Source organism: Mobula hypostoma, chromosome 6 (genome assembly GCF_963921235.1).
Source record: "Mobula hypostoma chromosome 6, sMobHyp1.1, whole genome shotgun sequence".
In the NCBI taxonomy this organism is placed as follows: Eukaryota; Metazoa; Chordata; class Chondrichthyes; order Myliobatiformes; family Myliobatidae; genus Mobula; species Mobula hypostoma.
The window spans coordinates 38,965,226-39,037,314 of record NC_086102.1 but is presented as its reverse complement, the minus strand read 5'-3'; the positions used below and the strand labels follow the sequence as shown (position 1 = coordinate 39,037,314).

The window sequence follows — 72,089 nt, the reverse complement described above, 5'->3', positions numbered from 1 at the left end:
TATTGATCCACTTTCAGTACTGCATTGATGATGACCTTAAAATCACCACAAAGCCTGACTCACTCATCCTTCTTGGCGACTGGGACTGGTGTTGCCCATGGGCTTCATTCAACCTTGGGAAGAATTCCTTCAGCCTCCGTGCAATACAGCACGCTGGCTACTTTATCACGGATAGTACCTAAGGAACCAGAGGGGCAATGTAAAGCTTGGGTGTGACATTTTCATTTTACCCTTGATATATTTGAGTTTCTAATGTCATCTTTGAACACTGCTGTGGCATCATCTAGAACCGTTCTTAATTCACTTTCAGTTGACTTTATTGCAGGATGTGTTGGTATGCAAATGTTAGATGAATTCCCAATCAAGTTGTAGTTGTCGCAGCCAGTCACGTCCCCACAATGCCGGCCCTGATGTTTGTACCCCATACAAGCCCAATGTGACTGGTTGGTTATTGTATGTCACTGATATGAAAGTCATTTCCATAGGAGTTACCTTTTCTCCAGTAGTCAACCACTTTTTCAAAATGCAAAAGTGAGACACTGGCCATATGATTAAAAAGGGTCCAGTTGAAGATATTGTATTTAATGCTGTACATGTGCGCATGTTACATAATTTATAATGAGATATAACAATTAAATATTGGTTTATCAAAATACTTTCACTGGACATGAACTTGGAAGATAACATGTTGTCCTCCGTGTTTTGCACAGGAATAGCACACTGGATTAGGATAGAATTTTGGAAACATAGCATGGAAATTTACCTTTTGGCCCATTTAGTTTACACTGACCATGAAGCATCGACTTACACTGTCATTCTAATCCCATTTTATTTTTTACTATATTCCGACCAACTTCCCCCAGATACTACCATTCACCTACACGTGAGGGACAAGTTAAAATGGCCAATTATACTTCTGATGGGCATGTGTTCAGGATATGGGAGCCATATTCCTTTGGAGAACTCAGTAGAAACCTATGCTGTCAGAGGGAGAAGGTGCAAACTCTTCAGACAGCACCAGCATGAAGGATTGAACCTGGGTTGCCCGGGCTGAGGCATTGTTCTCCAAGCCTGCCCTGAAGTGGTGAATAACGCCACTGCAGGATCCATTATAGCAGAACTTTAAAAACTTAAATTGTAAAAACAGCACAAAAAAGTGCTTACAAGTGCCAAAGTCATGGCTAGTGCTGTGAGGATTGTGGCGGGCAGTTGTCTATTGCTCAGCTTTGTTTGAGTGAAGGATTGTGTGGGTTTTATTTAAAAGCTGTCCTTTGCTCAGCAGATGCGATTACTGTGGAAACAAACAACGGAGACAATCCCAATGTGAATGATGGTGGGCACTTTCCTTATGGAGCATTACGGGGAGAAATGGCAAGAATATCAGCCTAGAAGCACCTGGTGAACAATATATACCAGCACTTCTCGCATTTCAAAGTACGAATTTAAAAAAAGCTTCATAAGCTGCAAGACCACATCTCCCTTCCTATATCCGGGAAAGCTCACAAAGGACTTAGCCAGTTTGGAAGTGCAACAGGATATGTTTAGTGAATCGAATTTGTGGGAGCTATTGCAAAACTTTGCATGTATAATTTAAGCAACACACACAAAATGCTGGAGGAACTCAGCAGGCCAGCCAGAATCTATGAAAAAGAATAAACAGTCGATGTTTTGGGCCGAGAGCCTTCATCAGGACTATTCAATATGTATAATTAATATGTTTATCACTAAACATAAACATGGAGCTAATTAGCTATCTGTTACTCTGTGAGTAATGCAAATATCTTCTCAGCCAATTGTGTGGCCGCAATTCAATGCATAAAAGCAGGTAGGCAAGAGGTTCAATTGTTGTTCAGTCCAAACATCAGAACGGGGAAGAAATGCAATCTGTGACTTTGACCCTGGAATGATTGTTGGTGCCTGAGTATTGTTGGTGGTTTGAGTATCACAGAAACAGCTGATCTCCTGGGAGTTTCACATACAACAGTCTCGAGTTTACAGAGAATGGTGAAAAAAAAACAAAACGAAAGGTATCCTGTGAGTGGCAGTTCTGTGGGCAAAAATATCTTGTTAATGAGCGAGGTCAGAGGAGAATGGCCAGACTGGTTCAAGCTGACAGAATGGCAACAGTAATTCAAATATCTAGGTGTTATAGCACTAGTGTGCAGAAGCGCATCTCTGAATGCAAAAGACATCAAACCTTGAAGTGGATGGGCTACAGCAGTAGAAGACCATGAACATACAGACATAAATACTTGAATTGCATTAATTTATTTGTTTAGCATTACAACGTGAAGCCAGCCCTTCAAGCCCTTTGAGCGATACTGCCTCCAGCAACCCCAACAAACCTAACCTAACCATGGGACAATTCACAATGACCAAGTAACCTATGCAGTACATCTTTGGACTGTGGGAGGGGGGAGGACCGGAGGACTTGGAGAAAACCCACACATCCTACAGGGAGTCATAGTCATAGTCATACTTTATTGATCCCGAGGGAAAATGGTTTTCGTTACAGTTGCACCATAAATAATTAAATAGTAATAAAACCATACATAATTAAATAGTAATATGTAAATTATGCCAGGAAATAAGTCCAGGACCAGCCTATTGGCTCAGGGTGTCTGACCCTCCAAGGGAGGAGTTTAAAGTTTGATGGCCACAGGCAGGAATGACTTCCTATGATGCTCTGTGTTGCATCTCGGTGGAATGAGTCTCTGGCTGAATGTACTCCTGTGCCCAACCAGTACATTATGTAGTGGATCGGAGACATTGTCCAAGATGGCATGCAACTTAGACAGCATCCTCTTTTCAGACACCACCGTAAAAGAGTCCAGTTCCAACCGCACAACATCACTGGCCTTACGAATGAGTTTGTTGATTCTGTTGGTGTCTGCTATCCTCAGCCTGCTGCCCCAGCACACAACAGCAAACATGATAGCACTGGCCACCACAGACTCGTAGAACATCCTCAGCACACAGAGATTCCTTAGAGAATGCTGCCAGAATTGAACTCCAAACTCTGGCATGCCCCGAGCTGCAATAGCATCACACTAACTCCTACGTTACCATAGCACCCATTTCTAAGCATAGTGTCAGCAGCAATACTAATCAGTGTTTTATTAACAACATATCACCAGGATTTCAACAATAGTTTATCAGAAAAATAACTACCCTGCCACTTCACATGTACAGTGGTAATATTCTTAATATGAAAGCAAAAAATTGTTATCGATGTAAAGTAGCTTGAAGCTGGAAGCTGAAAAAAAAAGATTTCTGAAGTCCTATCTAGATTGTGTGAATTTTAAAAAAATGGATGTGAAAATTAAGGTAAACCAACTTGAGCTACATTTTATGTTCTAGCAGTTGGTAACTGGAAATCCTGTTGCACAACAATTCATTGTTCCATTTTCTAGGAACAAGATTGGCTCGGTTCACGGGGTTAATTGCAGAAGCAGGTGGGTCTGAGGTCTGAGGTCTGGAATTGAGGTCAACAGGCAGTTTGCAATTCCCAGGAGCAGCTGACAGAGAGGCCAGAGACCATGGATATATGCAAGAGGCCTTGGAAAAGGATGAGAGATAGGCACATGCAGACTCCCTAGTCAAGAAGTTTTGGCAAGCAACTCTTTGGCTGTGGAGGAGGTAAATAAGGCTGGTAATTTATTTATTTAGAGATACAGTGTGAAATAGGCCCTTCTGGCCCTTTGAGCCATGCCACCCAGAAACCCCTAACAACCCCAGTTAACCCTCACCCAATCACGGGACAATTTACAATGACCAAGTAACCTACTAACCAGTACATCTCTGGATTGTGGGAGGAAATTGGAGCACCCAGTGGAAACCCACACATACAGGCTCCTAACAGAGGATGATGGGATTGAGCTCTCGTCTCCAACGCCCCAAGCTGTAATAGTATCGCACTAACCGCTACACTACCGAAGTGTGATGATGATCTTCTGTAGTTACCATAATCAAATAAGAGTTGTCTTGAATGTGAAAATTATCTACTGGTGATGATATTCCCATGCAGCTGAAGTTCATGGTCTTTTTTTTTTGGCAATAGTGGCTCTGGTTTTGGAAGCACTGTCAAGTTAATCTCAGTGAGTAGCAGTTCTGTGTTTTGTAAATGGCACAGAGTGCTACCACCGTACACTGCAAACAAATATTTTCGGTGGCAACACACACAAAATGCTGGAGGAACTCAGCAGGCCAGGCAGCATCAATAGAAAAAAAGGACAGTCGACGTTTCGGGCTGAAATCCTTCGGCGGGACTGGAGGAGAAAAGCTGAGGAGTAGATTTAAAAGGTGGGGTGGGTGGAAAGAGAAGAAACACAAGGTGATAGGTGAAACCTAGAGGGGGAGGGATGAAGTAAAGAGCTGGGAAGTTGATTGGTGAAAGAGACAAAAGGCCATAGAAGAAAGAGAAAGGGGGAAGGAGCCCAAGGGGAGGTGATGGGTGGGCAAGGAGATAAGGTGAGAGAGGGAAGAGGGGGTGGGAAATGGTGAAGAAGGGAGGGGCATGACCAGAAGTTTGAGAAATCAATGTTTATGCCATCAGGTCGAAAGCTACTCGAACGGAATATAAGGTGTTGTTCCTCCAACCTAAGTGTGGCCTCATCACGACAGTGGAGGAGGCCATGGATGGACATATCAGAATGGGAATGGGAAGTGGAATTAAAATAGGTGCCACTAGGAGAACTCGCTTTTTCTGGTGGATGGAGCGTAGATGCTCGGCAATGTGGCCTCCCAAACTACGTCAGGTCTCTCCTGACAAGGTAGGGGGAGTCACTCTGGGACTGCAAAAAGTGGTTCTGACAGCTCTGGACACATTTCTTCTGTGGATTGAAAATGGACATGAGTGGTTGATGATCAATAATAACCATAATTTTTCGCCCATGCAAGTACTGGTACAAACGTTTCACACTCCAAATCAGACTCACGTCTTCTCTGTCAATCTGTGCGCAATATTTCTCTGCAATAGTAAGGGAGCATGATACAAAGGCTAAGGTGTGTTCACTTCCATCACTCATGATTACATAAGGTGATGCATCAAAAGGCAAGCTTCACTGGATGATGTGGACCATAATGTGAGAGTACACCGTCCGGTGTTACCATTTCCTTCACCTTTTTGAAATCCACCTCACACTGCTATGTCCATTCCCATTCCTTGCCGACTGAGTTCAAGCAGTGGGGCACAGTAGCCAGGTTTGGCAGGAAACCGCTACTGTAATACTTCCTTTGGTCTTGGGTCATCTGCCACTGCTTGATTTCTCAATGCACTTGTGTAATGCTTGTGTGTCAATTGTGTGACCACTGTCTCAAGTACTGTTTGGAAAGAATTTACACTTGCCACATTGTGCTCTGAGTCCATAACCTTCTAGTCCTATTCACACTGTCTTCAGATTTTGGAGATGTTCCTTGTCATCCTCACTGGTGACAATGATGTCATCCAGGAAACACTGAGTGCCTGGGCAGCCTTTCAGTACCTGGTCCGTTGCTTTCTGCTGGAGTGCAAGTGCAGATGCTACTCCAAAAATAAGCCTATCATGGCAATAAAGCCCTTTGTGAATGTTTACCGAGACAAGCATGTTGGACTCTTCTTCTATCTCAATCTGTAGGTAGCCACAGCTAAGTCTACTTTGCCAAAGTGTTTTCCTGCAGAAAGGTTTGCAAAGATATCCTCTGTCCTGGGCAGAGGGTATTGATCTACTTTCAGTACTGGGTTGACGGTGACATTAAAGTCACCATGATCCTGACAGACCCATTCTTCCTAGCTACTGGGACCACAGCCATTGCCCATGGAAAGAATTCAACCTTGGAAAGAATTCTGTCAGCCTCCATGCAATTTAGCTCACTGGCTACTTTATCAGGCACGGTATAAGGAACCAGACAGGCTTTGTAAAACTTGGGTGTGGCATTTTCATTTAACAAAATTTTACCCTTGATGTGTTTTGAGTTTTCCAATGCCATCCTTGAACACTGCTGTGGCATCATCCAGTACCTTTCTTAGTTTGCCTTCAGTTGACTTTTTTACAAGGGATGGGACATACAAGTGGTGAATGGATTTACAATCAGGTTTTATTTGTCTCAGCCAGTCACATCCCCACAATACTGGCCCTCTTGTCTTTACCGCATACAAGCCCAATGTGGCTTGTTGATTTTTGTATTTCACTTTTACGAACGTTATTCCCACAGGAACTATATTTCCTTCAGTATAAGTTCTTAGTCAGATATCAGCAAGATTCAGTCCAATATCATTGAAATGACATTCAAACTCATTTTGTGGAATGACTGAAACAGCCAAGCCAGTGGTCCAATTCTATTTTAATTAATTTACCATTCACATCTGGTGTAAGCCATATTGCTTGTTGATTGTAAGTTTTCACTTTTTAAATCTCTAGGCTACCCAGTCCTGTGTCACTCTCATCATTACAGTATCAGATTTTTCATCAGGGGCATGCAGATTGGTGCTCTTTTTGAAACTGCAACTTGACCTTTTATCTTTTTCTCTTCTTTGTGCAGTCCATTTAGTTTTGTCAGCCCAACATGCTCATCATATGTGTTGTACTTTGTTCCATTTCCTGCATGTTTCGCCTTTAAATCTGCCTTGGTCTGATGTACGTGGGCTCCTGCCACAAAGGCAACGCAGTTTGTTCAGCCAGGCTGGTTTCTGTTTAGACATTACAATTTTGTTCATGTTCACATCCATTCCTGTCTGCAATTCAATTGCATCTCTGTCAGCTGTTTCCATTGATACAGTTATTTCAAATGCTCTTTTAAGTGCAAGTTGTGCTTCAGCTAGGAGCCATTTTTGAATGCTTTCTTATAAGTTTCCACAAACTAAACAGTCTCTCTGTGCATCATTAAGCCCATCACTGAACTGATGATGTTCAGACAATCTCTTCAATTCAATCAAGTACACTGAAATGGACTTCCCTTCCTTTAGATTCCACCTATGAAACCTAAAGGGTTCTGCAATCAACAGTGGTTTTGGTTGTAAATGTTTCTAAATTAATTTCATGATATCAGCAAAGCTCATTTGGGTCTCGGCCTGAAACGTCGACTGCGCCTCTTCCTATAGATGCTGTCTGGCCTGCTGCGTTCACCAGCAACTTTGATGTGTGTTGCTTGAATTTCCAGCATCTGCGGAATTCCTGTTGTTCTCATTTCAGTTGATTTGGTTGGAGCAGTCATACTCAGAAGCAAAGTGTATGATTTTCCACCCAATGTACCCAGCAAAACAAGTACATGTTTCACACTGGCTACTTCATTTGCTTTAAAATACTGATCAATCTGCTCTGTACACAGTCCAGTTATCGCTTATGCAATTGAATATGTCTATCTTTCCAATATAGCCAGCTATTTCTGTTTTTTTAAAATTTATTTATGATTATTATCATCCTATACTCACTGTTTAAGAACCCATGAATGTATACATTTTCCGCCTTTTTCTGAATTTGACTGTGTCTTCCCTTCTGAAGAATATACTTGAAGGTCGCGCTGTGCTTCTACAGATAAATAGTCATCACAGGTTCATCTTAAAATTTCCTCGTCACCACTGTTATGTTTTGTAACTCAAAAATATAAAGCTAATTGGAAGCATAAAGATGGGAGCCCAGGAGAATGTGTCTTAATTTTCATTTTTACTTTAAGTGAGGTTTGCACATATGACGTGGTGGCATGATGACGTATGCCATTCACATACTTTTACATACAACCTATAATGAAATTTTTAAATGAACAAGAATCCTGAATCAAACAATATATTTACAACACTACTGAAATACTAAATACACAACACTGCCCATGAGTTGCATGAGAGTTGCTGCATAGAGACATGGGCTACTTTGTTAACTAAAGAGTTCCCAAAAGAACTGAAAACATTGAGAAACGATTGAAATGAAAACGTTGAAACATAATTGACCATTCCCACGTCTGACCATGTGAGGGAAGGAAGGTCATTGATGAAGCAGCTGAAGATATTTGTGCCTAAGACATTGCCCTGAGGAATTCATATAGTGATGTCCTGGAAATGTATTGGTTGACCTCCAACAACCACTATTTATCGATCTATCTATTTACTTATTTGTTCATTCATTTGTTCACCTGTTTATTTATTTATTATGTGCGCACATTGAAACATACAGCAAAATGTGTCATTTATGCTAACAGCCAACACAACCCTTAGGGAAGCCCACAAGTGTTTGCACAGGTTCCAGCACCAATATGACATGTACACAGCGTTCTCAGAACAATATAACAAAACAATGACAGCAAAGCAAGCCTGATTCCTTCCTCTGCCCCCCACCCACCCACCCATTCACTCTCTCTCTCTCTGACACACACACACACACACACACACACACACACACACACACACACGTACGCACGCACAAGTCTTCTAACCACGGGCCAGGCTGTCTCTCGGTCTCAAGCAGACTCTGACCCACAGACATGAGGACAATCACCTCCCCAGAGGACTCACAGAGATTTGCATACCCAGGGCTTTGGCCACTGCGCCTCTGCATCTGGACTTCCAATCAAACTTCAGGCTTCAATCTTTGGTATTAGCCCCAGGACATTTATTTGCAATCCCTGAATCTAATCCTGGAATACTTTTCATCATGATGCCCAGTAACTTCCGTTTTATGGAGGCTCTATGAAACCATACATAATATTCAAAGTTCAAAGTAAATTTATTATCAAAGTATGCATATGTCACCATACACAAATCTTGAGATTAATTTTCTTGCAGGCATTCACAATAGTTCAGAGAAATACAATAGAATCAATAATAAATCACTCTCAAATACTGACAAACAACTGATGTACAAAAGAAAATGTTTGCGAGAAAACATACAAACATAGAAACTCTACAGCATAATACAGGCCCTTTGGCTCACAATGCTGTGCCAAATATGTACTTACTTTAGCAACTACCCGGGGTTACCCAGAGCCCTTCATTTTCCTAAGGTCCATGTACTCACCCAGGAGTCTCTTAAGAGACCCTATTGTATCTGCCTCCACCACCATTGCTGGCAGCCTATTCCACGCACTCACCAGTCTTTGTGTAACAAAAATAACCCCTGACATCTCCTTTGTACCTTCTTCCAAGCACCATAAAACTGTGCCCTCTTGCGTTAGCCACTTCAGCCCGAGGGAAAAGCCTCTGACTATCCGCATGATCAATGCCTCTCATAATCTTATACACCTTTATCAGGTCACCTCTCATCCTCTGTCAATCCAAGGAGAAAAGGCCAAGTTCACTCAATCTATTCTCATAAGGCATGCTCCCCAATCCAGGCAACATCCTTGTAAATCTCCTCTGCACCCTTTCTATGGTTTCTACATCCTTCCTATAGTGAGGTAACCAGAACTGAGCACAGTACTCCAAGTGGGGTCTGAACAGGGTCCTATATAGCTGCAACGTTACCTTTCAGCTCTTGAACTCAATCCCACAGTTGATGAAGGCCAATACACTGTATGCCTTCTTAACCACACAGTCAACCTGTGCAGCAGCTTTGTGTGTCCTATGGACTCGGATCCCAAGATCTCTCTGATCCACCACACTGCCAAGAGTCTTACCATTAATATTATATTCTACCATTATATTTGACCTACCAAAATGAATTACCTCATACTTATCTGGGTTGAACTCCATCTGCCATGTTTCAGCCCAGTTTTGCATCCTATTGATGTCCCACTGTTACTTCTGACAGCCCTCCACACTTTCCACAACACCCCCAGCCTTTGTGTCATCAGTAAATTTACTAACCCATCCTTCCACTTCTTCATCCAGGTCATTTATAAAAATCACAAAGAGTAGGGGTCCCAGAACAGATCCCTGAGGCACATCACTGGTCACTGACCTCCATGCAGAATATGACCCATCTACAACCACTCTTTGCCTTCTGTGGGCAAGCCAATTCTGGATCCACAAAGCAAGGTCCCTTTGGATACCATGCCTTCTTACTTTCTCAATAAACCTTGCATGGGGTACCTTATCAAATGCCTTGCTGAAATCCATATACACTACATCTACTGCACTACCTTCATCAATGTGTTTAGTCACATCCTCAGAAAATTCAATCAGGCACGTAAGGCACAGCCTGCCTTTGACAAAGCCATGTTGACTATTCCTAATCATATTATGTTTCTCCAAATGTTCATAAATCCTGCCTCTCAGGATATTCTCCATCAACTTACCAACCACTGAAGTAAGATTCACTGGTCTATAATTTCCTGGGCTATCTCTACTCCCTTTCTTGAATGAGGGAACAACATCTGCAACCCTCCAATCCTCCAGACCTCTCCCGTACCCATTGATGATGCAAAAATCATTGCCAGAGGCTCAGCAATCTCCTCCCTAGCCTCCCACAGTAGCCTGGGGTGTATCTTTTCTGGTCCCAGTGACTTATCCAATTTGATGCTTTCCAAATCTCCAGCATATCCTGTTTTTTAATATCTACATGCTCAAGCTTTTCAGTCCAATGTAAACCATCCCTATGATCGCCAAGGTCCTTTTCCGCAGTGAATACTGAAGCAAAGTATTCATTAAGTACCTCCGCTACCTCCTCCAGTTCCATACTCGCTCTCCACTGTCACGCTTGATTGGTCCTATTCTCTCACATCTTATCCTCTTGCTGTTCACATACTTGTAGAATGCCTTGGGGTTTTCCTGAATCCTGCCCGCCAAGGCCTTCTCATGGCACCTTCTGGCTCTTCTAATTTCATTCTTAAGCTCCTTCTTGCTAGCCTGATAATTTTCTAGGTCTCTATTATTACCTAGTTTTTTGAATGTTTCGTAAGCTTTTCTTTTCTTCTTGACTAGATTTCCTACAGCCTTTGTACGCCATGGTTCCTATACCCTACCATCCTTGCCCTGTAAGAGAATAAAAGAGAATTTTTTTTTTAAGTTCTGAAAATGTGAGTTGTAGAATCCTTGAAAATTAGTTCAGAGTTGAGATGAATGAAGTTATCCACAATGGTTCAGGAGCCTGATGGTTGAAGGATAATAACTGTTTCTGAACATGGTGGTGTGGGAGCGAAGGCTCTTGTACCTCCTTCCCAATGGTAGCAGCCAGAAGGGAGCATGAGCTGAATGTTGGAGGTCTTTGCTGATTTCTTCTGGCAGGGCTCCTTGTAGGTGTGCACAAAAGTGGGAGGGCTTTGTCTGTGGTGGACTGGGCTGTGTCCACCATTTTTTGTGACTTTAGAAAACATTGCTTTATATGCCAAGGCCAGTTGCCTTCACCTCAAACCTGTGTTCAAATCAGTAACCCGAGTTTGCACCTAGAGTGGAATCTGGAATCCAAAATGGGCATGGGGAGTAAGAGCCACTAGATAGCACTGTTGACAACTGTCTGATAAGCAGTAAGCTGAATTGAATTTATGCTGCTTTTTGTAAATAGGGCATATTTTCTGTAGCTGTAGTAGACCAGGTAACGTAGATACACAGCTAGTTCTAGAGCATAGGACTTCAGTACTACAACTAGGATATTGCCCGATCCCCTAAAAATCGATGTCCTCTCAACCATTCATAACGTTACAGACTGCAGATTCCAGTCAGTTCAGATTGGCAACAACATCTCCTCCACAATCACCATCAGACCAGGTGCACCACAAGGCTGTGTCCTTACCCCCCTGCTCTAGTCGCTTTATATTTATGACTGTGAGGTGAAACACAGACCAATGCCATATTTAAGTTTGTTGATGGCATCGCTGTCATTAGCCAAATCAAAGGAGGTGCAAAATCAGTTTATTGGAGGGAGATTGAAAATCTGGCTGAGTGCTGCCACAACTACAACCTGGCACTCAACGTCAGCAAGACCAGGGAGCTGATTATTGACCATAGGAGGAGGAAGCAGAGGTCCATAAGCCTGCTCTCATCAGGAGATCAGAGGTGGAGAGGGTCAGAAACTTTAAATTCCTCAGTGTTATAATTTCAGAAGATCTGTCCTGGGCCCAGCACATAAGTGCTTTTACACAGAAAGTATGGCAGCACCTCTACTTCCTCAAGAGTTTGCAAAAATTCGGCATGACATCTAAAACTTTGACAAACTTCTAAAGATATGTGGTGGACAATATGTTGACTGGCCGCATCACAGCCTAGTATGGAAACACTAATGCCCTTGAACTGAAAATGGTACAAAAAGTAGTGGATACGGCCCAGTTTATCATGGGTGAAGCCTTGCCTCACCATTGAACACAACTACATAGAACATCGTCACAGGGAAGCAGTATCTATCATTAGGCACCCCCACCACCTGAATCATGCTCTCTTCTCACTGCTACCATCAGGATAAAGGTACAGGAGCCTCAGGACTCACACCATCAGTTTCAGGAACTGTTGTTACTGAAAATCAGACTCTTGAGCCAAAGGGAATAACTTCACTCAAATTCACTTGCACTTGCCCCATCACTGAAATGTTCCCACAACCTATCAACTCACTTTCAAGGACTTTTCATCTCATGTACTCAATATTTATTACTTATTTATGTATTATTACTGTTTCTTTTTCTTGTATTTGCACAGTTTGTTGTATTTTGCACGTTGGTTGATCACCGAAGTTGGTGCGGACTTTCATTGACTTTATTATGGTTATTCTATTATGGATTTATTGAGTATGCCCACAAGAGAAGAAAATTAATCTGAGGGTTGTATATAGTGACAGAAATGTACTTCAATAATAAAATTACTTTGAACTTCTGAACTTTGAAATATATATATGTATAGATAAGATAAAGGCATCCGTTAGTCTTGCGAGACCATGGATCTGCACCTGGAAGGTCTTCACTCTCCAGGGCGCAGGCCTGGACAGGGTTGTATGGAAGACCAGCAGTTGCCCATGCTGCAAGTCTCCCCTCTCCACGACACCAATGTTGTCCAAGGGAAGGGCATTAGGACCCACACAGCTTGGCACCAGTGTCATTGCAGAACAATGTGTGATTAAGTGCCTTGCTCAAGGACACAACACGTCCCCTCGGCTGGGGCTCGAACTCACGACCTTCAGGTCACTAGTCCAATGCCTTAACCACTTGGCCACGTGCCCACACATATGTATAGATATTTTATTTATATATGTAAATATCTATACATATGTATTCATGAGTATTCATGTATGGTTGAATAACTATTAAACTGAACTTGGTCTAGCACATCAATGCCATTACAAAGAAAGCATGACAGCACCTCTATTTTCTTAGGGGGTTGCAAAGATTCGGCATGCCATCTAAGACTTTGACCAACTTCTATAGATGTGCGGCGGAGAGTATATTGAATGCTTTCTTTGTGACCTGATATGGAAACACCAATGCCATTGAATGGAAAAGCCAACAAAAATTAGTGGATATGGCCCAGTCCATCATGGAAGAGTCCTCCCCACCATTGAGCACATCTACATGAAGTACTGTTGCAGGAAAAGAAGCTTCCATCATCTGCGACCTCCACCATCCAGCCCATGCTTTCTTCTCACTGCTGCCATCAGGAAGGAGTTACAGGAGCCTCAGTGCCCTCACCACCAGGTTCGGGAAGTTATTACCCCTCCATTATCAGGCTCTTGAACCAGAGGGGATAACTTTACTCAGCTTCACTCACCCCACCCCTGAACTATTCCCATAACCAATGGACTTACTTTCAAGGACTCTTCATTTCATGTTCTTCATATTTATTGCTTATCTATCTATCTATTTATTTATTTGTTTGTTTGTTCTTTTTTTATTTGCACAATTTGTTGTATTTTGCATATTTGTTTGTCCACCTTGAGTGCAGTCTTTCATTGATTCTCTTGTGTTTCTTTGCACTTACTGTGAATGTCCACATTAAAACAAATCTCAGGGTTGTATATGGTGACATATAGTTACTTTGATAATAAATTTACTTTGAACTTTGAATATTATGTAGAATGAAATGAATTTGTTCAAGACTCCCTCATGCGATGATGGGAATCTCAAGAGTAAGCCGAGATAGCTCATGTAATTGGAACTTCAGACTGCATATATCGTCTTTAGTACTCATGTACAAACTGGGGAATCTCTTAGAACTGTCAGCCACGGTTCTAATTGTTACTGTGAGATTGTCCGGTTCTGTCTGTTATATGCTTTTTTTCACTGTTTAGCAAGCATATGTAGGTACCAGGTTAGCACATCATTTTTGGTATCAAGGTAGAGAGATGAACAAGCCAGTCCACAGGGTTATAGGTTGTGATGGCAATGATCCGCTAGTTCTGAGATTCCAGATCTTCTCTGTCTCCCCCACTGTATATGATTGTGCCACAAGACATGATGGAGACTGTTTGTGTTGTGAGGATTAATCAGTATAGCTGTAAGACTTGCTCAGTGTCATTATGGACAGAACCATAAGCAGTGTAACTTCTGCCAGTGTTATTATGGACTGGATCACCTGCCACAGGCAGGTTGGTGAGGTCAATTAGATCTGATCTTTGCAGTTCACCCTCTATGTGGTGATGATCCAATCTGGCTGCTATGTCCTTCAGAATTTGGCAGCTCAATCCAAAGCTATATTTGATGCCATGACATAAGTGTCCCCATCTATGGCATATTCCATGCTATTTCTTGTGCCCACTACTGATTTTGTCAAATGGTACTGCTACTAGTGTTTTAAGCAAGTATTGAATTAATCTCAAATTTGCCATCATGAGGTACTCATTAAAATAATCCTCTTAAATGTCTTATAATGTATGCTAAATGTACGCTCAGATTTTACATTTCCAAATTTCAGTTTTTGTTGTTTTTTTCTGTTTATTTAAAGGAAAAGTCCAGAAATAATAATCAATAATAGATTTGCTCTAGCGTGCCCTCAAATTCTAATGCCAAATGAGAAAATGTTAATAAGAAATTTGGTTACAGGTGTTATCCTCTTCTCGGGTTTAATTATACAAGCTGATGGTCTATATGACGGGGAAAATAAATCCACATTCCACCCCCTTGCTGGACTGGCCATTAGGACCACTTGCCTATGAGGCTATTCTCTGTTTAAAATAATAATCCTTGAAGTCATCAAATGGAAGTCACCTCTCTTTCAATAGCAGAAAATTTACTCCTGTTTATGGAATTTCAGTTTGGAGTCAATGGAAAAGAAAATTTTGCATGCTATACAATTGGTGCACAGTCTGAAACCAGTAGTTTTTTTTTATCTCTTTTATTCTGACAGCAAAGCTATGCCTCTCTTCTATCCCCAACAAGTTCATCGTTTTCAATTACCCAGAAAAATGACTTCTCCAGCTGTGAAGGCAGTTTCTTCATGTGTAACTTGGTAAATTGAAAGTTGTGGTATTGAAGTTGTGTTGTTGTGCCTGTTTTAGTTGAATGCTTTTTTTTGTCTACCTTCAGTAAAGAATATGAATATGAAAACACAATGGGTAGAGAATGTATGACACAAAATTTCCCGATAATGATCCTGAAGTCATGCTGCTATCTTACTAGGTTAAATAGTATAATTCCTCACTGGATCTTCAGGGATGTCATATTATCTTGGAGGTGTGAGTAAGAATACCAAGGCCAAGATGGTAGCTGCATCAAAATTCCAAATCCATGCAACTGTTTAAAATTTGCAATTCATATAACATTATCTGAATGCTTAGGCTGTGTCCAGTGAGCACCATCAACATAAGAAATGTGTTCTCCACAGTAGGGCTGTTAAGCCTGTTTATTAGCTATATATTTCTAGTTTCATTACTGAAACCACTCTGATTTTGAAAGTGCTGTGTGGTTATTTACACGGGGGTAGTGGGTGAGTAAATGGGAAGCACATATTCAAGTTGAATGCCCTTGTGTGTCATTAAAAACTGCACTTTCAATACTATCATCAAAAATGGTCATTCTGCCCAACTAAATTGGAAATCTCTGGGTGTTTTTCGGAGATTTAGAAACCTTCAGAGCTTCACAAAGGCTGCTTTACAATGAAAATAACAATGCAGCAAAACACCATTAACATTAGCATTTTCATTGAAAGTGCCTTTTTAGTTATTCAAAGTAATCTTCTATATACATTATTACAGGCCTACAATGAACACTGTCCTATACAAGGTCTGGCTTGCTAAAGGAAAAAGGCAAAAGCAAGTTGGATAGCTACTGAATGCACTACATTTACTTCTATTGGATAACATTCACCTTACATTTTTTGTATGTAAGCCATTGATTCTGAAAGACTCATTCATTTTATAAAAAAATATATTTCTATTTTTGCTGTCAAATTTGATTCATGAAAGAGACTGCGTTTATTTCCATTCTGCAGAATTGCAACACAAGCAAAAATAATGTAATAAACCAAATATATGAATAATTTTGTTTCACAAATGGTATTTTTCTTGGAGATGTAATGTATTATGTGATCTCAGGTAATCTTAGAATGACTGCAGGCAGAATCACAATTCAGCCATTAATAACATTCAGTCCCAAGTGCGAAAGACTTAATGTTTGTGTCCTGTCTGAAGTCAAGGACAGGATAGTGACCTCCCCACACCCTACAGGCATAACCTGTAGTGTCTCCTCATCTAAATAGACCTTTGGGACCAAAACCTAACAAATTGCCTTAATTATTGGTCAGATGTTGCGCAGGTGTGACAAATGTTCCACCATTCTATCCTGCAAACACTGGGGGTTAAAATATGCAGTGATTTCGCAAAGTGTCCCATACAAACCTCAAAATATAATTCCAAAATATTACCAACTAGATTCTGAATTTTACAGTTTTTTTCCACATTAGGATTTTCCTATTCAGATATTCAACTCTAGAACTGTATCGATTATAATCAAAAAGTATAAGGTTAATATGCTTTGAATTTTTTAACTTTGTTTACTCCCGGCAGGCATTAGCTGGGCAGGGTTTTTTGTCCATACTAACGTGCAGTCAGCACAAACTCATGGGCAAATGTGCCCTTGGGCAGCTCTTACCCTTAGCACCTCAAACAGAAGTGCAGGAAAATTGATAATTTCCCATCTACGTGTGAACAAGTCCTGGACTTTCAAACAAATGATTGATGATAATTTTACTATCATGCTGAACTTCTGCTGGTATCCTACTGCTAAATGGCTCTGGTCGTTGAACATGTGCAAACAAGACTGAGCACAGAGAGAGCAACACCATTCATTTCACTGACAAAGTCAGCATTATGTCATTTACTGATTTTTGATTTTACTTAAATGTTTAATTGTTTTTAAAGTGGGTTACAATTTAATTCTAAATGTTAATAATTAAGATTTTTTTGTATATTTCTGAATCACAGGTGAGAAATTGGAAAGTCTGACATAATCTCCAGTCCATCTCATTGCAAAACCTTGTCACCTTTGGGGTGAATAAAACAAGTACTATCTTTTACCATTTGAACTCTGTTCTGCCAATTTCTTTCATTGTCCTCCAAAGTGCATCAAGTTCCACGCTTAATCTGTCCTTTCAAATACTGGAGCTGCAATCACTATTCATCTCATTCACTCCAATTGATCAGGAAATCCCAAAATGATGTGGAAATACAGTAGCACAATTACAGGACTGGCATCCAAAGGTCTGCCTATTGATCCGGATACCCAAGATTAAATCCCAACATAGTTGCTGGGGATTTTAAATACAAGTGCAATATTATACTAACAGTAATGAAAAGCCTAAATTGCCACAAATTCCCATTTGATTTACAAATTCACTGCTATGAAAGAAATAGCAGTTCTATCTAGGTCTGGAGCGGAGCTTGGAAAACAACAGTATCCATAAAAAAGAGGTACCATCATTGTCAGAGTGGTAAGGCTTTGGTTTGACAAGCTTTGGCGAGAACAGGCGGGGCGAGGTAAGTAGGTATTTCTTTTTCACACTTAACTCTTGAAAGAAAAGGAGGTATGTCTGCAGGGCCAGTGTTCTATTCTGGATGTCAGATTGGGATTTCCAGGAGACTTCCAGCCTCCCCAATGGCCACATCTGCACCAGGTACATGGAGGTGCAGTTCCTTAGAAACCATGTCAGGGAACTGGAGCTGCAGCTCTCTGACCTTTGGCTTGTTCGGGGAAGAGAAGCAGTGATAGGAGCTACAGGGAGGCAATTACCCTGAGGCTACAGGAGGCAGATAAATGGGTGACTGTTAAGAGAGGGAAGGGAAAAGATTAAATAGTGGAGAGCACCCCTGTGGCCATCCCCTTCAACAATAAGTACTCCATTCTGAGTACTGCTGTTGGCGGGGGCGGGGGAACATCCTACCTGGGGGAAGTAACAGCGGCTGTGCCTCTGGCACTGAGCTCAGAAGGGTAGGGAAAGGAAGAGGATGGCAGCAGTGATAGGGAACTCTATAGTTAGGGGGTCAGACAGGTGATTTTGTGGATGCGAAAAAGAAACACAGATAGAAGTTTGCCTCCCAGGTGTCAGGGTCTGCAATATTTCTAGACGTGTCCACAATATCCTGAAAAGGGAGGGTGAGCAGCCAGAAATCATGGTACCTATTGGTAACAACGACATAGATTAGAAAAAGGGAGGAGGTTCAGAAAACAGACTACAGGGAGTTTGGAAGGAAGTTGAGAAGTGGAACCTCAAGGGTAGTAAGCTCGGGATTGCTGCCTGTGCCATGTGACAGTGAGGATAGGAATAGAATCTGTGGCTGAAGAATTGGAGCAGGGAGCAACGATTCAGATTTCTGGATCATTGGGACCTCTTCTGGGGCAGGTGTGACCTGTACAAAAGGGACGGATTGCACTTGAATCCAAGGGGGACCAATATTCTTGTGGGCAGAATTACTAGAGCTGTTGGGAGTGGTTTAAACTAATATGGTAGGGGGATGGGGACCAGGATGATAGAGCTGAGGATGAGCCAGCAGGTTTACAAGTAGATGATAGGTGTAATATGAATGTACGGAAGGACAAACCAATGATTGGGTGCAAATGGAGACAGAGCAAAGAGTTAAATTGTACCACAGAGGCAAAATTCAAAAAGGCGAAGAATACGGGACTATAGATTCTGTATTTAAATACACGTAGTGTTCAGAATAAGGTGGATGAACCTATAGCACAATAGTATGATGTTGTGGGCATCATGGCTGAAAGAAGGCCAAAGTTGGGAACTTCAATTAAAAGGTATTCTTGGTATTAAAAGGACGGACAGGAAGGCATAGGCAGAGTTGTGGCTCTGTTGGTAAGAGATGGAATTACGTCTTTAGAAGAGGCGACATAGGGTCAGAGTATATCGAATCTTTGTGGGTGGAGTTAAGAAACTGCAAGGGGTAAAAAACATTATGGGAATCATATATAGCCTTCCGAATAGTATTCAAGATGTGGGGTTGCAATTACAACGGGTGCTAGAAAGGGAATGTAATAAGGGTAATGTCACAATTGTAATGGGGGTCTTCAATATGCAAGGAATCACATTGGTGTTGGATTGCAAGAGAGAGAATTTGTTGAATGCCTACAAGATGGCTTTTTAGAGCACCTCTGCTCGAGCCGGCTAAGGGAAAGGCTATCTTAGATTTGGTGTTGAGTAATAATTCAGATCTTTTTAGGGAGCTAAAGGTAAAGGAACCCTTAGAAGGCAGTGATCATAATATGACTGGATTCATGCTGCAATTTGAGAGGGAGAAGCACAAGTCACATGTATCAGTATCACAATGGAATAAAGGGAATTACAGAGACATGAGAGAGGAGCATTTAGGTGGGTTGGAGGGGGATACTAGCAGGAATGATGGCAGAGCACAGATGGCTGAAGTTTCTGGGAAGAGTTCACAAGGCGCAGGATAGATATGTCCCACAGAAGAAGTTGTTCTCAAATGGCAGGGGTGCACCACCATGGCTGACAAAGGAAGTTAAAGACTGCATAAAAGCCAAGGAAAGGGCATACAAAGTAGCAAAAGTGAGTGAGCAGTTGGATGTTTGGGAAGTTTTTAAATCCAAGTAAAGGCAACTAAAAATCCATAAGAAGGGAAAGGATGAAATATGAGAGCAAACTAGCCAATAATATAAAGCAGGATACTAAAAGATTTTTTCAGTTATATAAAGAGTACAATGGAGTGAAAATTGATATTGGACCACTGGAAAATGATGCTGTTGAGGTAGTAACAGGGACAAAGAAATGGCAGTTAAACTTAGTAATTACTTTGCATCAGTTTGCCCTGTGGAACTCACTAGCCGTGTGCCAGAGGTCCGTGAGTGTCAGGGAGCAGGAGTGAGTGCCATTGCTATTTCAAAGGAAACAGTGCCAGGAAAACTGAAAGGTCTTAAGGTGGATAAGTCACTTGGACCAGATGGACTACATCCCAGATTCCAGAGAGAGGTTGCTGAAGAGATAATGGATGCATTCATCATGATCTTTCAAGAATCATTTGATTCTGGCATGGTCCCAGAGGGCTGGAAAATTGCAAACATCATTCCACTCTTTAAGAAGGAAGGAAGGCAAAAGAAAGGAAATTATAAGCCTGTTAGCCTAACCTCAGTGGCTGGGAAAATGTTGGATGATGTTTTGAGGTACTTGGAGACTAATGATAAAATAAGTCAAAGTCAGCATAGCTTCTGTAAAGGGAATCATGCCTGACAAATCTATTAGAGTTCTTCGAGGAAATAACAAGCAGGTTAGACAAAGAAGAGGCAGTGAATGTCGTTCGCTTGGATTTTCAGAAGGCATTTGATAAGGTGCCACACATGACGCTGCGTAACAAGATAAAATCCCATGGCATTACAGGAAAGATACTGGCATGGATAGCAGAATGGCTGACAGGCAGGAGGCAGTGAGTGGGAATGAAGAGAGCATTTTCTGGTTGGCTGCCAGTGACTAGTAGTGTTCCTCAGGGGTCAATATTCAGACCATTACTTTTCACATTGTTTGTCAATGGTTTAGGTAATGTAATTGATAGCTTTGTGGCAAAGTTTGTAGATGAATCAAAGATAGGTGGAGGGGTAGATACTGTTGAGGAAGCAATGCGATTGCAGCAGGACTTAGACTAATTGGAAGAATGAGCAAAAAAGTGGCAGATGGAATACAATATTGGGAAATGTATGATAAAATGCATTTTCGTGAAAGGAACAATAGTGCAGACTATTATCTAAATGGGGAGAAAATTCAAACATCAGAGGTGCAGAGGGACTTAGGAGTCCTTGTGCAAGACTCCCAGAAGGTTAATTTACAGGCTGAGTCACTGGTAAAGAAGGTAAATGCAATGTTGGCATTCATTTCAAAGGGAATCAAATATGAAAACAAAGAGATGTTGCTGAGCCTTTATAAGACACTAGTCAGGCTGCACTTGAAGTATTGTCAACAGTTTTGGGCCCCATATCTTAGAAAGGATGTGTTGTCATTAGAGAGAGTTCATGAGGACGATTCTGGGAATGAAGGGGTTAACATATGAGGAGCATTTGGCAGCTTTGGGCCTGTACTCACTGGAATTTAGAAGAATGCGGGGAGATCTCATTTAGCCCAAACTCTTATGTCAGAATGCTGTTCATTGACTTTAGTTCAGCATTCAATACTGTGATCCCCTTCAAGCTGATCGCCAAACTTTGCCAGCTTGATATCAGCTCATCCCTCTGCAATTGGACCTTGGACTTTCTGAATAACAGACCCCAATCAGTTAACTGAGACAACCTCTCCTCCTCCACTCTCACCCTGAACACTGGCGTGCCTCAAGGCTGTGTGCTGAGCCCTCTTCTGTACTCCCTTTTCACCTGTGACTGCGTACACAGTTCTAACTCCATAATCAAGTTTGCAGATGACACCACAGTGGTTGGCCTGATCAGAGGGGATGATGCGACAGCCTACAGGGACAAGGTCCTGCACCAGGCCGTGTGGTGTGCCGATAACAACTTGGCCCTTAACACCCAGAAGACCAAGGAGATTATTCTGGACATCAGGCATGCTAGGAGCCACACTTATGTCCCCATCTGCATCAACAGAGCTGTAGTGGAGCGTGTATCAAGCTTCAAATTCCTTGGTGTCCACATTTTCGATGATCTCACCTGGTCCCTGAACTCCTCCATCCTGGTCAAAAAGGCACACCAGCACCTTTATTTCCTGCGGAGCATCAAGAAAGCTCACCTCTGTCCCAGGATACTGACGGACTTTTACCGCTGTACCATTGGGAGCATACTCACCAACTGCATCTCAGTATGGTATGGCAATTGTCCCGTATCGGATCACAAAGCACTCCAGCGTGTGGTGAAAACTGCCCAGCGGATTACTGGCACCCATTTGCCCACCATTGAAAACATCTACCATAAACGCTGCCTGGGTAGGGTGAAAAGCATCATCAAGGATGCATCTCACCCTAACCATGGACTTTTTACTCTCCTCCCATCCGGTAGGCGCTATAGGAGCCTCCGCTCCCGCACCAGCAGGCACAGGAAGAGCTTCTTCCCTGAGGCTGTGACCCTGCTGAACCTCACATCACAGCACTACGCAGTATGGCACCCATATTGGACTGTCTCAGTACTTTTATATTTGTATGCTGTAGCACTTACTTTTTATTTGCAGTTATTTTGTGCATAACACTATTCTTTTGCACTTCCAGTCAGATGCTAATTGCATTTCATTGGCTTTGTATCTGTACTCGGCACAATGACAATAAAATTGAATCTAATCTAATCTAATCTAAACCTACCGAATGGTGAAAGGACTAGATAAGGTCGATGTTTCCTATGGTGGGGGTGTCGAGAATTGGAGAGCATGGTCTCAAAATTGAGGGGTGACCCTTTAGAACAGAGGTAAGGAATTCTTTTACCCAAAGAGAAATTAATCTGTGGAATGCTCTGCCACAGACTGTGGTGGAGACCAAGTCCGCGGGGATATTTAAAGCAAAAAATTGATCATTTTCTGATTGGTCATGGCATCAAAGGATACAGCGAGAAGGCAGAAGAATGGGATTGAACGGGATCCTGGATCAGCCGTGATGGAATGATGGGCTGAATAGCCTAATTCTGCTCCTATGGCTCCTGGTCTTAAATGAGCTGTCTTTAGCTGAGTTGGCCTACATGTGACTGCAGACACAGTCACAGTTTATGACCAATTGGTGAAAAGCAGTAAACTCTGACATTGCCAATGGTGCCCTCGCCCCACTAAAAGCCACCTTCGCCATCAGTGCACTTACACCTTGGTTTCCAGGGTGCTACCCTGCTTGCTAGCAACCCCTTAAAACTTTAGAATTTGTTTTAGCATCAGAAGGAATCCTTTAAAACTGTTGCAAAATTATTGAAGTTTCTACATAAACTGACAGTCAATCCTTTCTTTTCTAATTCTCTGGGGAGATTTTTAATTTTCTGCTTGAGAAACCCATTTGCAGTTATTTAATTAATGTACCTGTAAACAGCATAATATCTTTATTCAACGTTGCATTTACTTTACAGTATGCTCTTCTTGATTGATACCAGCTGAATAAGAAAATCTCTGATACAACAGCCAAATAAGGGAGAAAAGACAGATTCACTGCAGACAAGAAGTATTCAGATAAGAAGGAGACACAGCATTGAAGCAACTGAAGGGAAGGGAGGTTATGTCTATGATTCTACATTATGTAATATTAATCAAAACTTGGTTTTGTTTTGTGAAGTGTTTTAGCATATTTATTATCTGAGAGTTGCAAAATAAGTGTAATATTAAGAAAGTCAGATTCTTGAAGAACATTGTGATTTTTTTCCACAAAGTTCCACTTACTCAAAAGACATCATCATCGTAGCTTGTCACACCAGCCAGCCAGCCACTCTAGTGTTGTTTGGTTGATGTTGAGCAGGTCAGTGTCAGCTAAATCAGGTGAGAGTGGGCAGTTGTGCAGAATGTGTTCAATGTTCTGCACCCTTTCGCCACACTCACAGGATTTGCTGGTCTTTAAACCCCACTTCACCATATTGTCTCCCGTCCTACAAACTCCCGCTCTCGCTCTGTCGAGAGTGCACCACTTCCGTCTGTCAAGCAGTGCCCCGTCTGGCAACATTTCTGTGGGATCTTACACTGTATTGTTTAGTGGGGTTCCGGCTTCTGTTTATTGCCAGAGGTCAATCCTGTATGTTTGGGGGGGATGTTCCATGCGGTAGTTCCTCCACTGTAGCAAAGCTTTTCCTCGATTTTAGGCGGTTGGAAACTGGCACGTGATGATGTAGTGGGTGCCGTGGATCCGAGTTCTGTTTACCTTTTTCAATTTTTGTTGTAGTGTGTCTCCGGATCTCTGGGGGAGCAATGCCTGCAAGTCTGTAAATGATGTTAGTGTGTGTGGGGTGTAGTGTGCCCGTCATTATTCAGCAGGCTTCGTTAAGCAACAGGTCTATTTTCTTTGCATGGGCTGATCTGCCCCACACGGGTGCACATTATTCTGCAGGTGCATAGCAGAGTGCTAGGGCAGTTGATCTAAGTGTGTGAGCATTAGCTCTCCATTTCGTGCCTGCTAATTTTTTCAAGAGAGAATTGCGAGAGCCAACTTTCCCTCGGAGTTTTTGGATGTGGGTGGCAAATGAGAGCGTCCTATCCAGTGTCACGCCAAACTCACAGTGCAAAGGGTAAAAGGATAAACTCAAAAGACATGATGATAACTCATCATTATTCCAATATGCATGTACTCATACTACTGTCCTGAAGGGAAATTATATTCAAGGGAAACATTGACCGATTATATCCGTCAGCTTATAAACATACAATAAATGTGAGTGAGTAAAAGGAAATAAGGAATTCTATCATTAAAAAAAATAGGTTATGTGACCACTGTATCCAGCTCTGCAAACAATTAAATACCTGCAGATCTTTCACCTCTAATCCTATTTCTAGTCCCTTCACCATATCTACCAATTCCCTTCTATCCAAAATATATAGGATAGAAGATTCAAAACATTCACGCTTCCAAGTAAATACTGCTTTCTCCTAATTTCAGTCTCAAATAACCATTCAGTTGTTCTCGAACCATGACACCAAATGGCAGACGTTATAGCCAAGGATAAAAGCCTCTCAACATTACCCAATTAACATTCCTTCCTCAATTAACATTAGTTAGCACAAACTGCTTGCCATATATGACTGCCGAACTCACAGTGCGACTGTAATTACATTGCAAAGAATGTTATATGAAGCATATCAAAGGGATTTTTGAAAGAAATTGTAAACCATATATTGTTTCAATCATTCACAAAAGCACGTCACTAAATCTTGTATCATGGTTTTGTTATAACAAAAATGATGAATAATTCTTATCCATCCACAAACAAGAAAAGAACATTGCCAACCTCTTGTTCATGAAGTAACTAAAATCACTGTGGTATGAAATAAGAAATACTATAGCACGGTAATATGGCATGAAGCTATGCTCAACTAGTTTCTACTGTGTTCATATCTCGACACAATAAAGTATACTGCAACCTTAGACATAACTAAAACACAGATTGTTACTGTAAGGATATGAAATGACAACTCACTTCTGATTTTCTGAAGGACAAATGCTACGGTTAGTTTTATTTCCAGATGCCAAGTTACCAACAGTCAGTAATTCTTGCAGTACTGAGCAGGCGTTTTGAGTTGGGCCATAGGCAGATCTATATTGTATTCCTGCTCTACCAGCATTCATAGAGGAACACTTGCTTTTAAAATTATCCCTTGCAGCCTCAATGTTTCCTAATAGGTCCTCAACACTCACACACATACTTCAAAATTGCAGGTGGATGAAAATACAGGAGGAAATGGAATTCACTACCCCCATTCCTACCAATCAGGAAGAATTAAACTAACTATATCTCTTTCTAAGTATAAACTTAATATTAAAACCATTCAGCAAAACAAGAGGTACTGCATTAGGTACTCTGTGTCGGTACAATATAGAGTAGAAATCATGGAAATTTGTGTTGTTCTAGGTTATCAGTGGGCCATTTGGTCCATTGGGGTGTGAGCATTGGAGATTTGAATTTCTGAACCTAATTTCTATAGTGCACAATGAATGCACGGCCACTGGGATTATTTTCTCATTTATCATTTTTATTCTACTAATGATTCTTAGCATTTATTCATTTTGATACTTTTTTTTATCTTTGATTCTACTTTGCTGACGACTCCTCCAAGCAGCTATAATCTTGTCATCTTCTTCATCACTGTTGTTCATTGATGCAGTCTTCAAACCTTTCTTTACTGTAGGATTCTCAAGATCACTGTCATTAACTTTTCCGAAGCCCTGTTCTTCTACGGATGCAAAACTCTGCTTAAATTTTCTCTTGGCATGCACTTCCACTGTATTATCGTTGTGCTCTGTCTCCGGGCTGTGCATTCGAGATCTCCTGGGGACAGGGTGAGTTGGTCGTTGTTCAGGCTGCTGCCACTTGTCACTTGGACATGGAGGTTGCATCTCCTTGAAGGACCTTCCAGAATAGGAATCTCTGGAACTACCTGCCTCATCAGCCAGTGATCTGGGGAAATACGAGTATTCCAAATCAGATGAAGGATTAGAATACCTCAGCTTAGAGTTATTATCAAATTCCTTTGATTTATAGGAAGAGGCAAATTGTCTGGATGGATACTCTCCTGAGTCTCTCAATGGTGACTTTAAATCATCTCTTGTTACATACAAATCTGGTACTTCTGCAGCATTTTGCATTGACCCATAACTTGGATCACGGAGGTAGGAAGCCTGAAAGGGTTTTGTTTCACTCTTCGTAATTGAGTCATATTTTTTGTTGCTAGCAGGTACATCCTTGACATCACTAAGCCATTTATGGATACTGTGAGTTGGATCTGGAATACTTGAGCCTGCACATGAGAGATTTCCTGAGATATTAGATTGTACGTCAAACTTATCTGTCCCCAAAGAGGGAGAAAATCTTGAATTTGTCTCAATCAAATCCTCATCATCGTTTCCATCCTTCTTTTTCTTTCTAAATAATGTGCTGCGCTTATTGTTCACATTGATTTTTTCTTTTTGGTATGCATCCATTTTATCTTTCATCTCACTCTTAATCTCTTTGTTTCTGCAGTCTAATTTTTCAAGATCAATTTCATCTGCAAACAAGCTGTACAGTGGCTTGCTTGTCTTTGCAATCTCTTTTGAACGCAAGCTTTCAGACTTCAGGCTAGACAGACTGCTGTAGGACAGGACAGACTGTGTATCCGCACTCTGAGCTGCTCTCGGCTGCTGTAGGGAACCAGTACTTTGCATGCTGAAATGCGACATTTTGTCATCTTCGTTGCTTTTTCCAGTGGCCCGGAGGTGGCCGTTATTGCCCAATGGTGTTGCAGCGTTCATAATCTCAGATTGCTTTATTGCAATTTGTTCACTCACCACAGAAGCAATCCAATCCTGAATGCTTGAGAGTGATACACTAGAATCAGGGTTTACTTGCAAAGGTGGCATGGGAACTGTTGTAGTTGAGGCCGTTCTGGCTCTAGACGTTGATGATGCACCACTCTGCATACTTAACACTGAGCCACCTTGTTCACTTGCACCTTGGTCAGGTATTTTGGAAAAGAAGAGAGAGAATGGGACACTTCCACTCAAGGAACTCCCTGTCTCACACTCGGATAAGGACCTGCTCTCTTCCAGTGTACGTTTAGTGCGTTCTAAGAGCTCAGCACGTCTTTGTTGAGTTCTCTTAGATGCAGTATCTTCATCTTTTGTTAAATCAATCACCTCATTTTTATTTTCATTTCCTATTTTTTTCTGATGTTTCAGCTTCCAAGTCTGATAGGCTGTCAGGTTGACATCAGCAAGAGATTTTTTCTCCCTTCCCTCCTCCTCCTCCTCACTTGCTTCAACTTTATTCTCATTGTCTGCTTTCAAATCCTTTTTGTTCCATCCAAATTGTATCCGTTTGATTTGCCACCTTTCCAGTGGTGTCAGCTTGTCTTTGTTCTTCCTACAGAAGTTATACATAGAGCTCGTTTCTGAGCACATGGAACTTTCGTCATCTAGCTCTCTCCCCTTTTCACCAAGCCTAAAAGAAGCCATGCTGCTACTATCATCACCTCTTGCGGCTCTCTTGCTAATCTCAAGCAATCGCTCATCCCATATGTCCCATGTGCTGGCTTCAGTGGATAAGGAGTCGTGCCGAGCTCTGTGTCGGTTATTTAAACAATCTTCCAAACGTTGTTGAAGAAGCTCACTGTCAATACTGCTAACACTTTCTGTGCCGTCTCGGTCACTGGCAAGTTGTCTTCTTCTTGCACCTAGGCATTCTGCATCACCTTCATTGTTGCTCAGGAACTGGCAACTAAGATCCATTTCAAACTTTTCATTTTTACTTTGCCATTCTCTGATTAACCTATCAAGATCGTTCCCTTTCTCGGGGTCATCGGGGAGCTCAGGACTCTTCTTTCTTGGTTTGTATGTAGATTCTATTGGTGACAAACCTTGTTTTGCTCTCCATTCTTTATAAATCCTTTCCTCTTCCTCCTCGTCGATTAATGGGTCTTTGGAAGTAACGTTAGTCTTTGCAACAGAACTCATTAAGCTGCCAGCAATTAAACTTGATGTGTCTTCTTCCTCCTCCACCATGATAGAATGTGCCTGAACCCCCACGATGCTCTGGGTTTCCTCCTCAGCCACAGATATAGGATGGGCTTTTGCTTCAATCACCGAACACTGGCTGAGGGTCTCATCGTCATCTTCAAGATCACACTGGCTACGCTCATCCAAAAGATTCTCATTTAGTTCCCTAAGCTGCTTTATGAACCCTTCATTTGGGTAGATTGGACGTTTCTTCCTCAGAGTCATTAATGCCTCCATGACTGTCAAATGGTGAAAGATCATAAGGTAGGCGGCCACAAATGCTGCTGATCGACTGGTTCCCATTACACTGCAAACCAAAACTTTACCTATGGAAAAGGAGAACAAATGTGTTGTGTTATTGTCTGCAGTGCCTGTAGAAGTTTTAGTGCTCCAATCACAAAAAGCTAGCAGTCAAGTAAAGCAGGTAGTTAAGGAGACATATGGCAAGTTGGCCTTTATTACAAAGGGGTTTGACTTTAGAAATAGGGTAGTTTTGTTATACAGGAAGTTGGCGAGGCCACATCAGAGCATTACTGCATACAATCTTGATCTCCTTTCTTAGGAAAGGATGATGTTGCACTGGAGACAGTCCAAAAGAGATTCACCAGGCTAGCTCCTGGAATAAGAAGATTGTCCTATCAAAAGGGGCTAAGCAGGTTGGGTCTGCATTTCTTGAAGTTTGGAAAATATTATTGAAACATGTGAGATACTGAGTGTACATGACAAGGGTAGATACTGAGATGTTTACACTAATTAGAGAATCTCCAATGAGGTAACATGACTTCAAGATAAAGGTCTGCATATTGAAAATTGATGGGTGTAGAAATTTCTTCTCGCAGAGAGTGGTAAACCTCTGTAATTCGCACACGAGTACATTAGAAGTATCTAAAGTGGAGGGAGATAGATTAATGAAAGATCAGGGAATTCAGGGCCTGAAGAGAAGTGAGAACCTGAGAAAGATCATCCAACCAAAGGCCAGGTAGCCTATTCACCCTCTTATTCTCTATTTGTGTGTGAATTACTGCTTACCGCGGCACGTTAAGAGAGCTTCATCCATAAATTCGGCAGTTTTACGGAAGTACTTAGACAAGTCAAAGTCAGGGAAATCATCAGCTTCAATTCCAAGGTACTCCATTTCCATTCCCGTGTAAAAAGCTTTTGAGGTGTAGACGCCCGTTCCATGGGCAGCGTTGAGGATGTGTGTGATCCCCAGTCGTTTCAGTCGGCCCTTATTCACAGCTGCACTCCTGGATAAACAAAATCAAAATTGGTTCCAGTTTTTGAGAGCAGAGGCCAAACGAAACAATACATAGTGTAGTTCCCTACTATCAAGGCAATCATTATGCCAGGTGCTCAGATATAGCAAGCTCCCAGCAGCTTATTATTGTTCACGATTGGCACACTTTGTAACCTGCACAATTCAGGGTAGATTTTCTTGTGCAAAGATTTAACAAGATAAGTGAGATACTCTGGAATGTGGGTGCACTTGGAACTTGATGGAAGTGGAGATTTTAGCAAAAAGCAACTTTTTGAAAATATGAAGAAGCACAATTCTTCAGATGTAAAAGTGGCTGCTCATTTTAATGAAAGAATTATGTCAACTATATTGCTGGAGGCAAAAGCAAGAAAGTATACTGTTTTTGTAATGAAACTTTGTGCCACATATTATAGTGATCAAACAAGCAGAAGGTAGTCCATGATGTTCAGACAGCGACCTTAGGGACGAAGAAGAATATACTCCACCACCACCCTCCTCCGTCTGGCAGAACTGGTCTTCACCTGCAACAGTTTTTCCTTCAGCAACTCCCACTTTCTCCAAGCTCAAGAGGTAGCCATGGGCACTCACATGGGCCCCAACTATGCCTGCCTCTTCACTGGCAATGTAGAACAGTCCATGTTTGAAGCCTTCCCCGTTATACTCCCCAACTCTTCCCTCCACTACAGTGACAACTGCATTGGTGCTGCTTCATGCACCCATGCTAAATTCATCAATTTCATCAACTTTGTCTCTAACTTTCACCCGCCCTTAAATTTACCTGGTTCACCTCTGACACCTCCCTCCCCTTTCTCGATCTCTCTGTCTCCATTTCTGGAGACACACTGTCAACCAACATCTTTTATGAATCTACTGATTCCCATTATTATCTCAACTACACCACTTCCTACCCTATACCCTATAAGAATTCTATTCCTTTTTCTCAGTTTCTTCACCTCCAACACATCTGTTCCTAGGACACGGCTTTCCGTTCCAGAACATCAGAGATGTCCTCCCTCTTTGAAGAGCAGGGTTTCCCTCCTCCTACTGTTGATGCTGCCCTCACCCGCATCTCCTCCATTTCCCATACATCCGTGCTCACCCCATCTTCCCCCTTGATAGTGATAGAGTTCCTCTTGTCCTTACCTACCACCCCATCAGCCTCTGCATCCAACACATCATCCTCTGCAACTTCCACCATCTCTGAAGGGATCCTACCACTAAACATACCTCTACCTCCCTTACCCCCTCCGCTTTCTGCAGGGATCTCTCGCTCCACGATTCCCTTGTCCATTCATCCTTCCCGCACTTATCCCTGCAGATGCCTTCCCTCGCCCCAGTTCAGGGCCCCAGACAGTCCTTGCAGGGGAGGCAACACTTCACCTGCAAATCTGCTGGGGTTCTCTATTGTGTCCGGTGCTCCCGATGTGATGCTTTCTACCTTGGTGAGACCCATCGTACATTGGGGGACCATTTCATCAAACACCTCCATACCATCTGCCAAATGCAGGTCTTCCTGGTAGCCAAACATTTTAATTCCAATTCCCATTCCCATTCCAATGTGTCAGTCCATGGTCTCCTCTTGTGCATGAATATGGATTTCTTCTTCTAGTAAACAGATTCCACCACCCCCCCTTCCTTTATTCCACACTCTGACCTTTTACTTCTTCTCACCTGCCTAGCACCTCCCCCAGGTCCTCCCCCTCTTCCCTTTCTCCTATGGTCCACTCTCCTTTGCTGTCAGATTTCTTCTTCTCCAGACACATGGCTTTGCCCATAACCTTCCAGCTAGGTGCTTTCCCCTCCACCCCCACTTTTTTATTCCAGCATCTTCCTCCTTCCTTCTTAGTCCTGAAGAAGGGCATCTGCCTGCAATGTCAACTATCTATTCATTTCCAAAGAAGCCACCTGACCTGCTGAGTTCCTCCAGCATTGTGGTGTGTGCTGCTTTGGATTTCCAGCATCTGCAGACTTTCTCATATTTATGATTATACTAAAGAACATTTGTGGTTCATGCGTCGAGGTACCAGTAACATATATAACCAGCAGGCAGAAGATGAGCTTAGAGTGTGGATCAGTACTTGGAACTATGATGTTGGGGCCATTACATAGACTTGGAAGGCTCAGGGTCAGGAATGGTTACTTAAAGTCCCAGGTTTTAGATGTTTCAGAAAGGACAGGGAGGGAGGCAAAAGAGGTGGGGGCGTGGCACTGCTGATCAGAGATAGTGTCACAGCTGCAGAAAAGGAGGAAGTCATGGAGGGATTGTCTATGGAATCTCTGTGGGTGGAAGTTAGAAACAGGAAGGGGTCAATAACTCTACTGGGTGTTTTTTATAGACTACGTAATAGTAACAGGAACATCAAGAAGCAGATAGGGAGACAGATACTGGAACGGTGTAATAATAACAGGGTTGTCAAGATGGGAGATTTTAACTTCTCCAATATTAATTGGCATCTCCGTAGAGTGAGGAGATTAGATGGAGTGGAGTTTGTTACGTGTGTTCAGGTGGTTTCCTGATACAATATGTAGGTAAGTCTACAAGAGGAGAGGCTGTACTTGATCTGGTATTGGGAAATGCAGGTGTCAGGTCTCTCAGTGGGAGAGCATTTTGGAGATAGTGATCACAGTTCTATCTCCTTTACCATAGCATTAGAGAGGGATAGGAACAGATAAGTTAAGAAAGCATTTAATTAGAGTAAGGGGGAATGTAAAGCTATCAGGCAAGAACTTGGAATCATAAATTGGGAACAAATGTTCTCAGGGGAATATACGGCGGAAATGTGGCAAATGTTCAGGGGATATTTGCATGGAGCTCTGCATAGGTACATTCCAATAAGACAGGGAAAGGATGGTAAGGTACAGGAACCGTGGTGTACAAAGGCTGTTGTAAATCTAGTCAAGAAGAAAAGAAAAGCTTATGAAAGGTTCAAAAAACTAGGTAATAATAGAGATCTCGAAAATTATAAGGCTAGCAGGAAGGAGCTTAAGAATGAAATTAGGAGATCCAGAAGGGGATGTGAGAAGGCCTTGCCAAGCAGGATTAAGGAAAACCCCAAGGTATTCCACAAGTATGTGAAGAGCAAGAGGATAAGACGTGAGAGAATAGAACCAATCAAGTGTGACAGTGTTTAAGTGTGTATGGAACCAGAGGAGATAGTGGAGGTACTTAATGAATACTTTGCTTCATATTCACTGCAGAAAAGGACCTTGGTGATTGTAGGGATGACTTACAGGGAACTGAAAAGCTTGAACATATAGACATTAAGAAAGAGGATGTGCTGGAGCTTTTGGAAAGCATCAAGTTGGATAAGTCACCGGGACCGGATGAGATGTACCCCTGGCTACTGTGGGAGGTGAAGGAGGATATTGCCGAGCCTCTGGTGATGATCTTTGCATCATCAATGGGGAGGGGAGAAGTTCTGGAGGATTGGAAGGTTGCAGATTTTGTTCCCCTATTCAAGAAAGGGAGTAGAGATAGCCCAGGAAATTATAGATCAGTGAGTCATACTTCAGTGGTTGGTAAGTTGATGGAGAAGATCCCGAGAGGCAGGATTTATGAACATTTGGAGAGGCATAATGTGATTAGAAATAGTCAGCATGACTTTGTCAAAGGTAAGCCATGCCTTATGAGCCTGATGAATTTTTTGAAGATTTGACTAAACACATTCATGAAGGTAGAGCAGTAGATGTAGTGTATATGGATTTCAGCAAGGCATTTGATAAGCTACCCCATCCAAGGCTTATTGAGAAAGTAAGGTGGCATGGGATCCAAGGGGACCTTGCTATATGGATCCTGAATTGGCTTGTGCACAGAAGGCAAAGAGCGGTTTGGGACAGGTCATATTCTGCATTGAGGTTGGTGACCAGTGGTGTGCCTCAGGGATCTGTTCTGGGACCCCTTCTCTTTGTGATATTTATAAATGACCTGGATGAGGAAGTGGAGGGATGGGTTGGTAAATTTTCTGATGACACAAAGGTTGGGGGTGTTGTGGATAGTGTGGAGGGCTGTCAGAGGTTATAGTGGGACATCGATAGAATTTAAAACTGGGCTGAGAAGTGGCAGACAGAGTTCAACCCAGATTAGTGTGAGGTGGTTCATTTTGGTAGGTCAAATATGATGGCAGAATATAGCATTATTGGTAAGACTCGAGGCAGTGTGGTGCTTCAGAGGGATCTTGGGGTCCGAGTCCATAGGACACTCAAAGTTGCTGCGCGGGTCGGAGCGATGGAGATGAGGGGTGACCTGATAGAAGTGTATAGATGATGAAAGGCTTTGATCGTGTGGATAGTCAGGGGTTTTTCCCAGGGCTGAAATAGCTAAGACGAGAGGGCACAGTTTTAAGGTGCTTGGAAGTAGGTACAGAGGAAATGTCAGGGGTAAATGTTTTGTTTTTTTTACACAGAGTGGTGAGTACATGGAATGGGCTGTCAGTGATGGTGGTGGAGGCAGATACAATAGGGTCTTTTAAGAGACTCTTGGATAGATACATGGAGCTTAGAAAAATAGAGGGCTATGAGTAACCCCAGGTAATTTCTAAAGTAAGTACATATTCAGCACAGCATTGTGGGCCAAAGGGCCTGTATTGTATTGTAGGTTTTCTGTGTTTCTATGTTTCTGTGAAGACAATCACAAATCATCTGTGCCATAATAAGGAGAAACTGCTGCTATCTTGCTGACTGCCTCTGACCTATAGGCAAGCTACCTACCTGAAACCTGTTTTGGCATCTCAGTATACCCCGCTTTGTAATCCATCCTCTGATGGTGCCAAGCACTGACTTGATTTGTAAATGCTGATCCTTCTGTGGAAATTTCCATGCACCTCCCCAGACCAGCCCGCAACTTGTGCTACCTCATTTTCTGTGAAAATGAGAGTGAGAGAGAGAGGGAGAGAAAGGAAGAGAGAAAGCAAAAGAAAGGAAGGGAGAGAATAAGAGTAAGAGAGAGAATGGCTATGGACTAAACCTTGTGGTGGAGCACTAATGCTTGGGTATCCCTAATTTCTGCAGCATTTGGAACATACAGCTGAAGGTGTGCAGGTGTTCCCCTGTGTGTTTCTGTCAAAGGAACTACAATGCAGCGGGGTGGGGGGGGGTAGAGAGAGAGATAGAGAGAAAAAGAGAGACAGACAGAGAGAGAGAGAGAGAGAGAGAGAGACAGAGAGAGAGAGACAGAGAGAGAGAGAGAGAGAGAGAGAGAGAGAGAGAGAGAGAGAGAGAGAGAGAGAGAGAGACAGAGAGAGAGAGAGAGAGAGAGAGAGAGAGAGAGAGAGAGAGAGCGCGAGCAGAAGCTTGGATGAAATCCTCCAATTCATCACTTGCTTCACCATAAGTAAACCCTGGTCATCACCGTAAAAAATAGAACCAAATGCACACATTATGAAGTTTTGCAACTCCAAAACACAAAACTAATCAAAAGAAAAACATGGAGGGCACGGCGATAAACGTGAGTACTTCAATCTTACTTTCAGTGAGGCACTCACATACAACACGGTGACATAATAACGTATGCCATGTACGTACTTTTACATATAACCCGTAATGTATTATGAAACAAAGAATATTTAATCAAACAATATAATTACAATATCACTCAAATATCTGACGTACTAAATATACAAAACTCCTCCTGTATGAGGTATGCAGTACACTAAATAATGCAACTACTACAGCTACATCCACAGAGTAGTGAATTTTAAATTGTCCCATTCTTCCCTAAAGATTTAATCGCTGTGGAAGATTTCTTACCCTCATGGGATAACATCTTTCCTGATTTGGTGGGCAGGGAGGGCACATCCACTCTTCTTGGCATGTGAGACATGTGGCTGTGAAATAATCTTGGGTTCTGGGACCTCCTGCAGGAAATGGTTCTGATAGCACTAGCCACCTTTCTTCTCTAGCAATTGACTCTGGCTTCAATTGATTGATGTGTCATCTCCAGGTAACATCAGACGCAATCGCTGTTGTGTACGAAGGTGACTGACCCAGTTTTGTCTTTAATCTTTCGGAATACCCACTTTTGATCACCTCTGTAGCCCCTGCCAGGACTGCATGCTCAGGAGTGAAACATTGAATCTATTGAACCTCAAAGGTGCATGCTATTGTCAAAATATGCATGTATAATTCAACTCTGATATTTGTCTTCTCCAGGTAGCCAATAAATACAGAAAGACTATGTGTGTTAGTGAAAGGAAAGACATCAACTCCACCCCTAAACGGATACAAAAAAGAAGAGAAACTAAACTCACAGACCCCAAAATGCCCCCCTCGCCACAGCAAAAAGCAGCCACAAAAACAATCAACAATCCTCTATACATAACAATCCCTGGCCTCCTCACTCACAGAAAAGAACAGCGACAGTAGCACCAAACCCCCAACCTGCCCCAACGCACAAAAAATTATTAGATCACTCATTGCTGACCCCTTCCACATTCACCTCGATGTTTCAATCATCCTCGCCACTTCAAGGTGGAGTCGTTCATAACCTCACACTTCATCTCTGATCTTTTCCATGAGTCAGCTTGTGTTCTTGGACCTTTTCGGCAACCCCCCGCCCCTGTTCCCCATCTCTACGAGGCAGCTCTCCAGACACAGCACAGCACTGGATCTTTCGATCAAGATTCAAACTGCACGTCACGGGCCCCAGCAGTTTTCGTAACACCAATAACACAAAAAGAACAAGCAGAAGGCATAGAAAGAGTGAAATAATTGGAGAGATTTGCTGTCTGAAGGATGTCACCCAAGGAATCATTGTTCACTGACGCCATCTTGACAAGGAACATCCTTGTTTGAGCAGCCCTCAATTTGTCTCAGCTGTTTGTCCTTCATACTCCCTCTCAGACTGGGTTTGAGGAGATCCAAGCGTGAACCCAAGGGATAACCCAGGAACAGTATAGCTGGTGAATGGTTGATTGTAAAGTGTGCTGCATTGCGATATGCAAGGAGAAAGTTGGTGCTCAAACCCATTTTGTGGAATGATTGAAACAGATGAGCCAGTGTCCAATTCCATTTGAATTAACTTCCATTCGCCTCTGGTGTAAGCCAGATTGCTTGTTAATTTTCACTATATAAATTTCAAAGCTACCCAGTACTGTGTCACTCTCACCTTTATCAGATCTTTCGTCGACAGCATACAGATTAGTGTTCTTTTTGAAACTGCAACTTGACTTTTTATCTTCAAGTCTTCCCTATACAGTCCATTTATTTTTGACTGCCTGACATGCTCTTTGTATGTGTATTTTCTGCAAGATTCACCTTTAAAGTTGCATTGGTCTGGTATATGTGAGCCTCTTCCACAATGGTAACACAATTTGTTCGGCCAGGCTGGTTTCTGTTTGGATGCTGCAATTTGTTCATGCTCACTTTCATTCCTGACTGCAACCTCAATTGCATCTCTATCTGCTGTTTCCATTGATACAGAGATTTCAACTGCTCTTTTAAATGGAACTTGTGCTTCAGTTAGGAGCCATTTTTGAATGCTTCCACCTCCCTCTTCCCTTTTCTTCAATTCTCCACTCTGGCTCTCTCCCCCTGGTGCCCCTCCTCTTTCTCTTTCTCCCAAAGTCCACTCTCCTCTCAAATTAACTTGGGGAGTGATGGGTGGAAAAGGTAAAGGCTGTTGATCCCTCCAGCATTTTGTATGTGTTGCTCTGGCAGAATCCCAAAGCACATCATATAGTGTGGGCTCGGTGGTCTAGATATATCGCAGGATCACAAAGTCAAGTTCCCAAACAAACATTTCCAAATAATATAACAATAAGAGGAAGGAAAAAGTTCAAAACCAAAGATAAAAGGTAATCGGTGTCCTTTAAATGGCTTTGGTGATTTCTGCTCTGATACCTTAATGACATTGCAACAAATGTTTTGGAATCTCTTTTAAGTACAAGAGATTCTGCAGTTGCTAGAATCCAGAGCAACACAAACATAATCCATAGGTTTCAATAGGTACATTTAATGTCAGAGAAATATATACAATATATATCCTGAAATTCTTTTTCTATGCTGGAGAATCTCAGTAGGCCAGGCAGCAGCCATGGAAAGGAATAAAGAGTTGACATTTTGGGCTGAGACCCTTCATCAGAACTATTTTTGGAATGCTTAATAAATTTCAAGACCCTCCAAGTCTCCTTGCACCTCCATCACAGAGCTTACATGTAAATTAACCTTGGAATCAAGCGCAGATTTTTGACTTTCCAGCTGCTGTAGTTACACCTGTGTTGTCAATATAAAGGAAGACAACAGCAAGATCTCAACCCAATTTCACATTTTCTATTTCAGGGCTTCCTAAAACTTATCACAGACATGAGATAAACCATCTTTAAAATATACAGCATAGTAAAATGCAGCTAGTACTGGAGAAACGCAGCAGGTCGGGCAGCATCTATGGAGAGGAATCAACAGTCAATGTTTCGAGCCGAAATCCATCATAAGGATTGGAAAGGAAAGGGGAAGAAGCTAGAATAAAAAAGAGTCAGGACTACAAACTGGCAGGTGATAGGTGAAACCAGGTGAGGGTGAAGGTACGTTGGTGACGGAGGTATGATGAAGTAAGAACCGGGGGGGGGGGTGATGGGTGGAAAAGGGCTGAAGAAGAAGGAATCTTCTACAATATAGTGATCGATGCAAATATTGAAAGGATGATATGCTTACTAAATTGGCAGCTCAATAAGTGCAGCAATAGCCCATGATAATGTAGGTATCATTGATTCATTCCAATGTTACATGTTTCCAACTTACTTTTCAGCAATGAAGACATTGGGCCACACCTCATTTATTATCTCCAGGGGCGCCTCCATTTTCTGCATGAGAGCATGCTGGATGTCCATGATACAGGGGGTGTTGTATTTGCTTCTGTCATCAATCTTCACTTTCACCCGATTATAGAGGTCTTCCACTAGCAGCTGCTCAGCTGATTCCATCATTTTTGGCGACATTGGCTCAACTTTTATTTCTCTGGGCTTCAATTCTCCCGATACATAGAAAACATAAAATAAAGAGTAAGGCAAATGACATCAAACTCCTTAATTTAGGGTTCATCACAGGCACTTAGGTACTTTGTTGCTTGAATTCAGAGAAAAGAAATACTGGAAGGCACAAAATATGGAGACAGACCCATTCATAAGTTCAGTAGGAAGGATACATTTACTGGTTCATATTTTTCTAAAGATTGGATAAAAATAATAGCAACTATTTATGATACAATTATGAAAATACAGCCAGGTATATCTGATAAACTTAAGAATGAATGGGAAAGGGAACTTCAACTTCACTTACCAATAGAGAAATGGGAGAAAATTTTTCAATTAGTTAGCTCTTCCTCTACATGTGCTCAACATATGCTGATACAATTTAAGTGCATAGGGCCCACGTGTCTAAGGATAAACTAGTTCATTTTTACTCCCATATAAATCCTATTTGTGACAGATGTCACTCTGAGGTGGCTTCTTTGACTCATATGTTCTGGTCCTGCCCTCTCTTGGAAAAATTTTGGAAAAGTATTTTTGATATTATTTCAACAGTTTTGCATTTTGACTTACAACCCCATCCTATTACGGCAATTTTTGGTTTGCCAATGACGGAACATAGCTCTTTATCCTCTTGCTTGTTGGATGATCGTATTTGTTACATTAATGGCCAGAAGATCCATTTTATTGAATTGGAAAGGGACCAATCCCCCTACTACATTTCAATGGTTTTCCCAAACTATATCATGTTTAAATTTAGAAAAAATCAGAACTGTCATTTTTGATCCTTCGGTTAAATTTGAAGAGACTTGGAAGCCATTTATACAACATTTTCATATGATGTAGTTTGACCTTTTCCGAATCCTTTTTATTAACTTAGAACATATGAATAGAGGAGTGGAGTTGACGACATTAGTGAATGTATTGGATCTAATATATTGGTTCAGCCCTGTTTTGTTCTGTTTGTTTTTTTTTTGGTTTAGTAATTTAGCTCTTTTTCTGATTTTTTTTTTGTTTTTTGGGGGTTTTTCTTTGTGATAGACTTCTCTTTTTATTTCTTTTCTCTTCATGATTAATTATATTAAGAGTTTGAAAGTCTATTACACTTGTCCTATTTGTAGTTTCTCTTGTATATGTTTATTACCAATAATGTAATTCCAATCTCTTTGTATCATTATTGTTATTATGTTTATGAACTTGAAAACTAATAAAAAGATTAAAAAAGAAAAGAAAGATTGGATAAAAATGTTTTATGGAATACTCAGCAGATCTGAAGCTATCATTTGTTGTATCTGTTTCACACAAAGTACATAATTCAATAATTATTAAAGTTCAAAGTATATTTTATCATCAAAATAAATATATATATCCATTACAACCCCGAGATTAAGTTTCTTGTGGGCGTATAGTAAATCTATAGAATAATAACCATTATTCTATTCAGTTCCAGTTTACAGCAGCTTTTCGAACTTTTTTTGAGTTTCTTCAACATCATGGTAGACCAACATTGACAAATCAGCAAAACAGGAAATAATTATGTGTTTTGTGCTTTCCTCTGTACTGAAGTTCAATATTGATTGGGTGATTACTTTTCAGAACATGTTGGGACGCTAAGCTGGTCATTTTAATTCATCATTCCATTGTGTATTATCTCCATCCTCCAGGGGTTGCCTGGTCAGGTGGCAAACTCATCCTGGAGCCGTGCCATTATATCATTTTGGGAAGGAGATGATGTGTTGTAGGAGATCTGGGTAAGTAAACTATACACGACAGTTAACATCTTAGTCCACGTGTATTGTAAAGGTGAACAGTTTGGGTTAGGTTCGCAAAGCTGGCCTGAGACCTGCTCAGAAGAATCTTCTTCATGCCACAGTTTTCACAGATGCATTGAAATCTATTTCCGAACACACTTTGGTGACCGTTCAGCTCTCTCTTGAGTATTACACGTCCAAGGACACCATTCTACACATTCTTGATCTTCCGTGTGTCACACTTTTACAACATAGCACATTATAATATGGCTGTGTGGTATCTAATATTGAGCCAGATGCCTACCCCTCTTAACAGTTCATAACTTGTAAGGATTTGTTACAACACATACTCCTACGTTCGTCTTCTAACTGTACTGACAAAAATTAAAATATTGAGAGTCTATTGCCTGTGATCGCTGTTGCAACCTATCCATACAGGATGCACTGGATCAAGGCCGGGGCCAGGAAAGCCAATTTAGTCAGGTCTTCTGGAGAAAGTGTAGAAAATAAGATTATTACCTTCATTAATAATCTTAGTTGCAGCAACTGCAGGTGATAGATGTATGGGCTCCATGAAGATGCTCTCTGTGTCTGTGTCTGATACAATGGAAAACCTGTCAATGAAAATAAAGTACATATGTCCCTTGTTTCATCATTGCTACTTATCATTAATATATTGAAAAATCAGGTGTCCTGCCCTCTTCACATTAATTATTGCTTTTGTTCCACATTTATGTTACAAGTGCTCTGACACTACCATATTCACTAAAATTTAAGGCCCTGTGAAGACATATTCACTTCACAAAAGTGAGTTGAAATCCCCTCTAGAGATGTGAGCACATTATGTAGATCGATAGTTGAGGACAATACTGAAGGAACATTGTATGGTTGTGGAAACTGCATTTCCCATGAGTTCTGTATTGTTTAAAGATCAAATGCCCTTTGCCCAGAAGATTCACAGTCAGCGTTAAGAAATAGTTGCATAAAGGGAGAGTATATTTTGTCAGGATGGTGGTGGTTTTAGCAAAGTTCATTAGAGTTATGGTTTCAGACATTGGAGTTTCAGTTACCATAAAGGAAATCATTGATTACCTGCCTTATAAATTACATTGGCAGAATCCTGGGAATTTTTATAAGAATGATCTCATTTGTGAAAGATCTTTATTTTCTGTGTATTTATTAGTAAAAAAGAGATCCTTCCAATTATACCTGACCTCAAGGTCTACTAATGTAACTTCTTCTATGTCTTTTTGCAATGTAAGTGTCAATGTCAATGTTATTGTCTGTCCCTTATTGACTTTGAGAAGCTGGTAGAGTGATTGCTACTGTGGGCTGCTTTCAGCCTTGTGTAAATTCTATGGTGCCACCTGGGATTAGAATTTGCAGGGTTTAGACACAGTAATGAAGAAAGAGCAATGATATATAAAAACTGTTCTCAGAGGGGATCTGGAAATGAAAGTGTAAAAGGAATAACACACACTGCCCTCACTCAGAACCTTTTCACACTGTGTGTAACTGCCCAGCTGAAGAATACACATGTCATCACCTACATGCGGTTAGAATAGAAAGCTGGGGCTTTTCCCCTTTGGATCACAAATATTTGAGAGAAGACTGAAGAAGGTGTTCAAGATCATGACTGGTTTAGACTGGGTAAATATAGAGAATTTTACTCAGTTTATGGTTAAAAGGTTGGAAGACCTGGATTTAAAGCAGGGAGGTGTACAGAAAAATGTGTTCTTCAGAGGGCAGAAGTGATTTGGAATTTGTTGTGGGTGGTGGTAAAAGACTCAAACAGTCACTCAGAAGCAAATTAGAGGATGCTGTGTGACTTGGTGAGAGTGCAAACAGGGGCTGTGTACTCTGGTGCTTGCTACCCCTGTCCTTCTAGGGACACGTACAGTATTTTAGTGCTGTTATCAGATCCTTAAAGAGTACTTGCTGTCAAAGACATAACTATGAGCCTATCTTTTCTGAGATTAAAACCCAAATAGTGCTGACTTAGCCGCAAGATAACTCCATGTGGAATTACTTGAATTTGCTTATATTGGAGAACTTTGCATTGCACACATCACACCTGCTAGGCGATGGGCTGCGTAGATATCGGGCCTGCACAGAATGGACATCATCTTGTTCAATGTCTCCTGGTACAACTTGTTCATCGTTGGTATTGTCAGCTGTCGCCATGGCTGTTTTCCACCTCTGCATAGAAACAAAGAGGAGCAATGTTTTGGAAGAGTGACCCAGAATTAGGAAACATATACATGTCTGTGGTAGAGTCATAGCATGGAAGCATGGTGCCCACTCAAGCTGGTCCCACTTTTCAATATTTGGCACATATCCCTCCAAAGGTTTCTTATCCATATGCCCATCCAATTTGTTTTTTAGACTTTGTAATTGTAGCTGCATCTACTACTTCCTTTGGCAGCTTATTCTGTATACCTCTGTGAAAAAAAAAGTTTAAATCTTTCACCTTAAACATGAGACATCTGGTTCTAGATTCTTTTACCTTGGGGAAAAGACTATGATTATCTGCCCATCTGACATTTTGATCCATGGCCTCCTCTTATGCCATGATGAAGCCTCCGTCAATGTGGAAGAGCAACACTTCGTATTCCACTGGGTAGTCTCTAACCTGATCGCATGAACATTGATTTCTCCTTCCATGGGAAAAAAATCCCTCCCCCTCCCCTCTTCTACTTTTCCCCACTCTGGCCTCTTATTTCTTCTCGCCTGCCTATCACCTCCCGCTGGTGCCTCTCCTCCTTCCCTTTCTCCTATAGTCCACTCTCCTCTCCTATCAGATTCCTTCATCTCCAGCTGTTTATCTTTCCCACCCACCGGGCTTCACCTATCACCTTCTAGCTATCCCTTCCCTCCTATTCTGGCATCTTCCCCCTTCCTTTCCAACACTGAAGAAGGGTCTCGAACCAAGATGTTGATGGTTTGCTCATTTCCACAGATGCTGCCTGACCTGCTGAGTTCCTCCAGCACTTTGTGTGTGTTGCTTTGGATTTCCAGCACCTGCAGAAATTCTTGTATTTATTATCTGCCCTACCTATGTCCCTCATAACTTTATATGCCCCTTTAAGGTTACCCTTCAGTGTCCTTTGCTCCAGGCTAAACAGGCACAGCCTATCCAGTCTCTCCTTGAAAGTCAAGCCCTCCAGTCCTGGCATCACATTTGTGTATCTTTTCTGCATCCTCCTTACCTTAATCTCCTCCTTCCTGTAGTGTGGCAATTAGAACTGTGTACAGTGCTTGAAGTGTGGCCTTACCACTGTCTTATACAGCTACAACATCATATCCAACTCTGATACACAATGTACTGACCACAGAAGGCAAGCAAGCCTATGTTAACTTCATCACCCTGTCTCAATCTGCCATGATTTTCAGGGAACTACGTACTTGTACCCTAGGTCACTCTGTTCAACAACACTCCCCAGAGTCCTGCCACTCAGTAAGTATGCCCTCCCTTTAACTTCTGAAAATGCATCACTTTACACATGCCTGACTTAAACTCTATCTGCCATTTTTTTGCCCGCTTTCCCAGTTGATCTAGTTGATGAGTTCCCAGTTTCTTTCCACTGATGCTAAGTTCACCAGCCCTTAGCCATAGAAGATTGAATATTGAGGAAGGGGTGGCTTGTCCTTTCACCACTTCCTCAATACTCAATCTTCCATGGCTGAGGATGATACAGCATTCTCTGCCAGGACATGAACAACTTCATCCCTTAACTCTACAACATGCTTGGACCCACCTGGTTGGGACCCATGGCGAAACTTCCGCTTGCTTCAAATTTGTCAGCACCACTTCTTCTGTGATATTTCAGGATTTTACTGTTCTGAACTCCCCAGCTTCCATGACCTACCCCACAGTCAATACAGGAGAGAACTAGTTCTTATTGAGATGCATTCCTTATTGACACATCAGTGGTGGAAAACACAAGCAGTTTCAAGCCCCTGGGCACCAACAACTCAGATCATCTATCCTGGCCCCACTATATTGATGCAATTACAAAGAAGGCAGGCATCAAATTGATCGTATCACCACCTGGCATGGAGGCTCCAAGGCACAGGATCGTCAGCGGCTTCAGTGGGTTGTACCCTCAACCAGCTCCATCACAGCACAGGCTTCCCCATCAGTGAGAACATCTTCAAAATGCGGTACCTCATAAAGGGGGCATCCATCATTAAGGACCACCACCATTAGGGACATGCCCTCTTCTCATTACTACCATCTGAGAGAGGAGATACAAGAGCCCGAAGATCTACACTCATTGTTTTAGGAACAGCTTCTGACCCTCCATCATCAGAGTTCTGAATGTCCATGAATCCATAAACACTACCTCTTTTGCACTGAATTATCTATTGTTTGTTTGTTGTAATTTGCTGTGCCTGCACCCTACTGGAGCTACAGAACAGAGATGAACACACAGATCCTTAAGGGGCCCTAACCTCTCCCTAGTTTTGACTTTTGCTCTCAATATACCTATAGAATCAGAATCAGGTTTATTATCACTGGCATGTGTTGTGAAATTTGTTAACATAGCAGCAGCAGTACAATGCAATACATGATAATATAGAATGAAAAATAAATAACTAAATTGCAGTAAGTTTATATATGTGTATTAAATAGTTGGATTAAAAATAGTGCAAAGCCAGAAATAATAAAAGTGAGGTAGTGTTCGTGGGTTCCATGTCTATTTAGGAATCGGATGGTAGAGGGGAAGAAGCTGTTCCTGAATCGCTGAGTGTGTGCCTTCAGGCTTCTGTATCTCCTACCTGATGGTAACAGTGAGAAGAGGACATGAACTGGGTGATGGGGCTCCTTAAAAATGGACGTTGCCTTTCTGAGGCACCACACCTTGAAGGTGTCTTGGAATCTATGGAAACTGGTACCCAAGATGGAGCTGAGCAATCTTACAACTTTCTGTAGCTTCTTTTGATCCTGTGCAGTAGTACCCCCCCCCACCCCCTCATACCAGACAATGATGCAGCCTATCAGAATGCTTTCCATGGTATATTAGAGGTTTTTGAGAGTTTTAGGTGACAAACCAAATCTTCAAGCTCCTTATGAAATATAGCTGCTGTTTTGCCTTCTTTATAGCTGCATCGATATGTTGGGACCAGGTTAGATCCTCAAAGATCTTGACACCCAGGAATTTGAAATTGTTCACTCTCTCCACTTCTGATCCCTCTATGAGGGTTGGTTCATGTTCCCTCATCTTACCCTTCCCGAAGTCCACAATCAGCTCTTTCGTCTTACTGACATTGAGTGCAAGGTTTTAGCTGTGACTCCACTTCACTAGTTGGTATATCTTACTCCTGTACACACTCTCATCCCCATCTGATACTCTACCAACAATGGTTGTGCCATCATCAAATTTATAGATGGTATTTGAGCTATGCATAGCCGCAGTCATGGGTATAGAGGGAGTAGACTGCAGGCTAAGCACGCACCCCTGAAGTGTTCTGGTGTTGATCGTCAGTGAGGAGGAAATATTAATTTTAGTAGAATCTATTAGGATTCTCCTTTACTTTTTCTGCCAAGGATATCTGATGTTTCCCTTTTGCCCTCCTGATTTCCTTCTTAAGTGTGCTCCTACATCCCTTATGGATTAGATTAGATTATGAGGACACGCAGTCCTCTTTTATTGTCATTTAGTAATGCATGCATTAAGAAATGATACAATATTCCTCTGGTGTGATTCATGTGCTACCAATTACCCATACCTGATGTATGTCTTTTTCTTTTCCCTGACCAAAGCCTCAAAAATCCTCAATAACCAGGGTTCCTGAATCCCACTATCCTTGTCCCTCACACTGACGGGAACATACTGGCCCTGAACTCTCACTTTTAAAAGCTTCCACCTGTTAGACATTACTTTACCTGCTATCAGCCTCTCCCAGCAAGTTCCTATCTAGTGGCTTCAAATTTAGTCTTCCCCTGATTTAGAACTTTAACTTGTATATCAACTGTGTTTTTTTCTCCAAAAAAATAAAAGAAACCAAACTCCTTAGATTAGAAGTGCATACAAAATAAGCTACTCTTGTTATATCACCATCACATGCACAGTAAAAAAAAAGCTTTCATTTATAAGCCTTCCGGGAAGATTATGCCATACAAGCAAGCACATCGAGGTAGTAAATGGAAAACAGAATTTAGTGTAGCAGCTACAGAGGAAGTGCTGTGCAGGAAGGTGAATAAAGTGCAAGGGCCGTGATGAATAAATTCTACAAGTGAAATCAACCCAGAGTGTATCCTTCCTTTATTTATGATGCTGGCAACATTCCCAGCCTTACTGCAGTATTTCCACCCTGGTATTCCTCTACCCTGAGATTTAACATGGAGAGAATTATCCTTCCACCTCTGTGGCCTATGGTTCCACAGCAGAAAAAATAGAGATCTCATCTGCTTGAACGTTAGAAGCTGCAAAAGAAATGATCCTTTCTCCTGTATTAACTGATCTCCAGCAGCCTTGAGTTCCACATCAGAGGCAATCAGCAAATTTGGCAATCACTCTTCTGGCTGCCCTCTTAGTACCCACACAACTGCACTCCTCACTGGGATACACAGTGGTGTAAAACAGACTCATTCCTATCCTGGGCAGGTTAGGCTAAAATTATATTCCAGCGGCACGTGCAGAAGAAATTTCTTTGCCCAGAGAGTGCAGAGGATATGGAACTCACTGCCTCAAGGAGTGGTTGTGGTGAGAAGCACGGATATACTTATGGGAAGGTTGGACACTCAGGGTCAAGAGTAGAGGGAATATAAAGTTTAATTGACAGGTTTAGATGAGGAAAAGTGAAGGAAAGTCAAGTGCAGTATAACTGGGGCATGGCCTGGCTGGATTCTGTGTCAAGTGAGAACAAACAGTGAATAAATGTAGGGAAGAATTGAAAAGCATTCAGCAAAGTATCCTATTGTAATTAAAATGTAATCAAATCATAATGGAAGAGATGAATAATTAAATCTATGCAGATAGCAGGGGAATTATTGGAAGAAGATTGAAAGAAAGAACTGCCATCAAGCACAAGTTGACAAAACAAACTCCTAGCACTGATAGCAGATGGTCTGGCCAACCTTCTACCAGTGCAGATTAATGGAAGCACAGTTAATACAGCTCTGATTTTGTTGTACCAGGTTTGGTCTCATCAGTGCCATAATGTCCCAGATTTTTTTATATTTCTTTTTTATTTATTAGTTCCTGGAATATCAATATTGATGGCTAGGCTGACATTTGCTATCCATCCTGAAATGTTTCTGAACTGAGGACATAATTCAAGATCAACCTCTTTGTTACGGATTTGGAGTAACAGATAAGGCCAGACAATACAGATTTCCTTCTCTGAACCAGAGACAATATGATGAATAAGACAAGATTGGGGAGTGCAAACACCCGGAAGAAATATAAACTGGACAAGGAAATCCTAATGCCTCAAAACAGTAGATGGATTCTAAATTATCATTTGTAATGCACAGAAATAAAGTAACCAGGATCTTTGCAAAGCCAGAGGAGGTGAAAGGGTGAACAATGAAACTGAACCTTAACAAGATAATCTTGCCTCTCTTAGAGTATACACCAAGTTATTTGACCTCTCTGCCAGAAGAAAACAGCAAAAACACATCTCAAAATTAAATGCCTTAAACATAAGACAAACATTACAAAATATGGAACAATTTACATGACATAAAAAGGAAACAAAATATTATTGTTTTTAAGTTCCCCAGAATGCAGGTAATTCGGCTCTGATATAATAAGGGTAATTTTTGATCAACCTTAAATGGGTATAAACTCAGTGTTGTGTCCATGACAACAACCAGACACCAATAGGAGCACTCAACACTTCATTGACGTTGGGAGGGGCAGAAAGACCAGGGAAAGGCAACAGCAGACAAATGCTATGGTTCTGTAATAATAATGATGACAAAAATAATTGCTACCACTGGGGAGAATGTGTAGGAGCCTGAAGATCCACGCTCTATGTTTTAAGAAAAAGTTTCCTCCCCTCTACCATCAGATTTCTGAACAGTCCATGAAGCCATAAGCCCGACATACGTTAGTATTAATAAACCTGATTCTGAAACAATATGAAATAAGAGATGTGCTCCAAGAAGCCCCTGGTTTGAAAGGTCAACTATTAAACTGCAACTGTTCTTTTTCAGAAACTAACCGACTGGCTATGTACCTCCAAAGTTTTCTGTTTTATCATTAAAACCTTAATTTTTGCAGAAAAGGATTTTCCTCAGGGCTGGATTGGTGCCACTGATATAAATCTAATCCAGAATATGTAACCAGAGCCCTTTACATAAAATAAGATCTTTTGGTTCTCTTGATGTAGATTTAATTGACCTAGCAATTGCTTCAATGGAGAGGGGGCACCATGTATATTTAGTTCAGCAAACACCTCCATTTTAACAGTTCAGAAACTAACTTACAATTGCATTATTTTTCTGAGGTTCATTTTGAGAAAGGATTTTATTATTGCAACAAAACACAACATACATTATACCTTTTTTTTAAAGTGTATTAACATACATCATAATATTAACTATCTTGATCATTCCTACAGGTTTATAGACAATTCTACTCATACATTCAAGAACCTAAGATCCCAATGTAGCAGGATTCTGTTCTGATCAGCATCAGCTACGTACACCTAGTACGATTTACATAGACTGCCGAAGATTGCCTCTTGCATTTTGTAATAAATGCCAACATTCAGGATCTATGGATGTCAGGAAAGCAATTTCCTATTTGGACATGGCTGTTACTAAGGATGTTAAAGTGCAGATAACAAATGCCAGTGCAGTCCAAAGCAGTGGAATATCTCTACGGAATTTTATGACAGTGACATATTTCTTGTCAGGAGGAGATGCCGGTGAATAAAATTTCCATGATTTTGTTGAGGATTGAAGCGCCAATATGACATCCGTCGTCCAAATCCACTGATCATCATCTGTATGGAACGATCCTGTATGGAACTGTTCAGATCCCCAGAGATTTATCCTCATTTATAAACGATTGGAGGATAACCATAATGCCAACCACACAGGTGGAGAATCCTGTGTTTGACTTCCATTGTGAAAAGATCACCTCTTCTCACCCCACCTCAACACCTACAGTTTTAGCTTCAAATCACTACCTAATGTGCATTGTCCCTGCCCTCAAGAGTTTTTAAAAAGTTATAAGCGTTCATCTGAATTGTCTGATAATCATCTGCCTTTTAGAAACATGGAAACATAAAGAACCTACAGCAAAATACAGGCCCTTCGGCCCACAATGCTGTGCCGAACATCTCCTTACTTTAGAAATTACCTAGGGTTACCCATAGCTCTTTATTTTTCTAAGCTCCAGTACCTACCCAGGAGTCTCTTAAAAGACCCTATTGTATCTGCCTTCACCACTGTCGCCGGCAGCCCATTCCACACACTCACCATTCTCTGCGTAAAAAAAATTACCCCTGACATCTCCTCTGTTCCTGCTTCCAAGCATATTAAAAACCGTGCCCTCTCATGTTAGCCATTTCAGCCCTGGGAAAAAGCCTCTGACTACCCACACAATCAATGCCTCTCATCATCTTATACACCTCTATCAGGACACCTCTTATTCTCCATTGCTCCAAGGAAAAAAGGCCAAGTTCACTCAACCTATCCTCATAAGGCATGCTCCCCAGTCCAGGCAACATCCTTGTAAATCTCCTCTGCACCTTTTCTATGGTTTCCTCATCCTTCCTGTAGTGAGGCAACCAGAACTGAGCACAGTACTCCAGGTGGGGTCTGACCAGGATCCCGTATAGCTGCAACATTACCTCTCGGCTCCTTAACTCAATGCCACAGTTGATGAAGGTTAATGCACTGTATGCCTTCTGAACCACACAATCAACCTGCACAGTAGCTCTGAGTGTCCTGTGGACTCAGACTCCGAGATCCCTCTGATTCTCCACACTGCCAAGAGTCTTACCATTAATACTATATTCTGCCATCATATTTGACCTACCAAAATGAGCCACCTCACACTTACCTGGGTTGAACTCCATCTGCCACTTGTCAGCCCAGTTTTGCACCCTATTGATGTCCCTCTGGAACCTCTGACAGCCCTCCACACTATCCACAACACCTCCAACCTTTGTGTCATCAGAAAACTTACTAACCCATCCCTCCACTTCCTCATCCAGGTCATTTATAAAAATCACGAAGTGAAGGGGTCCCAGAACAGATCCCTGAGGCACACCACTGGTCACCAACCTCCATGCAGAATATGACCAGTCTACAACCACTCTTTGCCTTCTGTGGGCAAGCCAGTTCTGGATCCACAAAGCAATGTCCCCCAGGATCCCATGCCTCCTTACTTTCTCAATAAGCCTTGCATGGGGGTAACTTATCAAATGCCTTGGTGAAATCCATATACACTACATCTACGGCTCTACCTTCATCAATGTGTTTAGTCACATCCTCAAAAAATTCAATCAGGCTCGTAAGGCATGACCTGCCTTTGACAAAGCCATGCTGACTATTGCTAATCATATTACGTCTCTCCAAATGTTCACAAACCTTGCCTCTCAGGATCTTCTCCATCAACTTACTAAACACTGAAGACTCACAGGTCTATAATTTCCTGCTCTCTCTCTACTCCCTTTTTTGAATAACGGAACAACATCCGCAACCCTCTAATCCTCCGGAACATCTCCCGTCCCCACTGATGATGCAAAGATCATCGCCAGAGGCTCCTCCCTCGGTTCCCACAGTAGCCTGGGGTACATCTCGTCCGGTCCCGGTGACTTATCCAACGTGATGCTTCCCAAAAGCTCCAGCACATCCTCTTTCTTAATTTCTGTCTTTTGTGAAGGAAGTGTTTTGATTGGGCTTCCTAAATAAATGTTAGTGGGCGGATGTTATGCAAAACTCAAGGAGCGGTCGTTGATACTGATAGAGAAACGCAGTTTCATCAGTTTTACGGAACAAACATGCATATGGAGTTCACGGTATCCGTGTTTATTACACGTTTTTATTTACCCACAAGGAATGCAAATCGTCACATCTGAATTCCTCGTATGTTGGTACTGGCAAAACTACAGGAGAGCTCTTGATTATAAACACATTTCAAAAATATAATACTTTACTCTTCATTCAACGCTATAAAGATGCTGTGAATTCTTATCCATGATTAAAGTAGGCTTACTATTTCGTTTATCAATCTGCACCTTCGGTTACTTGTTTAGATCAACTCAATAAAATAGAGAAAATACCACCCCCTCTTTTGAATTCCCTTCGCACCGAGATATTTGATTTAACTTTCTCTTGGTGGGAATGTTTCAAAGGTTATCGGAGTAACAACATGATTAAAACGGAACAGAAAGCAAAAAGAAATCAGAAGCTGCCTTTTAAAGTGAAGCTGGGCTGTAAGGCGCTTTGATTTTGTCGGCTGTCGAGGCGCCGGTCTGAAATGAGAGCCTGGCTTCGGTCTGCGATTATTTTGAGCCTGTGACAGCTGCAATCTACAGAAAGCGGCTCCCTCAGGCCACTGGAATGTGCCCTTTGATGAGAGTGACAAGCGACGCCACTCAAACAGTTTAAAACTTACAAAAAAACAAACTTAGTATTAACTTAATAACAACTGTCGAAGAAAGTCAAATTCCAGGTCCTTCAGCAGCCGTCGATAACATAACTGTGCTAGAAAACGTTTGACCATACCTGAATGCTGAAACCTCTTTTCCCAGAGAAGTTGTTGCCGAAGACGTTGCTCAGTTTCAAAGTGACGCGGAGAGACTCTCACAGTGTCCTCGCCTGGAATGTGAAGTTAGACTAATGCCTGACTGACAAGCACAGGGAAAAAAAAACCTTTCCATCTCCTTGCCTCTGACCTTTATATTCATAGTGGTTTACTCAGTTGATGAACAATACCACGGGCATTGTTTCTTTTTATTTGAACAAGCGTGGGAATTGCCCAATGTATCAGTACTATCTTAATCAGTGTTAGGTAAATAAATAAAATATTTAATATTGTGATAAGCTGATTTGAGATATAATGTAACAGAATGTCAATATTATTGTATAAACATTTTACTTGATTTGAAGATAAAATAACAGCAGTAATGTTTAGAGTTGTGGTTCGTGAGCAGTATACATAAGAGTAAAATTACGTTAAATTAGTATGTAAGTCGGATAAAATTGCACAGCCTGTGGACACAGTTTGTCAAATGTTTTTTTCTTTGTGTGAAAACAGGAATGTATCAGCTTTGTTAAGAACTCCTCCTTTGGAGAAGCCTTCAACCACTGAAAATTTGAATTGAATGTTGAGAGCTCTGGATAATTTAATTTAAGCACTTTTATTCTTCCCTGTAATTAACATCTTTTATAATTAATCCTCGGATGAAAAATATGAACAGAATAGATGCTTAAATAAAATAAAATGATGGCATTCAGTACCAAATTAAACAGATAATTAATCACTACACTGTCCCAGAATTTAACAAGAATTGCCACATTATGTCGTAAAATCCACAAACCCATAACTTTAATGAAACACAATTAATAGCAGTACAAATAAAGCCAGTCTTCTATGAAGATAAAATATTAGCTTCCATGGTAACATTCAACAATTTCTGACAGCCTTTCAGAATGTCCTTTGTATGTTGTAGGCTTTTTAACATCCAGCAGGCTCAGTGATCTCTGGACTAAATCTTTCTAAGTTAGCTGCACAGAATTCTGGAAGCAATTTCTTCAGTCCTTAGCTAAATCTGATCAAATAACTTCTGGAAAGTTTTTTTTGAAAGAGAAATTCTAGAAGCTCCAATGTGTGGAGGAAGTGCACGATTAATGACTGATATTTGTGTAAATGGTTTATGCTGGTGCTCTTAAGTTCATATCTCTTCTATTAATTTAGTTAATTGACTTCCAGTAGCCTGCAGCCCCTCATTCTGAATGGTGGAAGCCTTGTCCTAAGGGAGTATTCCTTTGAGGGATTATACTGATTCCAGTCCTGGTGAAGGGTCTCAACCCAAAACATTGACCATTCTCCTCCATCAATGCTGCATAACTTGCTCGGTTCCTACAGTATCTTCTGTGTTGCTCAAGATTTCTAGGATCTGCAGAATCTCTTGTGTGGCTGAGTTATTAAAGCCTATTTTACAGAAAACATTGTGTATTTATCGATTGCCTGACAAATAGCTCAAAAAGTGAGGAAATGAGTTAATATTCAGCATCTTCCAGTTCATTGACCTGAATCATTTTCTAGTTCTCACTCCTGCCTGTCCTACTGCATTTCCTGCATTAGCTCTCTTCTTTTAATTCCACTTTTCCAGCACCTGCTTTACTGTCCTTTCGTCTCACTATTGTTTGGTATTTGGGAATAATATTGGCTCCTTTGTTGGATTTGCAAGTGTTTGCATCATCAGAAAATCATTGACAATATGTCACAATGGGGGCACTGGGAACGGACCCAAATGCAAGACACAAATATATCTTGTGAGGTCGACTTAAATTGAGTTTATTGCAACACTCAACATGCTGGAGGAACTCAGCAGGTCAGGCAGCATCCGTGGAATTGATCGGTCGATGTTTCGGGCCGGAACCCTTTGTCAGGACTGTAGGGGGAAGGGGCAGAGGCCCTATGTAGGGGGAATGCAATAAACGCATGGCAGCCTACTTCGAATGTATAGCATGAGACCTTCCACCCTCTGTCTCTGCACTCAGACAAACCTATTCCATTCACAATGTAGCACCAAAATCAATGTTAAAACCTCATTGATGGGTTATTTGGGTTACACTGACGGGGCCTCTGCCAGCTTGAATGACACCACTGGTTGGAGCACCTCATTACTTCCATCTCTTTGCAACAAGTGCAAAGGTTGTTCGTGTAGACAAAGCAAGGAAATTTCCAGCCAATGGTAAAACATTGCATGAAACATTTTGAAAAGAAAACTTTTCTCCACTGCACAGATGAATACCACGCAGGTGTTCCGACATCACTGATCTGCTATGTGCCATCTGTTTTCATCGGCAATAAAAAGGTCATGTATGCTTTCAGATTAGCAAAGGGAATGGAAGGATTAATTGACCATTCAACATATTGATTGTATGCTGTCATTGACCCAGATGCTTACCTGTGCAAGCATCTCCACTGACAGCCCAAGCACAACTAATCATGTAAAGCACTTGAGATGTTTTGACCATTTATCTGCTTGATTAATTGAAGACTATTTAATGAGAACACGTAGAGAAAAGATTTTTCACATCTATCATATTTATGAAATAGAGTGTGCGGCAGCACTGAACCTCATCTGAAAGAAGGCTTCAATTGCACGTACAGTTGCATTAGTACTGTCAGTAAGGAGTTTGTACATTCTCCCCATGGGCTTCCTCCAGGTGCTCTGGTTTCCTCCCACAAATATATGTTCCAAAAACATACGGGTTGTAGGCACTGGAAGCATTGGCAGCCCTGACAGCATCCTCAGATTGCGTTGGCTGTTGTTGCAAATGACACATTTCACTGTATGCTTTGAATTTGATGTGACAAATAAAGTTAATCTTTAATCTTTAGAAGAGGAAAAGAACAAATCCCTATAGTTGATAATGAGTTGTACAGATCCCAGTGAGCTTCTTTGGTACTTTTTAAATTCCAGTGAATTTCCATAAGACCATAAGACATAGGAGTAGAATTAGGCCATTTGGCCCATCAAGTCTGCTCTGCCATTCAATCATGGCTGATCCTTTCTTTCCCCTCCTCGGCTCCTCTCCCCAGCCGTATCCCCGTAACATTTGATACTGTGGCCAATCAAGAATCTATCATTCTCTGCCTTAAATACACCCAATGACCTGGCCTCCACAGCTGCCTGTGATAACAAATTCCACAAATTCACCACCCTCTGGCTAAAGAAATTTCTCTGCATCTCTGTTTTAAATGGACACCACTCTATCCTGAAGGTGTGCCCTGTTGCCCTAGACTCTCCCACCATGGGGAACATCCTTTCCACATCTACTTTGTCTAGACCTATCAACATTCAAAAGATTTCAATGAGATTCTCCCTCATCCTCCTAAATTCCAGCAAGTACAGGTCCCGAGCCATCAAACGTTCCTTTCATTCCTGATATCATCCTTGTGAACCTCTGAATCCTCTCCAGTGCCAGCACATCTTTTCTTGGATAGGGAGCCCAATTTTGAGTAACTAAAAGGTAGCAAACAGATTGCTTCATGGTCATTGGAAGCAGAAAGCTTTATGTTTACATAACTCAGCAGAACATAGGAGCCTCTGCAAGAAAAATGAAAGTGAATGCAGATAGAGAAAGACATTCAGCCCTGCCAGCTCACTGGTATGGATGGATTCACGATGGGTGGGAATTGCAAGCTGGAGTGGCCTCACCATACCAGGTCTCTGCGGGTCCGGCATTGCCAGTACAGTACTATCCTTTCCTAATAGTGACCTTATTTCACATGCAGGCACTGTGAAGTTTGAGTTGTCAGGCACTGAGGCTGAGGAATGTAACCACATTCCTCTTCCTTATCCATCAAGGACCAACAAACATTTACAATAGTAAGTGCTGTTTTGTGGTTGAATGACATGTCTGTGTGTCTGCAATAGAGTAGGGGCAGAATGACTCAGCTTTACCTCATTACTCTCCCCCAGCTTCATGCACCTCAGCCCAAGCTCCTGACTCTTCTCCCCTTGTCTTGGATATGGGTTGACGGTAAGAGATTGGGACCGAGAGTGAAAATGGATTGGCCATGACAAAATGGCGGAGCAGGCTCGATGGGCCTAATGACCTAATTCTGCTTCTGTATCATATGGTCTCATCTCATCCAACCAAAAGAAAAACTGTTCAGAGCAATGAGTTCAAACCAAACTTCTGTGTTTAGGCTATCCAATCATCAGATGCAGGGTGAAGGAAGTTGTACTACTGGGAAGACTGCAGGGGGTTCCATGAGATAATTTTAAATGACATAGAGTCATGGGATTAGGGAATTGTACAGCATAGTCACAGGCCTTCTATCCACTATGCCAATGCTGACCATCAGGGCTGTTTATAATAAGCCCTGTTGACTGCATTAATTCCATCTCCATCTACAGCCTGCTCATTTAATTAGCTGCCAAGATAGCTCCTAATTGTTCTGTTCCTCTCTCCACCACCTTCTCTTCAGTTTATTCTAGGTATCAACTACTCTTTGTGTAAAGGATCCCACTTAATCACTTAAACTGATGCCTTCTGGTTTTAGACATCCTTACCAAGGGAAACAGAGACTGACCATCTGTCCTATGCAGACCTGTCAAAACGTTATGTAGCTCTATCGTGCCACCTCTCAGCTTCCTCTGCAGCAGGAAAATTGCATCTGGATTATTCAATCTCTTCTGATAACTCAAGCCCTCCAACCCAGGGAACGTCCTTGCGAATTATTTTTTTTCACCCTGTCGCACTTAATCCCATCCTTTCTATAGTGTGGTGACCAGAGCTGCGCACAGTACTCCGAGTGTAGCCTAACCAATCGAGTCATTCGAACATTTATAGTCAGTGCCTAGGCCAATGAAGACTAATATGTCCAATACCTTCCCTCCCACCCTGTCTATCTGTGACACCATTGCCACGGAACTATCTACCTGCACCCTGTGGTGTCCTGTCCAGCAACAATCCCCAGGGCTCTGTCTGTCATCCCGACCTGGTCAAACTTCCCAAAATATATCGCTTCCGACCTGAGTTAAATTAATTGCTCACTTTCCCAGTTAATCTAGATTTCATTGTAGCCTTAGTTAAGCCTTCACTGTCCAGTGTACAACCAATTTTGTTGACATCCGCAAACTTGCTAATCATGATACCCACATCGATATTGGTTTATTATTGTCGCGTATAGTGAAAGCCTGTTTTCCATACTGTTCAGACAGATCCAATGATTACACAGTGTATTGAGTTAGAACACGGTAAAACAATAACAGAACACAGGAAGTTGTGTAAGAGCACAGATAAAGCACACAAGATGCAAGACCACAACGCGGTAAATTTTGAGGTCAAGAGCCGATCTTGACCAGGTCATTCTCATACACGGCATTCTCATCTCGGTGACAGCAAAGCAACAGAGAAACCAGCACCGATCCCTGTAGCGCATCTCCGGCTGCAAACCCCCAATCTGGAAAACAGCCCGTTACTCCAATACCATCCCGTCTTCCTAACACCATCGACGTAAACATTTGCAGTTGGATATTGAAGAAGATTGGTATTCTACTGTCGTTGAACAATGTGACAAGCCTGCAATTAATGTTTTAATCGCGCGGTTAACTGGATTTATTTTTTGATCGCTGGACTGACAAGGGGTGCGGCAAAGATGACTTTACTGTCATTTTACGTGTTCTACCCACTACTCCACCTACTGTGCAGAGTGTGATGTTGCTTCTCCGTTTGTGAAAGAGCCTGCAGCTCCTCGCTCTCTGCAGCTGACCACTGACTGGACCCAGCACCCACCCGCCACTTTATTCCCAAGACTGCACGCCGCGCTGCTCTCCGCTAGTTCTGACAGTGAACAACTCCGGTCACGGGGACTCCAAACCCGCTTGAGTGCAGAACCAACAGTACCCGCGCAATAACTTGGAACCGGTCTCCCGGTCGTCTCATAAAACCTTGATTTTTTTTAAAAAGGGGAGATTAAGACCGAAAGCAAAGTTTTGCGAACTATTAAAGCCTGGACTTTACTGAGTTTTGCCTGTTGCCGACATTTACCAATTTGAAACCTGGTAGTTTAAGGTCCCCAGTTCCGCTCCTCAACCCACGTGAAGCGGCGATTGTCGAAACTCGGCTGTACATCCCGCTCTAGGTTAGAGCGATCACAGGATTGGAGCGGGGGAGGGGAGGGCCAGTTCGTTGAGAGGACTGAAGAGAGGAACGTAGTGATAAGTTCCTATCAATTATCTAGCGTTTTCCCTGATAAAAATATTTTTAACGTTCTTAGTCGATGCAGCTTTATTTATCTTAAAATAACTTTTGTAGAACTACACTTTTCACATTCACTAGTTCTTAAATGTTTTTGAACGATAGGGACTGTTAATCCTTCATTTAAATGTTTTAAACGTGCATTTTTAACGTAAAAGTATTGTTTGAGTTACAGTGAAGTAGCAGGTGTGAATGGAAATTGGAAATACCCTATCCAAGCATTTGGAGTGCAGTCAGTGCCTCGGTGCAAATTGGCCGAGGTTATGTGAATACATTTTATTCCAGTGAAGTGAACTGCAGGGTTCACCTCCTGTGAAATTGTAATGGAGTCTTCCTGTGGAAGTGTTCCCTGTACAATGGGGACAACCTGGCTCTCTCTCACATGAGATGTAATGTGCGTGTCAGTATCTAGTGCCAAATGCAGGACAGACAAAACTCGCGTTAATAAGAAAACTTAAAAGATAGTTACAACCTTTCTGAAGTTGTTGTGCCTGGGCCTCAGCGGGTTTCGATTGCACTCAAATATAAGATACATAATTGGAAGTTGTTTTCTTATACAGTACGGCAAAAACAACCAAAGCACTGGATCTTCAGCAAACGCATAAGGAACAATACTGTGCATCTTGGTAAATGTGTGTGTGTGTTAAACTTTATACAGAAGAACCTAAAAATGACTAAAAGAAAAGATTTGGGTGCAGAAAATCATCTGCCCTTCGTAACACCTTTCCATTCAGAAAGGCTGTAGAGTCCCGTCACAGAAGCAGAAGTTTTGTTTTAATTAGTTCAGGACTTTCAGCCCTGCTGTTCCTATAGAAAAGGAGGTAAGAATTGTGAGGTTAAATATTAATATTTTGCTACAGAGCTAAAAGGAAGTTCTTGATCATTTAACCAATTTCTTTTAGGATGTTTCGAACTTTGAAAATTAAATAAGGTATTTTTTCAATTATTATACCGGTTCTCTTTCAGTTTGATGTTTTCGACGGATGGCAACATCTGTATCAAGGTCACCCGGAAGATCCAGCCTGCGCATTGTCTCTAGACCAGCAGAGGGGGCTACTAACCAGTCCAGAGTTTCTCAATGAATGTATTGTTGAGTACGAGTTGTTAACTTCAAAGCTGATCTATGTGAAAAATAGTGAGTTGAGAACAAACATTAGGCAGTTTTAACGTTGGAGAAGGGACAGTAGAGAGCACTATAATAAGGAGTCAATACCAATAGCGTAAATGTATCCCATGATCAGTGAAGTTAGACTTAAGTGGCTCAAAGGTTCATTTATTATCAAAGTGTATAACTCTGAAATTCTTCTTCTCCAGATAGCCACGAAACCAAGAAAGAAAAAAAATGACAGCACAATCATCAAGCCCGAAATCCCTCCTCCCCACACAAAAAAAATCAACAAATCGGAGCAGGCATATCGACCCCCAAGTCCCCAACCCCCCACACACAAGAAAACAAGAAAGATCGGGCAAAACCCCCAGAATATAAAAAAACTGTAAAACTGAAAAAAAGTCTATCGTCCAAGTCCATATCCAAAGTGCAGAAAATCTAGGTAACGTTCTCCGGGCACAGTGGCAGGTCTTTCCCTCTCCACCAGCAAGCAATCGCATCAGTAATTAAAAGGCAATCTCCCCTCTCCGGTAGCAGAGTGATGCCCCAGTGATCAAAAGGCAGTCTCCTTTTGCCATAGCAGAGCAATTCCCCCAGTGATCAAAAGGCAATTTCCCCTCTCCAGCAGCAGAGCGATCCCACAGCAATAAAAGGACTAGCAGACAGCGCTCACCTTCCGCATTGGCTTCGATATTTCAATCTCCCCCGTCGCTTTAATCAACAAACAAAAGAAGCTTTAATCAGTGAAATGGCATTGAACGTGGAACTGTGCCCCCCACCACCCCTCCAGCCTTCTTGCCACGAGGTTCACGCATGCTACCTCTGCCTCCCAGAATCCTTTCAGAGACAGCAGAGCGTCAAAACACCCAAATGATCTCCAAACCGCAAATCACAGTCTCCTAGAGTTCCAGAATCACACTCAAGATGAAAAACAAATGTAAAAGACATAAAAGATGTGAAATATACGGTTTCATGATCTATCTGGAGATGTTGACCGAGGGAGCACTGTACGCAGGTGCCATCTTGACCAGAAGTAATTAGTAGTTGAAACTTTTCGTAAAATTTCTCCAATTTCCTGAGAATATTGTCATATAAAAATGCTTAAATCAGTTAAGAATCAAACAAACAAATAAAATCATTGGGTATAGTTTTTGCTATGTCCAAACTTTCTAATTCTAACTTCATTGGAAGTTAGAGTTTCCTGTCATTATGCTGTAAAACATCATTTGGACTCCTGCTATGCCTAGCTAAATTTGGAAGTCAAGAAGATGCTTTCAGTGAACTATTGTTCCTCTACAAGATGTGCCATCAAAGTTTTCACAGGTAAAAATCCTTCAGAAATCATTGACAAGAACGACTTACACTTTATTTTTTCTATTAAAAATTAGCACAATGCCATTACTGCTCGGGGCATTGGAGTTTGGATTTCAATTCCGATGCTGTCTGTAAGGAGTTTGTACATCTTCCCGTGAATGTGTACGTTTCCTCCGGGTGCTTCGGTTTCCTCCTATGTACCAGATAGTAGGTTAATTGGTCATTATAAATTGTCCTGTGATCAGGCTAGTGTTAAATTTGTGGTTTACTGGGCACTGCAGCTCAGTGGGTTTTTCTGTGCTGTCTCTCTAAACAATAAATCCTTGAAATATTTGGGCCTTGATGAAAAGGGTGCAACTGAGTATTTTAACAAGGTATTAAACATAATTACTGCAACCTTAAAAATCTAATGCGTGGGGCTGAATTACCTCAGAATCATTATTTTATTGTGCTTCTTAAGTAAATTAATACCCTCCCTTCCCAGGGGACCTAAGCAGCAAGGTGCTAAAGCTTTTCAAGGTAAGAACATTAAAGTGAGAGGCGAGTAGTGGGAAGGCCAAGAGCTGCAACTTCACTTATACATTTATGGAGGTGTGAAAGAGATTTTCATTTCTTCGCCCACTGAGTGTAGTGGACTGTTTCACATCAGTAGACTACACATGGGTGTAACAAGTGAAATCAGTTCTTAGCTCCAAAGTTTAAATGTAGATAACTTGTTAAAATCCTTGTAAGCTCTGCATCTTGCAACATTGATCATCAGCCAATGTATTTTTCAGTCAGCACACTAGAAAGAATGCAGCTAGCTGACATAGAACAAATTAGGACTCTCAGTTTGACAACATTTCACACTGAGAGGCAGCTACCGTCCAGTGGTAAGTTTATCTCTTTCAGGAAACACTTGACAACTGAATGAGAAGTCTAATTTTATGCACTGTTAGCTGATTGTCCCATTCTGTGGTCTACCATATCTCATAGTCAACGAGTTGGAAAACAGTTGACCTCCAGTGTAACACTCATGAACTACTGGGGCCATTTCACTGGTTGATGGAATGGTGACTGATAACTGGCTTATAATTTCGTTGTGATAGCCATCTGATCATTAACATTACAAGACCTAGAACTTTACAGAGATTTTAACAAGTTATCTTCATTAGAGATATTTACATTTTGGAATAAAATATAGCATGTTTCTTATCTTCAGAATCTTAGTTCCCATTTACCACATTTATAGTTCATCAGCATGAGGCAAATAAGGATGCTTACATCTCGCCCAACCTGCTCCCAGCTTCTAGATGCTGATGCAAATTCTCCACCCCAATTCAAACAGGAAGGATCTTCAATTGAACCCCGCTAGACACGCTGTCTGCTCCATCACAACCGTGACTACACTTCAAGAAGAACTGTACATGAAGATCAAAACCCTATAGGAACTGGAAATCTGAGATTAAAATAGAGAATGCCAGAATTACTCGGCAGGTTAGGCAGCAACTGCGGAAGGAGAAACTTCTGTGCGACTGTGAGAAAGGCTACGTCTGGCAATTGAGAAAAGCTATGGAACATTCACCTCAAATTTGGCTGCCCATAGAAATTTTGCCTCTATTCCTCCACTGCTAGTTACAGAATCCACCACAACCCCAATCCGAGCTATTTGATCCACCACAATCCCAATTCTAAAGGAGGGTGGAGTAAACAGCATTGAGTCATTCCCCCCAACCTTTTCAATCCATTGCACCAAAATGCTGAACTTCACCTCCAGCTTGCCTCCCGTAGAAGTGGAGATCTACTCCAAGCTCCAACACAATAGGCCATTATTAGGTAGACATAGTAAACATTTCAGAGTGTTCTCAAAGCCACCTTGAAAATACTGGCACCAATTCCTGAAAATCCCTGGCTCATAACTGGTCAAGTTGTTGATTATGTGAAACAATGTACTGAGAACCTTGTTGGGAGCACATGCAGTCCAGCGAAAATTATGTAAGAATCATCTCCCATACTCCCATCAATTACCTCCAGTTCCATCACAGGCAGAGTTTTCTATCACCGTAGACTCTGGAATATCATCAGATCCATTCAGAACTGGAATGGAAATAAGCCTTTGTAAACCCACAGGACTACCTAAAAACAGGAGATAAATGCAAGGTTTTTCCCTGACCTATTGAAATATTTTGGATGAGACATTAAACTGAACCTCAATTTATTTTCTCAAGTAGTTATAAAAACAATGTTGTTTCTCAAAAAGGGTCTGCAAAGTTATTCTCAGTGTTCTAGTCCATGTTGTTCTTGTTTCCTCAAGGAAAATAGTAGACAAAGCAGATAATCCAGTTACTGGGCAGCAGAAAAGGTCATTGTCTGCAGTCGATCATTGCTTGTATGTGTCCTGGACAAAGAAGCATTGCGGACACTATCCACCCAGCAAACTGCCATATCCAGAAGCTCCCTTCGGTAAAGCGCAGTCGGGCTACTAAAGCAAAAACTTCACACCATCTTAAAAGTTTCTTCCCCCAGATAGTTAATCTGATCGACCATTCTGGTGAGCCCCCACCCCATCACTATCTTAGTACCTCAGTCACTGCACTGTAAACATTTTAAATCATTATATAATACTGCTTACATTGTAAATACATGCTGGTATTTATCTATTTATGCGCATTTTATTCCATATCCGCACTTTAACCTCTAACATTATTTTTATATAATTCTTTATAATGGTTGCGTATAGTTTTTTGTTTCATGTTGTGCCAACGCACCACAGCAAATTCTTAATACATGGAAATTTCTATGGCGAATAAGGTTAATCCAAGCTTTGGCTATAAAGCTTTTTGGGAGATCCTAAGGCCGTGAAGATTCCAAATAAATATCTTTTTAGTTTAATTTAATGAAAATGAAAATCCATCATGTCACCCTGGTTATCTGTGGTCTAACAAGTGAAATAATCCAATGACATGTGGATTTACAAAAGATGTGGGGAGAGTCAGGGTCATCTAGGTTGTCCTGAGTGATCGAGTAGTCCACATCTACTGTCCACATTTGCACCTGAAGCTTGATTGCTGCAGAAGGAATTCTGAAGGCACTTGGCGCTGACAAAACTATCCTCCAGATGTTAATATTATCAATAGGGAGGCTAGGGAAGTGTGAAACAGCTGTGAGTAACCAGCAATCAGGTAAAAGAGGAGGGAGGAGAAGATGGCGACGTGACGCAGTGTGCGCGGCCGCTCCGAATGAATATGGTATGTGTAACTAGGGGGCCATGCACAATCCAGATTTGATAGAGACAGCCGTGAGAAGCACGGAGGAACACCTGGAGTAACTTCTGAAATGCCTGCTTCACTGCCGCTGCTGCTGTGCGATCGAGAATCTCCGGAGACGAAGGCCCTAAATCCTTGGCTTTGCCTATTGCCTGTTGCCGGGGCCGGGGTCAAAGCGCTTGGCAGAGATGGTGCTCGGTGCTCGGTGTCGGAGAGCTGGTCGGAGGCTCGGAGTTTTCAGACGGACTCGGAGTCGGAGTCGGACTGTGGTCGGATGCTTCCAGGTTGCTGCATCGGCAAGTTTGCGGCACTAGAGGTTTACTGTCTGCGTGAGATGATGGGACTTTCGAGACACTTTGAGACTTTTACTGTGCCATGGTCTGTTCTTATCAAATTACAGTATTGCTTTGCACTGTTGTAACTATATGTTATAATTATGTGGTTTTTATTAGTTTTTAAGTCGGTTTGTCATGTGATTTCATGACATCATTCTGGAAAAACATTGTATCATTTCTTAATGCATGCATTACTAAATGACAATAAAAGAGGATTGCGTGTCCTCATAATCTAATCTAATCTAATTTGCAACTGGAAAATTAGATAGTGTTTAAATATGCAGATCATATATGTTGTTCATCCATCGTCATCGTCGATGAAGACCTCGACACCATTATGATGATGATGTCGAGACTAGCGCGTGATTTGGATTTAAGTGAGGGAGAGTTGCACAGCGTCAGCCTCACGCTCTCTTCCCAATTCCCATCTGGATCCAGTGGCAAGACAAGAGTCGAGATGGCTGGAGATGGGACTAGGCGCAGTGGATGACCAGGACGTCTTCTGTGTCTTGTCCTGTTCTACACGTTCCACGACGCTTGCAGAGACCGCCTTCTTGACCGTTGGACCTTCCATTGGTCTCGTCCGCTCAATCCGCCGGAGTCTGTCTTCACATGCTGGGATAGACAACTCCCTATCTCACCGAGGGTTTGAGACCCGTCGGCTACCCTCACCTGGTTTAGCTGGCTTGTCAAAGCTGTTGCCCGGGGTGTGGCCGTTGTCGCATGCAAACAGCTACGGGGAGCCACAGGTGAGAGCTGAGTGCTAGGTGGGGACCAAAGGTGGACAAACCGCCTTGAAAAGGACGTGACATGTTCCCCCACCAGAGGTGTATAGGATATCTTAAAAGTTCTGTATGTATTTAACTGAGAGCTGGAGACGAATGCCAGATTTTTCATTCTGATTCAGGTTGTTGAAGAAGTAGTTAATATTTAGCTGAGTGGTGACAGTTTTAATTGCAGCATTTGACAAAACACTGACCTTTGTTCTTTTCACTCTTGTTAAATACTGCTGATTTTGAAAGATGAAATACAGTATTGTTGTTGCAGCATTTCTTTTTCCGAAAGATCCTTTCTCCATTATTTATTTGTTTCATACAAAGCTAACTTACTTTGTTAATACTTACAAATAATAATCGTCAGGTAATGTTGCCATTTTAACGTCTAACTGTGGCGTTGTTTAGCTTGCCCATGGGCCACCTGCTGGCCGTATAGATTGACCTCCTAGTGTACTGCTAGGATTAAAATACCAGAACACTTCTGCTGTTTTCGCAAGTTCTGTGAGCGTTTTAATGGTCAGCTGTGAGCATTTCTACCTGGACTTTCACAGCTGTAATTGCCACCATACTGTATTCAATCAGAATGCTGGACCTGTCAAATTGGATCTTATCCTTCAGCCATAGGAATCAATATCTGATAGACTGAAAGCAAATCAATTGTATTTAAAAATAAAAGCAGTGTGTAATCACAGCTATTAACAAATTGTACCTTCTAGTATAGATACTGGTATGAAGAGCTTTACCTTGAGCTTACGCTATCTTTAAATTTAACTTTAGCATTAAACTCAACTTCAAAATTTCTAGGCTGCTTTGTCCAACTCCCAATATTCATGCAGGCTTATAACACTAGATGCTAGAAAGAAGGAAGCATTTCTTCCTTGGAGTTAATTGAAGTGTCTGATACGCCCCGTTCTCTTTTCACCTTGGGCGTGTGAATTTGAATCCAGCTTCCACTAGCAAACTGAGACCATGTTCTCTGAAATCTTTCGGGGTTTGACTTCATTGGGTCTATAACAAAAATTAATGTCCAAACAGCCCTTTAATTCTCTGTTTGATTTAGTATTTATTGTTAACTGGAATGGTCCTGAAATTCCCTGCTTTCCCATTGCATCTCTGGCAGGAGAGCTCTAGAACTATTGCCTCCACATCAACAAATAAATCAGCACGAGTGGCTGAGTGACAGCTATCCAATGCCTGGAGTGAAAGGACAATGACAGAATGGCTTCTCCAAGGGTTTCTGTTCCTCAAGTACAGCTAGAGTCTGGCGGTGAATACGCCAACCACGTAAGGCATATGACCTTCTCAAGCTTAGACAAGGATTTCACTGGTTTGGACTAAGCCAGTCAAATAGCTTTGACCAATAACTAAGAGCATTTTAAAATTTATTCCAGTATATCAGCATATTTACTGTAAGAAATCCATAGGGAACAAGACCAATTTTGCCAGGATGTCAGGTTCCACATACAGTAATACTACTGGCAGAAAAATAAGCCATTTCTTCAATGATACCTGTTTCCACCTTATTGGTCTAATGGAATTCCCTCCAACTCTTTCCCACCTCTGGATGTAGTGAAGAACATCCTGGTATGAATACTACACTGTTCCGCTCTCTGTGCCTTTACTATTTGGTTGTCCAGCTGAGGAGTGCCCTTAAAACAAGCAAACCATTTCTGTATATGAGTTCTTAAAGTTCAAAGTAAATTTATTATTAAAGTACATATGAGGGGTGATTGATAAGTTCGTGACCCAAGGTAGAAGGAGTCAATTTTAGATAACCTAGCACATTTATTTTTCATCATAGTCTCCTCCTACATTTGCACACTTAGTCCAGCGGTTGTGGAGCATACGGATCCCTTCTTTGTAGAAGTCGATGTCTGCACACTTAGTCCAGCGGTTGTGGAGCATACGGATCCCTTCTTTGTAGAAGTCGATGTCTTGGACCTCCAGAAAGTGGTCCACATCAGGGGTGATTGATAAGTTTGTGGCCTAAGATAGAAGGCGATGAGTTATACAGCTCTCGTTACATGCACATGCAGTTCAACTCTTTGAGTGAAAATGCAGAAAGTTTGAAGTTAATAACTCATCTCCTTCTACCTTAGGCCACGAACTTATCAATCACCCCTGCTGTGGACCCCTTCTGGAGGTCCAGACGCCGACTTTTACAAGGAAGGGATCCGTATGCTCCACAACCGCTGGACTAAGTGTGTAAATGTAGGGGGGACTATGTTGAAAAATAAATGTGCTAGGTTTTCTAAAACTGACTGCTTCTACCTTAGGCCACGAACTTATCAATCACCCCTCGTGTATGTCACCACATCTGTCATGCCCTATCAGTCCTTTAGCAACTCCTCCAGAACTACCTGTATTGCAAGCTGGCAAAATGTCAGTTCCATACCCCAGTCATTTCCTTCCTGGGTTATGTCCTTTCACCCTAAGGCATAACCATGACATCAGAGAAAGTGAATCCTGTCGTTGAATGGCCCTGATCATGCTCCCTTAAGCAGCTATTGTGCATCTTGAGCATCTCCAACTTCTACTGCCGCTTTGTCAGGAAGCACAGCTGAATTGCTGCTCGTCTCACCTCCCTTACAAAACTATCTATCTCACAGGTAACATGGTGTGCCACCTCAGACCACACCTTCGAGGACCTTGTGAAACTCTTCACCACTGCTCCTGTTTTCTGTCATCCAAACCCTTCTGGACCTTTTGTGGTTGAGATGTGGACACCAGGGCCATCTCCTCCCAGCAGAGACAGAATGGAAAGCCTTCGTCTCATGCAAGTTGAACTCTACACAGTGTTGTTATGGAGCAGGAGACAGGGAGCCACTCGCCATTAAATGGGCCTTGGAGGAACGGAGACTTTGGCTGATGGGAAACGCAACGTTGATCTGTTCTGACAACAGGAACCTCATTCATAGAGAAGGCCCACCAACTCAACCCACGACTGGCTCGTTGGGCCTCCTTCTTCCAGCAATTCGACTTCACCACCTCCTACTGACTGGCTCCAAGAGCCCTAAGGCAGATGCCCTGTCATGACAGTTCAACCCAGCTGGAACGGAGACCCACCCTCAGCCCATCATTCCATCCACTAAGATCCTTGTCCCAATTGTCTGGGACTTTGAGAACCAGATCCACTAGGTCTCCAGCACGAGCCTGCTCGGGTTACCACACCTAACAACAGCACGTACTCTGTGCATTCTGAGTGCCTCCAGTGGGCCCACTCCCTTCTTCCCCTCTCCGACCACCCCGGCACACAACAGACTCTGGATTTCCTGTGACGCCAGCACTAGTGGCCCGCCATGACCACAGACGTACCTCAGTTTGTCACTGCCTGCCCTCGGTGTGCCCAGACCAATTCCATCAACCCTGTGTGTTCCTGCGGCCACAGCCAGTTCCCCAATGCCCATGCTCCCACATCACCAGTGATGTTAATATGGGATTGCCAACTTCCAACTTCCAACATGGTGATCCTGACAGTGGTGGACCAGATCTCCAATGCGGCCCACTTCATTGCCCTCCCCAAACCTCTGTCAGCCACTGTGACAGCGAACCTGATTCTGTAACGTGTAGTTTGTCCCCACACTTCCCCTTAGGACATTGTGTCAGACCAGGGTCAACAATTCATCTCCTGCTTCAATCAGAAAGAGCCGATCAACAAGTGGAGAAGTTTCTGCGAGGCTCTGCTGCCTCTATTTCTGCCACATAGAAGAAGTATCCGATCTGGGCAGAACCATCTCACAATCTACACACCTCCTCTGCTACAGGCATGTCACCCTTTAAAATGCTTCCTGGCTACCAACCCCCTTTGTTCCCCATGGAGGAGCCAATGGTAGAGGTCCTGTCTGCCAGAGCCCTGGTTCACTGTTGCCAGAATGCTTGTAAGAAGGCAGAGAGGGTCATCCTTGCTGCCAAACACACTTGCAGCCACCAGACCAACTGCTTTTGGCACCCAGCCAGACTACTCTGGCCTGGGGACCATGTCTAGCCGTCCACCCAAGATCTGCCCCTGTGCACCGACTGCCGCAAGCTCTCGGCCCTCTTCCTCAGTCCCTTTTAGATTTCCCATCATATCAGCCCAGTCACTTACTGCCTCCGGCCGCCACCGTCTCTCAGGATCACAACTACCTTCCACGTGTCTTGCCTCAAGCCCGTTGTCCATGGACCACCCAACCCATCTGAGCCTGTGCCTTCGGAACAAAGGATAACGGAAGGTAGTCCAGTGTACACAGTTCGCCGGCTGATGAATTCACGTTGTTGTGGATGGGGTGTGCAGTGCCAGGTCAACTGGGAAGGTTACAGCCCAGAGGAGAGGTTTTGGGTGCCGTCCAGTTTCATCTTGGGTCCATCCCTTATTGAGGAGTTCCACCAGAGCCATCAGATCATTCTAGGCCACCAGGTGCCAGCCGTAGGAGGGGGAGTCCTGTCAGCACGTCCTGGTCTCTGCCCAGCTAACAGGATTCATATGCCACTCATTTCCAACTCATCACCTGCAGCCTATTGAAACCCAGCTCTCATCCACAGCCCTTGAACTAGCCAGCCTCAGCCAGTTACTCCTAGCCTTAAGTTGCCTTGTCACATTAAGTATTTGTTCTCTCTTGTTCTGTGGCACCTCGTGGTTTGTTTTTTCTCCAGTTTATTAGTAAAATATCATTTATTGCTAAATTGTCTCCACTGCTTGGTTTTTGGGTCAACCTCCTCTACATTTCCTGACAGGCAGGTTACCATGTTCTTCTTAAGCACTGGTTTTAATGAAGCCTGCTTGAAGCATGTGGGTACCTCAGACCGCCGAAGAGAAGAGTTAAAAATCTCAGTGAACGTCCCAGCACAGGTCTTTAGAACTGGGCAGGGTACCCTGCCTGGTGTTGATGCTTTCCGTGGATTCACCCTCTTGAAGGATGCCGTCATGTCAGCTTCAGAGACTGAAACCTCAGGGTTATCTGGGGCTGTGGGAGTTTGTGAAGGTGACTCCCTGTTTTGATGGTCAAAGTGATCACAAAAGGCATTGAGCTTGCCTGACAGAAACCTTGTTGTCAGTTATGTCACTTGGTTTCACTTTATAGGAGATAATAGCATTCAACCCCCGTCACAGACACCAAGCATTCTTCTGTGCTTCGAGTTTGCTCCTGAATTCTCACCTTGCATGTGAAATGGCTTTCCGGAGATTATACCTGGACCTCTTGTATTTTACTTGGTTGCCTGACCTGAATGCTACTGATGTGGCCCTCGGCAGATTACAGATCTCGTGGTTCATCCAGAGCTTCCGGTTTGTGAAGACTCTGATGATTTTGTGGGGACATACCCATCAATGAGTATTTTTGTAAAGTCTGTGACAGCCATGGTGTATTCTTTCAGATCATCCAAGTCCTTGAAAGGCACAGTCCACTTACTCAAAGCAAATCCATAACTATTTCTCTGCCTCCTGTGACCACCTCTTTGTTGTCTTTACTTCTGGAGCCTTCCTTTATAAGACACTAGTCAGGCCTCACTCGGAGTGTTGTCAACAGTCTTGGGCCCCATATCTCAGGAAGGATGTGTTGTCATTGAAGAGAGTCCAGAGGAGGTTCACAAGGATGATTCTGGGAATGAAGGGGTTAACATATGTGGAGCATTTGGCAGCTTTGGGCCTGTACTCACTGAAATTTAGAAGAATGGAGGGGGATCTCATTGAAACCCACCGAATGTTGAAAGGACTAGATAGGGTGGATGTGGAGAGGATGTTTCCTATGGAGTGAGCATCCAGAACTAGAGGACACCCTCAAAATTGAGGGGTGACCCTTTAGAACAGAGGTAAGGAGGATTTTTTTTAGCCAGAGAGTAGTAAATCTGTAGAATTCGCTGTCACAGGCTGCAGAGGAGGCCAAGTTCAGGGGTATATTACGGCAGAAGTTGATCGTTTCCCGTTCGGTTAGGGCATCAAATAATATGGCAAGAAGGCAGGTGTATGGGATTGAATGGGATCCAGGATCAGCCGTGTTGGAATGGCAGAGCAGACTCAATGGGCTGAATAGCCGAATCCTACTCCTTTGTCTTATGGTCTTATGGTCTTCCTCGTCTCTGCCTGAATGTAGGTAGGAGGAGAACATCCAGTTGGACAGATTTCCCAAAATGCGGTCTCAGGATCGAATGGTAGGCATTACTTATGGTAGTATAGCAGTGGTCAAGTGTATTCAGGCCTTGGTGCTACGGGTGACGTATTAATGACAATTGGGCAGAGATTTCTTTAAACACGCCTGACAGAAGACTCCAATGATGATTGGAGAAAGCTGTTTCTTGTTTGTTGATGGCGACACTGGTACCCCAAGTGCCTTTGGGGGTATGGAAACTGCAGTCACAATCACGAAGGAGCACTTTCTTAGTAAGTAGAATGGTTGGCACTTAATTATTTTCCAGGCCAGAGTGTGACAAGACTGCTGTATCCAAGCACCACAAAGAGTTTATCATGAAACACAGTCCCTAACCTTTTACAATCCTTACTGTAGTTCCAAAGGTTTTGCTCACATCTGGATAAATTAGGCATTTGTCAGCTACGACTTTGGCACTAACAGTTATTTCTTTAATAATCTCCAATCTTACATGTTCCCCATCCCTACAGAAGCCCTCAGTCTTGTGATCAACAAGAAAAGACTGACTCATGGACATAATACTCAAACATTGAAGGCCCCATTATCTTTTGTGCTTACAAGTTAAATATATTAATTAGAATTAGATTTGTTAAAATGGTTATTATGAAGAACCTTAAAGAAAGCCATGTAAAATTAGGTAACTTACAAGTGTGCGTGGGAATGAATAGGCAGGTATGAAATGAATTAGTATGGCCAATCAAGCACTGATAGTTGTTTTTATTCCAGCATTGCCCCTATTCTTCTAAGCTTTGGGAAGTCGACTTGATTCTTCCATTTCCAAACCACTGTTCTGCATCTAACTTACCCTCTCCGGAGACTTGATCTTGCCTCACTTTAGTTCCATGTTTGTTCCTCCAGCCAACACGTTTGAAGTCATGAAGAGTAATCCTA

At 42.1% G+C, this 72,089-nt stretch overlaps 1 protein-coding gene across 1 annotated transcript; it reads right to left on the bottom strand.

Moving 5' to 3' along the window:
- Positions 1–23,541: 23,541 nt before the first annotated feature.
- On the bottom strand, positions 23,542–52,215 carry dusp27 (dual specificity phosphatase 27). The gene is made up of 6 exons (XM_063050619.1): positions 52,080–52,215; positions 42,459–42,583; positions 40,904–40,998; positions 38,407–38,635; positions 29,445–29,662; positions 23,542–28,741 (listed from the first exon to the last, which is right to left on the bottom strand). The coding sequence occupies exons 2-6, from the start codon at positions 42,566–42,568 to the stop codon at positions 25,941–25,943; spliced, it is 3,453 nt and encodes a 1,150-aa protein (XP_062906689.1). The 5' UTR covers positions 42,569–42,583; positions 52,080–52,215; the 3' UTR covers positions 23,542–25,940.
- Positions 52,216–72,089: the final 19,874 nt, after the last annotated feature.

Excerpts from the sequence above, each read along its gene's own strand:
- dusp27 (XM_063050619.1), bottom strand. The coding sequence starts at position 42,568 with ATGGCGACAGCTGACAATACCAACGATGAACAAGTTGTACCAGGAGAC. Across the intron at positions 38,636-40,903 it reads AACTAAGATTATTAATGAAG|AATTGAAGCCCAGAGAAATA; the intron begins GTAATAATCTTA and ends ATGTATCGGGAG. Across the intron at positions 29,663-38,406 it reads AATGTCTTCATTGCTGAAAA|GAGTGCAGCTGTGAATAAGG; the intron begins GTAAGTTGGAAA and ends TTGTTTATCCAG.